The sequence below is a fragment of the Oncorhynchus mykiss genome, chromosome 27 (assembly GCF_013265735.2).
Source record: "Oncorhynchus mykiss isolate Arlee chromosome 27, USDA_OmykA_1.1, whole genome shotgun sequence".
In the NCBI taxonomy this organism is placed as follows: Eukaryota; Metazoa; Chordata; class Actinopteri; order Salmoniformes; family Salmonidae; genus Oncorhynchus; species Oncorhynchus mykiss.
Genome location: NC_048591.1, coordinates 19043030 through 19115118, shown reverse-complemented (window position 1 = coordinate 19115118; position 72089 = coordinate 19043030). Strand labels below are relative to the sequence as shown.

The 72089-nt window shown below is 42.9% G+C and overlaps 2 protein-coding genes across 4 annotated transcripts in view; one reads left to right on the top strand and one right to left on the bottom strand.

Moving 5' to 3' along the window:
- The first annotated feature begins 29489 nt into the window (after positions 1-29489).
- On the top strand, positions 29490-62237 carry LOC110507691 (trafficking regulator of GLUT4 1). The gene is made up of 3 exons (XM_021587844.2): positions 29490-30641; positions 59256-59382; positions 59706-62237. The coding sequence occupies exons 1-3, from the start codon at positions 30225-30227 to the stop codon at positions 59714-59716; spliced, it is 555 nt and encodes a 184-aa protein (XP_021443519.1). The 5' UTR covers positions 29490-30224; the 3' UTR covers positions 59717-62237.
- Positions 62238-67333: 5096 nt separating this feature from the next.
- The window catches only part of LOC110507690 (Golgi SNAP receptor complex member 1), a 55512-nt gene continuing 50756 nt past the window's right edge, over positions 67334-72089 (bottom strand). For 2 of the 3 annotated variants that reach the window (XM_021587842.2, XM_036965414.1), the window contains exons 8-9: positions 71775-71857; positions 67334-67988 (exon numbers count right to left, since the gene is read on the bottom strand). In XM_021587842.2, coding sequence (XP_021443517.1) covers positions 67864-67988; positions 71775-71857 — 208 coding nt within the window. In that variant the 3' untranslated portion in view covers positions 67334-67863. The remainder of the gene's footprint in view (positions 67989-71774; positions 71858-72089) is intronic. The other variant, XM_021587843.2, reaches the window with a different exon arrangement.

The window sequence follows — 72089 nt, the reverse complement described above, 5'->3', positions numbered from 1 at the left end:
ATTTCAGCCACACCCTTTGCTGACAGGTGTATAAAATCGAGCATACAGCCATGCAATCTCCATAGACAAACACCGGCAGTAGAATGGCCTTACTAAAGTGCTCACTGACTTTCAACGTGACACCGTCATAGGATGCCACCTTTCCAACAAGTCAGTTAGTCAAATTTCTGCCCTGCTAGACCGGCCGTGGTCAACTGTAAGTGCTGTTATTGTGAAGTGGAAACGTGTAGGAGTAACAACGGCTCAGCCCGTGAAGTGGTAGGCCACACAAGCTCACAGAATGGGACCGCCGAGTGCTGAAGCGCATGGAGCGTAAAAATCGTCTGATCTCGGTTGCAAGACTCACTAATGAGTTCCAAACCTCCTCTGGAAGCAACTTTAGCACACAAACTGTTCGTTGGGAGCTTCATGAAAGGGGTTTCCATGGCTGAACAGCCGCACACAAGCCTAAGATCACCATGCGCAATGAGTAATGAAGTAATGAATCACTCTTCACCATCTGGCAGTCCGATGTACGAATCTGTGTTTGGCAGATGCCAGGAGAACGCTACCTGCCCAAATGCATAGTGCCAAATGTCAAGTTTGGGGGAGGAGGAATATTGGTCTGTGGCTGTTTTCACGGTTCAGGCTCCTTACGATTTCCCTTCACTGGAACTAACGCTACAGCATACAACGACATTCTAGACGATTCTGTGCGCACTAATAGCGTTTCAATCGGTGGCGTCACTCGCTCTGACACCTTGTAATAGTTGTTCCCCTTGCTCTGCAAGGGCCGCGGCTTTTGTGGAGCGATGGGTAACAATACTTCGTGGGAGGCAGTTGTTGATGTGTGCAGAGGGTCCCTGGTTCGGGGCGAGGAGAAGGACGAAAGCTATTCTGTTACACTTCCACCTTTGTTAAAACAGTTTGGGGAAGGGCCTTTCCTGTTTCAGCATGACACATGCCCTAGTGCACAAAGCAAGGTCCATACAGAAATGGTTTGTCAAGATTGGTGTGGAAGAACTTGACTGACCTGCACTGGCCAGGCCTGACGTCAACCCCATCAAACACCTTTGGGATGAATTGGAAAGCCGACTGCGAGCCAGGCCTAATCACCCAACATCAGTGCCGACCTCACTAATGCTCTTGTGGCTAAATGGAAGCAAGTCCCCGCAGCAATGTTCCAATATCTAGTGAAAATCCTTCCCAGAAGAGTGGAGGCTGTTATAGCAGCAAAGAGGGGACCAACTCCATATTAATGCCCAGGATTTTGGAATGAGATGTTCGACGAGCAGTCCATATACTTTTGGCCATGTTGTGTATGTTTTATGTATATTTCCATACTATGAGGTTGAAATAATTCTGTGAAATTGTGAAAATGATGATAATGCCCTGTTGGAAAATACCGCCTGAAATTACAGCCTGATTTGGTGGGATGGAATTTTGGCCTGCCTGGTTAATTAGTAAATTAGAAAAGTTCCAAACCTCTCTGCCAATAACAGCTAGTTTTCCGTTTTCCCCTCTCCACTCAGACCACTCCCAGACAGTCATAGCCAAATGCTTGCTTGAGAAACTGCTCTTTGCTAAGAAGCTGTTAATTATTTATTTTTGTGATTGAAAACAATCACAGTAAGGTACTTAATTGTTACACAGAAATGATTTGATGTTGAGACAAAAACGGCTGCATCGCTGTTTATCTCTACACCTGTTGAAGACGTAACTGGGTGATTATGGTGCTGTAAGTCAGTCTTCGTGTCAGAGTGACTCACTCATAAAGCCTGCGTCAGCCCACCCCCGCCGTTCTCTGATGCTCTCTCTCACTGTGTGTGTGTGTGTGTGTGTGTTGTAAATATATTAACATACAGTATATGTTATACAGTAGACACAGGGTTAGGTCAAACTAGTTTTTCCTATTCAGACAGCAATGATATGTTTTCCATAGAACTGAACTCAAGTGCTCTATCACATTATAATCTCATCTTTGGAGACAATATATGAGGTAATTTCATTCACTAAGACTTCAGTCTTGAAGGACAATGAATATTGTCCGTTCATTCATTCAATTATTCATTCAACTGCTGCTCCTATGACCTACTAATTTCAGTAAACCTGCTCATTTAAGTTTAACTGACGCAGCCACACGAGGGCGACAAATCATCCTGTTACTAGCCTGGCCATGGTCCAGGTACATAAGGCGCTGTTGCACAATCCTGATTACCACATGATTGGTGGAATGCAAACTTGAGATCAGCTTGTTGTCTTATAGGGTCTAGTGTTCCACCTACTGTACATCTGACCTTTAATGACCACATTATAGATTCATAATGCACTATAAATACAGGTAACTGCCAAAATAAAGGAAACACCAACATAAAGCGTCTTAATAGTGCGTTGGGCCACCACGGTCCAGAACAGCATCAATGTACCTTGGCATTGATTCTACAAGTGTCTGGAGCTCTATTGAAAAGATCCGACCTCATTCTTCCACAAGAAATTTGGTGTTTTGTTAATGGTAGTGGAAAACGCTATCTCAGGCACCACTCCAGAATCTCTCATAAGTGTTCAATTGGGTTGAGATCTGGTGACTGTGATGGCCATAGCATATGGTTTACATCGTTTTCATCCTCATCAAATCATTCAGTGTTCACTTGTGCCCTGTGGCTGGGGACATTGTCATCCTATGCGGGTATATCCATGGCATGACCCTATGCATGATGGGATGTTAACTGCTTCATTAACTCAGGACCCACACCTGTGTGGAAGCATCCGATTTTAATATACTTTGTATCCTTCATTTACTCAAGTGTTTCCATTATTTTGGCAGTTATCTGAAGGCTGTTTTGGTTTTTATTCGTATATTACGAGTAGCCTATTAGAGTTCCCTGAAAAGAGTTTGAATTTCCAGAAAAGAAACTCACACACCCTGATGTTCTCTTTACTTGAGTAGAAATGCTGCTCCACTATTTACTGGATTTGGCTGCAACACACACCACCACAGGAGCTTTGGATTTAAAACATACACACATCTGCATGAATACACATGTGTGCGCTCACACACACACACACTCACTCACACAGGCACGCATGGACGCACACACACACCACACATACACACCACTCAGCAGCACATATGGGATGCAGATGTGATGTATGAAGCTGGGGTCACAGAGTCCACAGTACCAGTGCTGGATAATTGCCTACCCTGACATAGGAGTCTTAAAGAGCACTGAGAAATGTCTATCTGTTCATCCTGATGTTGGTAAATCCAGGAAATTTCCTGTGGAATGGAAACCATGTTCTACTCTAAAAGATCTAATACATTCTATTATATTCGCTTCTACCTCAGCAACACAGGATATTAAAAGGGAAGGAGTCGGACAGACCTTTATGAGATGGACGACGGTCTTCTTCTTTTCCCTTTGATCATGACTGAATAGAAACTACAAGCTTTAGCAACACTTAATAATAAACCAGTAATAAACCATTATTACAAGTTATAAGCATGTATTTCAGATAGCAATATATCAACAACAGCCTCAAAATGTCTAACCCTACCTCTAACCCTAACCCTTACCCTTATTCTAAACCTAACCCTTACCCTAACCCTAACCCTTACCCTAACCCTTATTCTAAACCTAACCCTTACCCTTACCCTAACCCTAACCCTAACCCTTATTCTAAACCTAACCCTTACCCTAACGCTTATCCTAAACCTAACTGTAACCTTAGCAAGCAGCTGCTTATCAACAGATATTTTGTTGATAGCATGACCATCTGAAGAGTATCTATAGATGGACTATCTGGACTATCCAAATAAAGTGTGAACTTACACTGAGTGCACAAAACATTAAGAACACCTTCCTAGTATTGAGTTGCACCCCCCGTTGAGCATGAACAACCCAGCTGCGTTGCAGTTTGTGACACAAACCGGTGCACCTGGCACTTACTACCATACCCCTTTCAAAGGCATTTATATTTTGTCTTGCCCATTCACCCGCTGAATGGCACACATACACAATTCATGTCTCAATGGTCTCGATGCTTAGAAATCCTTCTTTAACATGTCTCCTCCTCTTTTATTTAACTAGGAAAGTCAGTTAAGAGCAAATTCTTATTTACAACGACGGCCTACACCGGCCAAACCTGGACGACGCTGGGCCAATTGTGCGCTGCCCTATGGGACTCACAATCACAGCCGGTTGTGATACAGCCTGGATCTGGAGATCTGGATAAGGAGATGATTGTGGACTTCAGGAAACAGCAGAGGGAACACCCCCCTATCCACATCGATGGAACAGTAGTGGAGAGGGTAGCAAGTTTTAAGTTCCTCGGCATACACATCACAGACAACCTGAATTGGTCCACTCACACAGACAGCATCGTGAAGAAGGCGCAGCAGCGCCTCTTCAACCTCAGGAGGCTGAAGAAATTCGGCTTGTCACCAAAAGCACTCACAAACTTCTACAGATGCACAATCGAGAGCATCCTGGCGGGCTGTATCACCGCCTGGTATGGCAACTGCACCGCCCTCAACCGTAAGGCTCTCCAGAGGGTAGTGAGGTCTGCACAACGCATCACCGGGGGCAAACTACCTGCCCTCCAGGACACCTACACCACCCGATGTCACAGGAAGGCCATAAAGATCATCAAGGACATCAACCACCCGAGCCACTGCCTGTTCACCCCGCTATCATCCAGAAGGCGAGGTCAGTACAGGTGCATCAAAGCTGGGACCGAGAGACTGAAAAACAGCTTCTATCTCAAGGCTATCAGACTGTTAAACAGCCACCACTAACATTGAGTGGCTGCTGCCAACACACTGACACTGACTCAACTCCAGCCACTTTAATAATGGGAATTGATGGGAAATGATGTAAATATATCACTAGCCACTTTAAACAATGCTACCTTATATAAATGTTACTTACCCTACATTATTCATCTCATACGCATACGTATATACTGTACTCTATATCATCGACGGTATCCTTATGTAATACATGTATCACTAGCCACTTTATACTATACTATGCCACTTTGTTTACATACTCATCTCATTTGTACATACTGTACCCGATACCATCTACTGTATCTTGCCTATGCTGCTCTGTACCATCACTCATTCATATATCCTTATGTACATATTCTTTATCCCCTTACACTGTGTACAAGACAGTAGTTTGGAATTGTTAGTTAGATTACTTGTTATTACTGCATTGTCGGAACTAGAAGCACAAGCATTTCGCTACACTCGCATTAACATCTGCTAACCATGTGTATGTGACAAATAAAATTTGATTTGATTTGATCTGAACCAGAGTGTCTGTAGTGATGCCTCAGGCACTGAGATGCAGTACCTTAGATCGCTGAGCCACTCGGGAGCCCCTACACTGATCTACACTGATCTACACTACATCTACACTGATTGAAGAGGATTTAACAAGTTTATCAATAAGGGATCACCTGGATTCACCTGGTCAGTCTATGTCATGGAAGAGCAGGTGTTCATAATGTTTTGTACACTCGGTGCTCATTTGTTCTATCAACAAAACCTGCTAGTGAGGGTAACCTAAGGATTCTACTGTATCTACAACACCTGCTAGTGAGGTAGTGAGGGTAACCTAAGGTTTCTACTGTATCTACAACACCTGCTAGTGAGGGTAACCTAAGGTTGCTACTGTATCTACAACACCTGCTAGTGAGGGTAACCTAAGGTTGCTACTGTATCTACAACACCTGCTAGTGAGGGTAACCTAAGGATTCTACTGTATCTACAACACCTGCTAGTGAGGGTAACCTAAGGTTTCTACTGTATCTACAACACCTGCTAGTGAGGGTAACCTAAGGATTCTACTGTATCTACAACACCTGCTAGTGAGGGTAACCTAAGGTTTCTACTGTATCTACAACACCTGCTAGTGAGGGTAACCTAAGGATTCTACTGTATCTACAACACCTGCTAGTGAGGGTAACCTAAGGTTTCTACTGTATCTACAACACCTGCTAGTGAGGGTAACCTAAGGTTTCTATCTACAACACCTGCTAGTGAGGGTAACCTAAGGATTCTACTGTATCTACAACACCTGCTAGTGAGGGTAACCTAAGGTTTCTACTGTATCTACAACACCTGCTAGTGAGGGTAACCTAAGGTTTCTATCTACAACACCTGCTAGTGAGGGTAACCTAAGGATTCTACTGTATCTACAACACCTGCTAGTGAGGGTAACCTAAGGTTTCTATCTACAACACCTGCTAGTGAGGGTAACCTAAGGATTCTACTGTATCTACAACACCTGCTAGTGAGGGTAACCTAAGGTTTATATCTACAACACCTGCTAGTGAGGGTAACCTAAGGTTGCTACTGTATCTACAACACCTGCTAGTGAGGGTAACCTAAGGTTGCTACTGTATCTACAACACCTGCTAGTGAGGGTAACCTAAGGTTGCTACTGTATCTACAACACCTGCTAGTGAGGGTAACCTAAGGTTGCTACTGTATCTACAACACCTGCTAGTGAGGGTAACCTACGGATTCTACTGTATCTACAACACCTGCTAGTGAGGGTAACCTAAGGTTTCTACTGTATCTACAACACCTGCTAGTGAGGGTAACCTAAGGTTTCTACTGTATCTACAACACCTGCTAGTGAGGGTAACCTAAGGATTCTACTGTATCTACAACACCTGCTAGTGAGGGTAACCTAAGGTTTCTATCTACAACACCTGCTAGTGAGGGTAACCTAAGGATTCTACTGTATCTACAACACCTGCTAGTGAGGGTAACCTAAGGTTTCTACTGTATCTACAACACCTGCTAGTGAGGGTAACCTAAGGTTTCTATCTACAACACCTGCTAGTGAGGGTAACCTAAGGTTTCTATCTACAACACCTGCTAGTGAGGGTAACCTAAGGTTTCTATCTACAACACCTGCTAGTGAGGGTAACCTAAGGATTCTACTGTATCTACAACACCTGCTAGTGAGGTAGTGAGGGTAACCTAAGGTTGCTATCTACAACACCTGCTAGTGAGGGTAACCTAAGGTTTCTACTGTATCTACAACACCTGCTAGTGAGGGTAACCTAAGGTTGCTACTGTATCTACAACACCTGCTAGTGAGGGTAACCTAAGGTTGCTACTGTATCTACAACACCTGCTAGTGAGGGTAACCTAAGGATTCTACTGTATCTACAACACCTGCTAGTGAGGGTAACCTAAGGTTTCTACTGTATCTACAACACCTGCTAGTGAGGGTAACCTAAGGATTCTACTGTATCTACAACACCTGCTAGTGAGGGTAACCTAAGGTTTCTACTGTATCTACAACACCTGCTAGTGAGGGTAACCTAAGGATTCTACTGTATCTACAACACCTGCTAGTGAGGGTAACCTAAGGTTTCTACTGTATCTACAACACCTGCTAGTGAGGGTAACCTAAGGATTCTACTGTATCTACAACACCTGCTAGTGAGGGTAACCTAAGGATTCTACTGTATCTACAACACCTGCTAGTGAGGTAGTGAGGGTAACCTAAGGTTGCTATCTACAACACCTGCTAGTGAGGGTAACCTAAGGTTTCTACTGTATCTACAACACCTGCTAGTGAGGGTAACCTAAGGTTGCTACTGTATCTACAACACCTGCTAGTGAGGGTAACCTAAGGTTGCTACTGTATCTACAACACCTGCTAGTGAGGGTAACCTAAGGATTCTACTGTATCTACAACACCTGCTAGTGAGGGTAACCTAAGGTTTCTACTGTATCTACAACACCTGCTAGTGAGGGTAACCTAAGGATTCTACTGTATCTACAACACCTGCTAGTGAGGGTAACCTAAGGTTTCTACTGTATCTACAACACCTGCTAGTGAGGGTAACCTAAGGATTCTACTGTATCTACAACACCTGCTAGTGAGGGTAACCTAAGGTTTCTACTGTATCTACAACACCTGCTAGTGAGGGTAACCTAAGGTTTCTATCTACAACACCTGCTAGTGAGGGTAACCTAAGGATTCTACTGTATCTACAACACCTGCTAGTGAGGGTAACCTAAGGTTTCTACTGTATCTACAACACCTGCTAGTGAGGGTAACCTAAGGTTTCTATCTACAACACCTGCTAGTGAGGGTAACCTAAGGTTGCTACTGTATCTACAACACCTGCTAGTGAGGGTAACCTAAGGTTTCTATCTACAACACCTGCTAGTGAGGGTAACCTAAGGATTCTACTGTATCTACAACACCTGCTAGTGAGGGTAACCTAAGGTTTATATCTACAACACCTGCTAGTGAGGGTAACCTAAGGTTGCTACTGTATCTACAACACCTGCTAGTGAGGGTAACCTAAGGTTGCTACTGTATCTACAACACCTGCTAGTGAGGGTAACCTAAGGTTGCTACTGTATCTACAACACCTGCTAGTGAGGGTAACCTAAGGTTGCTACTGTATCTACAACACCTGCTAGTGAGGGTAACCTACGGATTCTACTGTATCTACAACACCTGCTAGTGAGGGTAACCTAAGGTTTCTACTGTATCTACAACACCTGCTAGTGAGGGTAACCTAAGGTTTCTACTGTATCTACAACACCTGCTAGTGAGGGTAACCTAAGGATTCTACTGTATCTACAACACCTGCTAGTGAGGGTAACCTAAGGTTTCTATCTACAACACCTGCTAGTGAGGGTAACCTAAGGATTCTACTGTATCTACAACACCTGCTAGTGAGGGTAACCTAAGGTTTCTACTGTATCTACAACACCTGCTAGTGAGGGTAACCTAAGGTTTCTATCTACAACACCTGCTAGTGAGGGTAACCTAAGGTTGCTACTGTATCTACAACACCTGCTAGTGAGGGTAACCTAAGGTTTCTACTGTATCTACAACACCTGCTAGTGAGGGTAACCTAAGGTTGCTACTGTATCTACAACACCTGCTAGTGAGGGTAACCTAAGGTTGCTACTGTATCTACAACACCTGCTAGTGAGGGTAACCTAAGGATTCTACTGTATCTACAACACCTGCTAGTGAGGTAGTGAGGGTAACCTAAGGTTGCTACTGTATCTACAACACCTGCTAGTGAGGGTAACCTAAGGTTGCTACTGTATCTACAACACCTGCTAGTGAGGGTAACCTAAGGTTGCTACTGTATCTACAACACCTGCTAGTGAGGGTAACCTAAGGTTTCTATCTACAACACCTGCTAGTGAGGGTAACCTAAGGTTTCTACTGTATCTACAACACCTGCTAGTGAGGGTAACCTAAGGTTTATATCTACAACACCTGCTAGTGAGGGTAACCTAAGGTTTCTATCTACAACACCTGCTAGTGAGGGTAACCTAAGGTTGCTACTGTATCTACAACACCTGCTAGTGAGGGTAACCTAAGGTTTCTACAACACCTGCTAGTGAGGTAGTGAGGGTAACCTAAGGTTTCTACTGTATCTACAACACCTGCTAGTGAGGTAGTGAGGGTAACCTAAGGTTTCTACTGTATCTACAACACCTGCTAGTGAGGTAGTGAGGGTAACCTAAGGTTTCTATCTACAACACCTGCTAGTGAGGGTAACCTAAGGTTTCTACTGTATCTACAACACCTGCTAGTGAGGGTAACCTAAGGTTTCTACTGTATCTACAACACCTGCTAGTGAGGTAGTGAGGGTAACCTAAGGATTCTACTGTATCTACAACACCTGTTAGTGAGGTAGTGAGGGTAACCTAAGGTTTCTATCTACAACACCTGCTAGTGAGGGTAACCTAAGGTTGCTACTGTATCTACAACACCTGCTAGTGAGGGTAACCTAAGGTTGCTACTGTATCTACAACACCTGCTAGTGAGGGTAACCTAAGGTTTCTACTGTATCTACAACACCTGCTAGTGAGGGTAACCTAAGGTTTCTATCTACAACACCTGCTAGTGAGGGTAACCTAAGGTTTCTATCTACAACACCTGCTAGTGAGGGTAACCTAAGGTTTCTATCTACAACACCTGCTAGTGAGGGTAACCTAAGGTTGCTACTGTATCTACAACACCTGCTAGTGAGGTAGTGAGGGTAACCTAAGGTTTCTATCTACAACACCTGCTAGTGAGGGTAACCTAAGGTTTCTACTGTATCTACAACACCTGCTAGTGAGGGTAACCTAAGGTTTCTACTGTATCTACAACACCTGCTAGTGAGGTAGTGAGGGTAACCTAAGGTTTCTAATGTATCTACAACACCTGCTAGTGAGGGTAACCTAAGGTTTCTACTGTATCTACAACACCTGCTAGTGAGGGTAACCTAAGGTTTCTATCTACAACACCTGCTAGTGAGGGTAACCTAAGGTTTCTACTGTATCTACAACACCTGCTAGTGAGGTAGTGAGGGTAACCTAAGGTTTCTATCTACAACACCTGCTAGTGAGGGTAACCTAAGGTTGCTACTGTATCTACAACACCTGCTAGTGAGGGTAACCTAAGGTTTCTATCTACAACACCTGCTAGTGAGGGTAACCTAAGGTTTCTATCTACAACACCTGCTAGTGAGGGTAACCTAAGGTTTCTATCTACAACACCTGCTAGTGAGGGTAACCTAAGGTTTCTATCTACAACACCTGCTAGTGAGGGTAACCTAAGGATTCTACTGTATCTACAACACCTGCTAGAGAGGTAGTGAGGGTAACCTAAGGTTGCTACTGTATCTACAACACCTGCTAGTGAGGGTAACCTAAGGTTTCTATCTACAACACCTGCTAGTGAGGGTAACCTAAGGATTCTACTGTATCTACAACACCTGCTAGTGAGGGTAACCTAAGGTTTCTACTGTATCTACAACACCTGCTAGTGAGGGTAACCTAAGGTTTCTATCTACAACACCTGCTAGTGAGGGTAACCTAAGGTTGCTACTGTATCTACAACACCTGCTAGTGAGGGTAACCTAAGGTTTCTACTGTATCTACAACACCTGCTAGTGAGGGTAACCTAAGGTTGCTACTGTATCTACAACACCTGCTAGTGAGGGTAACCTAAGGTTGCTACTGTATCTACAACACCTGCTAGTGAGGGTAACCTAAGGATTCTACTGTATCTACAACACCTGCTAGTGAGGTAGTGAGGGTAACCTAAGGTTGCTACTGTATCTACAACACCTGCTAGTGAGGGTAACCTAAGGTTGCTACTGTATCTACAACACCTGCTAGTGAGGGTAACCTAAGGTTGCTACTGTATCTACAACACCTGCTAGTGAGGGTAACCTAAGGTTTCTATCTACAACACCTGCTAGTGAGGGTAACCTAAGGTTTCTACTGTATCTACAACACCTGCTAGTGAGGGTAACCTAAGGTTTATATCTACAACACCTGCTAGTGAGGGTAACCTAAGGTTTCTATCTACAACACCTGCTAGTGAGGGTAACCTAAGGTTGCTACTGTATCTACAACACCTGCTAGTGAGGGTAACCTAAGGTTTCTACAACACCTGCTAGTGAGGTAGTGAGGGTAACCTAAGGTTTCTACTGTATCTACAACACCTGCTAGTGAGGTAGTGAGGGTAACCTAAGGTTTCTACTGTATCTACAACACCTGCTAGTGAGGTAGTGAGGGTAACCTAAGGTTTCTATCTACAACACCTGCTAGTGAGGGTAACCTAAGGTTTCTACTGTATCTACAACACCTGCTAGTGAGGGTAACCTAAGGTTTCTACTGTATCTACAACACCTGCTAGTGAGGTAGTGAGGGTAACCTAAGGATTCTACTGTATCTACAACACCTGTTAGTGAGGTAGTGAGGGTAACCTAAGGTTTCTATCTACAACACCTGCTAGTGAGGGTAACCTAAGGTTGCTACTGTATCTACAACACCTGCTAGTGAGGGTAACCTAAGGTTGCTACTGTATCTACAACACCTGCTAGTGAGGGTAACCTAAGGTTTCTACTGTATCTACAACACCTGCTAGTGAGGGTAACCTAAGGTTTCTATCTACAACACCTGCTAGTGAGGGTAACCTAAGGTTTCTATCTACAACACCTGCTAGTGAGGGTAACCTAAGGTTTCTATCTACAACACCTGCTAGTGAGGGTAACCTAAGGTTGCTACTGTATCTACAACACCTGCTAGTGAGGTAGTGAGGGTAACCTAAGGTTTCTATCTACAACACCTGCTAGTGAGGGTAACCTAAGGTTTCTACTGTATCTACAACACCTGCTAGTGAGGGTAACCTAAGGTTTCTACTGTATCTACAACACCTGCTAGTGAGGTAGTGAGGGTAACCTAAGGTTTCTAATGTATCTACAACACCTGCTAGTGAGGGTAACCTAAGGTTTCTACTGTATCTACAACACCTGCTAGTGAGGGTAACCTAAGGTTTCTATCTACAACACCTGCTAGTGAGGGTAACCTAAGGTTTCTACTGTATCTACAACACCTGCTAGTGAGGTAGTGAGGGTAACCTAAGGTTTCTATCTACAACACCTGCTAGTGAGGGTAACCTAAGGTTGCTACTGTATCTACAACACCTGCTAGTGAGGGTAACCTAAGGTTTCTATCTACAACACCTGCTAGTGAGGGTAACCTAAGGTTTCTATCTACAACACCTGCTAGTGAGGGTAACCTAAGGTTTCTATCTACAACACCTGCTAGTGAGGGTAACCTAAGGTTTCTATCTACAACACCTGCTAGTGAGGGTAACCTAAGGATTCTACTGTATCTACAACACCTATTAGTGAGGGTAACCTAAGGTTTCTATCTACAACACCTGCTAGTGAGGGTAACCTAAGGATTCTACTGTATCTACAACACCTGCTAGAGAGGTAGTGAGGGTAACCTAAGGTTGCTACTGTATCTACAACACCTGCTAGTGAGGGTAACCTAAGGTTTCTACTGTATCTACAACACCTGCTAGTGAGGGTAACCTAAGGATTCTACTGTATCTACAACACCTGCTAGTGAGGGTAACCTAAGGTTTCTACTGTATCTACAACACCTGCTAGTGAGGGTAACCTAAGGTTTCTATCTACAACACCTGCTAGTGAGGGTAACCTAAGGTTGCTACTGTATCTACAACACCTGCTAGTGAGGGTAACCTAAGGTTTCTACTGTATCTACAACACCTGCTAGTGAGGGTAACCTAAGGTTTCTACTGTATCTACAACACCTGCTAGTGAGGGTAACCTAAGGATTATACTGTATCTACAACACCTGCTAGTGAGGGTAACCTAAGGTTTCTATCTACAACACCTGCTAGTGAGGGTAACCTAAGGTTTCTACTGTATCTACAACACCTGCTAGTGAGGGTAACCTAAGGTTTCTATCTACAACACCTGCTAGTGAGGGTAACCTAAGGTTGCTACTGTATCTACAACACCTGCTAGTGAGGGTAACCTAAGGTTGCTACTGTATCTACAACACCTGCTAGTGAGGGTAACCTAAGGTTGCTACTGTATCTACAACACCTGCTAGTGAGGGTAACCTAAGGTTGCTACTGTATCTACAACACCTGCTAGTGAGGTAGTGAAGGTAACCTAAGGTTTATATCTACAACACCTGCTAGTGAGGGTAACCTAAGGTTGCTACTGTATCTACAACACCTGCTAGTGAGGTAGTGAGGGTAACCTAAGGTTTCTATCTACAACACCTGCTAGTGAGGGTAACCTAAGGTTGCTACTGTATCTACAACACCTGCTAGTGAGGGTAACCTAAGGTTGCTACTGTATCTACAACACCTGCTAGTGAGGGTAACCTAAGGTTTCTACTGTATCTACAACACCTGCTAGTGAGGGTAACCTAAGGTTTCTATCTACAACACCTGCTAGTGAGGGTAACCTAAGGTTTCTATCTACAACACCTGCTAGTGAGGGTAACCTAAGGTTTCTATCTACAACACCTGCTAGTGAGGGTAACCTAAGGTTGCTACTGTATCTACAACACCTGCTAGTGAGGTAGTGAGGGTAACCTAAGGTTTCTACTGTATCTACAACACCTGCTAGTGAGGGTAACCTAAGGTTTCTACTGTATCTACAACACCTGCTAGTGAGGGTAACCTAAGGTTTCTATCTACAACACCTGCTAGTGAGGGTAACCTAAGGTTTCTACTGTATCTACAACACCTGCTAGTGAGGTAGTGAGGGTAACCTAAGGTTTCTATCTACAACACCTGCTAGTGAGGGTAACCTAAGGTTGCTACTGTATCTACAACACCTGCTAGTGAGGGTAACCTAAGGTTTCTATCTACAACACCTGCTAGTGAGGGTAACCTAAGGTTTCTATCTACAACACCTGCTAGTGAGGGTAACCTAAGGTTTCTATCTACAACACCTGCTAGTGAGGGTAACCTAAGGTTTCTATCTACAACACCTGCTAGTGAGGGTAACCTAAGGATTCTACTGTATCTACAACACCTGCTAGTGAGGGTAACCTAAGGTTTCTATCTACAACACCTGCTAGTGAGGGTAACCTAAGGATTCTACTGTATCTACAACACCTGCTAGTGAGGTAGTGAGGGTAACCTAAGGTTGCTACTGTATCTACAACACCTGCTAGTGAGGGTAACCTAAGGTTTCTATCTACAACACCTGCTAGTGAGGGTAACCTAAGGATTCTACTGTATCTACAACACCTGCTAGTGAGGTAGTGAGGGTAACCTAAGGTTTCTATCTACAACACCTGCTAGTGAGGGTAACCTAAGGTTGCTACTGTATCTACAACACCTGCTAGTGAGGGTAACCTAAGGTTGCTACTGTATCTACAACACCTGCTAGTGAGGGTAACCTAAGGTTTCTATCTACAACACCTGCTAGTGAGGGTAACCTAAGGTTTCTATCTACAACACCTGCTAGTGAGGGTAACCTAAGGTTTCTATCTACAACACCTGCTAGTGAGGGTAACCTAAGGTTTCTATCTACAACACCTGCTAGTGAGGGTAACCTAAGGTTGCTACTGTATCTACAACACCTGCTAGTGAGGTAGTGAGGGTAACCTAAGGTTTCTATCTACAACACCTGCTAGTGAGGGTAACCTAAGGTTTCTACTGTATCTACAACACCTGCTAGTGAGGGTAACCTAAGGTTTCTACTGTATCTACAACACCTGCTAGTGAGGTAGTGAGGGTAACCTAAGGTTTCTACTGTATCTACAACACCTGCTAGTGAGGGTAACCTAAGGTTTCTACTGTATCTACAACACCTGCTAGTGAGGGTAACCTAAGGTTTCTATCTACAACACCTGCTAGTGAGGGTAACCTAAGGTTTCTACTGTATCTACAACACCTGCTAGTGAGGTAGTGAGGGTAACCTAAGGTTTCTATCTACAACACCTGCTAGTGAGGGTAACCTAAGGTTGCTACTGTATCTACAACACCTGCTAGTGAGGGTAACCTAAGGTTTCTATCTACAACACCTGCTAGTGAGGGTAACCTAAGGATTCTACTGTATCTACAACACCTGCTAGTGAGGGTAACCTAAGGTTTCTATCTACAACACCTGCTAGTGAGGGTAACCTAAGGATTCTACTGTATCTACAACACCTGCTAGTGAGGTAGTGAGGGTAACCTAAGGTTGCTACTGTATCTACAACACCTGCTAGTGAGGGTAACCTAAGGTTTCTATCTACAACACCTGCTAGTGAGGGTAACCTAAGGATTCTACTGTATCTACAACACCTGCTAGTGAGGGTAACCTAAGGTTTCTACTGTATCTACAACACCTGCTAGTGAGGGTAACCTAAGGTTTCTATCTACAACACCTGCTAGTGAGGGTAACCTAAGGTTGCTACTGTATCTACAACACCTGCTAGTGAGGGTAACCTAAGGTTTCTACTGTATCTACAACACCTGCTAGTGAGGGTAACCTAAGGTTTCTACTGTATCTACAACACCTGCTAGTGAGGGTAACCTAAGGATTCTACTGTATCTACAACACCTGCTAGTGAGGGTAACCTAAGGTTTCTATCTACAACACCTGCTAGTGAGGGTAACCTAAGGTTTCTACTGTATCTACAACACCTGCTAGTGAGGGTAACCTAAGGTTTCTATCTACAACACCTGCTAGTGAGGGTAACCTAAGGTTGCTACTGTATCTACAACACCTGCTAGTGAGGGTAACCTAAGGTTGCTACTGTATCTACAACACCTGCTAGTGAGGGTAACCTAAGGTTGCTACTGTATCTACAACACCTGCTAGTGAGGGTAACCTAAGGTTGCTACTGTATCTACAACACCTGCTAGTGAGGTAGTGAAGGTAACCTAAGGTTTATATCTACAACACCTGCTAGTGAGGGTAACCTAAGGTTGCTACTGTATCTACAACACCTGCTAGTGAGGGTAACCTAAGGTTTCTACTGTATCTACAACACCTGCTAGTGAGGGTAACCTAAGGATTCTACTGTATCTACAACACCTGCTAGTGAGGGTAACCTAAGGTTGCTACTGTATCTACAACACCTGCTATTGAGGGTAACCTAAGGTTTCTACTGTATCTACAACACCTGCTAGTGAGGGTAACCTAAGGATTCTACTGTATCTACAACACCTGCTAGTGAGGGTAACCTAAGGATTCTACTGTATCTACAACACCTGCTAGTGAGGTAGTGAGGGTAACCTAAGGATTCTACTGTATCTACAACACCTGCTAGTGAGGTAGTGAGGGTAACCTAAGGTTTATATCTACAACACCTGCTAGTGAGGGTAACCTAAGGTTGCTACTGTATCTACAACACCTGCTAGTGAGGGTAACCTAAGGATTCTACTGTATCTACAACACCTGCTAGTGAGGGTAACCTAAGGTTTCTATCTACAACACCTGCTAGTGAGGGTAACCTAAGGTTGCTACTGTATCTACAACACCTGCTAGTGAGGGTAACCTAAGGTTTCTACTGTATCTACAACACCTGCTAGTGAGGGTAACCTAAGGATTCTACTGTATCTACAACACCTGCTAGTGAGGGTAACCTAAGGTTTCTACTGTATCTACAACACCTGCTAGTGAGGGTAACCTAAGGATTCTACTGTATCTACAACACCTGCTAGTGAGGTAGTGAAGGTAACCTAAGGTTTCTACTGTATCTACAACACCTGCTAGTGAGGGTAACCTAAGGTTGCTTCCGTATCTACAACACCTGCTAGTGAGGGTAACCTAAGGTTGCTACTGTATCTACAACACCTGCTAGTGAGGGTAACCTAAGGTTGCTACTGTATCTACAACACCTGCTAGAGAGGGTAACCTAAGGTTGCTATCTACAACACCTGCTAGTAAGGGTAACCTAAGGTTGCTACTGTATCTACAACACCTGCTAGTGAGGGTAACCTACGGTTGCTACTGTATCTACAACACCTGCTAGAGAGGGTAACCTAAGGTTGCTATCTACAACACCTGCTAGTAAGGGTAACCTAAGGTTGCTACTGTATCTACAACACCTGCCCGTGAGGGTAACCTAAGGTTGCTACTGTATCTACAACACCTGCTAGTGAGGGTAACCTAAGGTTGCTACTGTATCTACGACACCTGCTAGTGAGGGTAACCTACGGTTGTGTTGTTCTATTTTCATCTTTGGGTGACTTCTTTTCCCCCCAGTTATTTGTGTCTACTAGAGTCTGGCTGTGTGTGTATAAGTGTATATATGTGTGCAAACTTCCGTATGCTTCAACTTTCCCTAATCGCCTGTGATTACTGCTTACTCACCATGAACACAACCTGGGACGGGCTTTAAACCAGCTGGGGCATAGCCATTCATTCCTTATCTAATAGCTACAACCTGGGTGCTTTACAGTAGGCTACATTCTGCGACCCTACTTGTGTTGAGGGTAAAATGAAGTGTTTACTCATCCCAACCAGCAGAGGCCGATATTGTTACATAGGAGACATAGTTCAGTTGAGGACGAGAATTGGCAGAGTTTCACAATAACTTGTGTATTTACAAATACACCAGGGTCCTTTCTGGTTTAATTGATATACGAAGTATGACAGACAGTGAGCAGTGTCGTACTCCACCCATTCCAATCCATCCAAAACAGTAGAAAAGGGGAAACCCCACTTAAACAAAATCTTATATCATATAGCTTTGGTCAGTTGTGACCAGTCTTTTCTTTTTTGCCTGTTTGCATGTTATTTTGGCATCAATACGTGTCACATATCAGTTTGCAAACAATGAAAAAAAAAGTAGTTAATAAAGCCACATACAAACATGTCTCTTTTTTGCTTTCTTGAGTAAGACAGCTCCAAAAGTGTTTCAACCTAGCTCAGTGCTTTCTGTGGTGGTGGGGCAGCCAGCAGAAAAAACTGAGCGTAGGGGTTGGTAATGTTCTCTAGTTGCGCCGTCATAGGCTGTGTTCTGTCACTCATGGAGACACTACGTCACCACAAAATCTACAGGAACAGCTCTAAAATTCAAGCCCCATGGGTGATGCCATAGAGTTACATTAGAAATGCCCATCCAAGAAGGCTCAAGGTCATTGGCCACAGATACAATTACGTCAAATCCCGTTATATCTACCGTAGCTTTGATTGGACTGATAATGTCAACATCATACTTTCAAAATCTTAGCTAGGAAGCTAGACAAGCAGTAACCACCATGAATCACGTCGACAATCTACTGGCAAATCCTTTATTATATATAAAACGTATTGGTGCTCATCGGCCATTGGACATAAACATTACACAACAAGTTGGAAATCGCAAATTCAACAATGAGTGGTTTGGAAGAAATCAGTGGCTAACTGCAAGCGATGCAAAACAATCACTAGCCTGCTATTCAGTGGAGTGGGTGTGTGGTCCAAGTCTGGTTTAAGGGTCTCTTTTCAAAGCTTAAAAGGATAAACATTCAACACGATGGGTCAGAAAAGGTTGAATACATTGGCCATGCTGTCAATCCAGCATGACTTCTGCCGCGTTCAAAAGAACTGGAAACTTGGAACTGGGAAATCTCAGACTTCAGTGCGTTCAAGACAACTGGGAACTCTAAAAAAAAAATGAGGTTGAATCATGACGTCAGTTGGAGTTCTAGAAAGAGGCAGAGTTCCTGACTTGGAGTTCCAAGTTGGATGACATTCGTAATGTATTTTTCCAGTCGGAGCAAATTTTTTTCAGAGTTCCCACAAATCCCACAAGCACCATAAATCCAGAGAATGCCAGACTTTGATGTCGAAGTTTCATGACAAAATGTGCCCATAAGAAGGACCTCTGCGCCACCTTCATGTTCAAGTGAGCACATCACAACAAGGTGAGTCGAAAAATGTATTGTATGCTGCTGCATAAGTGATGTAATATGCCAGGGAGATATTTATACTGTAGCTAAGAAAGTAATACTAAGTGTATGTTGTGTAGTAAGCTATTAGTAGCCCATGTGCCTCACCCTAATAATTTGTTCCCCCCTCATAACTTAGCTTACTGTCATCGAATATTGTAAGAGCTTTCATTGTCTGCTTATATGCCCCCTTTATTTATCAACGGTTCTGACTTGGTGTACAGGGAGAATACTGTATGAACGGCCCATGTTCTGAATTCTGTCGCTGTACATTTCAAAAGTGCTGAACAAATAGTTATATTGACTGACAAGGCTCCGCTGATAGCCGGGTGTGGCAGTGGTAAGAATTTACTCCATGGTGCTGAAAAGAAAGCTCTGCTGTTGGGACAGCTTTATGTAGGCCGTAACAGTCTGTGGGCCCCGTTAGTCAGCATTATAGTGCAATTTGTTTATTGTTTAGTGTTATGTAGTGGCTTTGCTGGCATGTATCTAAAAAAATGTTTGGGAGTTTGCCCCACCAGGATTTACATGGTAAAATCACCACTGGCTCTGATTAACTTTGCTTGCCCCGTCTTTCTGACTCTCTCTCCCCAGCACACTAGCCTCTACCCCCTGGTGGCCACACACACACGCATTGCGGAGGGCAAGGACCCTGTGGACTGGCACATCCATTCGTGTGGCATGGCCAACATGTTTGCCAACCACACCCTGGGCTATGATGACCTGGACCAGCTACAGAAGGAGCCTTAGCCTCTCTACTTTGTACTGGAACTGGTCAGGGTTAGAGGGAAGCACTGGAATGGAGACATACACAGAGACACAGATATTGTACACACGTACAGACACATAAATACACAAATATTGCGTGTGTTTGGTTTTACTATCCTTGTGGGGACCAGAAGTCAAGGAAAATTATATTTTAGCCTTAAGGTTTAGGGTTATGGTTGCAATTAGGGTTAGGGTTAGAATTGGAGTTAGGGGTTAGGTTTAGGGTTAGGGGTTAAGGTTAGGGTTATGGAAAATATGAATAAATTGTTTGGTCCCCACAGGGATAGTAAAACAAATGTGCGTGTGTGTGTGTATGTGTGTGTGCGTGCGTGTGTGTGTGTATGTGTGTGTGCGTGCCTGACTACCTGTCTGTGTATCCCAGGTGCACCGGCCCAGTGAGTATGACAGGGAGTCGTGGGCTCTGAATGATGAGGAGAGGCTGAAGGCTGTGCCCTTGCTCCACGGCCAGGGGAACAAGCTCTATAAACTGGGGCGCTACCAGGATGCCACCAACAAATACAAAAAGGCCATCGTCTACGTCAAGAACATACAGCACAAGGTAACAAAGTATCAGGAATGGGCAGTGTGGAATAATGACTTTGGCTTGAGTTTTTGGAGTTCTTAAAATGAGAGAGTATAGTCATATTCGAATCATGACCATATACAAAGAGCAGCCTCAACGCTTTGTGTGTTTGAGAATTGTGTGTTTGTGTGCATGTCCGTGTGTGTCTGTGTGTGTGGGTGAGTGCTGCGTGCATATATGAGTGTATTCATCCATGGTGTGTAACATGGAGAAAGCGTGGGAAGCCCCCTATATATATTTATTCCCCCCCCCCCCACCTATATTTAACCAGGTAGGCTAGTTGAGAACAAGTTCTCATTTACAACTGCGACCTGGCCAAGATAAAGCAAAGCACTGCGACACAAACAACAACACCGAGTTACACATGGAATAAACAAACATACAGTCAATAATACAATATAAAAAGTCTATGTACAGTGTGTGCAAATCAGGTAAGATAAGGGAGGTAAGGCAATAAATAGGCCAATTTAGCAATTAAACACTGAAGTGATAGATGTGCAGAAGATGCAGGTGCAAGCAGAGATACTGAGGTGCAAAGGAGCAAAATAAATAAATAAATAACAGTATGGGGATGAGGTAGTTGGATGGGCTATTTACAGATGGGCTATGTACAGGTGCAGTGATCTGTGAGCTGCTCTGACAGCTGGTGCTTAAAGCTAGTGAGGGAGATATGAGTCTCCAGCTTCAGTGATTTTTTTGCAATTCATTCCGTTCATTGGCAGCAGAGAACTGGAAGGAAAGGCAGCCAAAGGAAGAATTGGCTTTGGGGGTGACCAGTGAAATATACCTGCTGGAGCGTGTGCTACAGGTGGGTGCTGCTATGGTGACAGTGAGCTGAGATAAGGCGGGGCTTTACCTAGCAAAGACTTATAGATAACCTGGAGCCAGTGGGTATGGTGACGAATATGAAGCAAGGGCCAGCCAACGAGAGCATACAGGTTGCAGTGGTGGGTAGTATATGGGCCTTTTGTGACAAAACGGATGGCACTGTGATAGACTGCATTCAATTTGCTGACTAGAGTGTTGGAGGCTATTTTTTTAATTACATCGCCAAAGTCAAGGATCGGTAGGTTAGTCAGTTTTACGAGGGTATGTTTGGCAGCATGAGTGAAAGATGCTTGGTTGCGAATTAGGAAGCCGATTCTAGATTTAATTTGGATTGGAGATGCTTAATGTGAGTCTGGAATGAGAGTTTACAGTCTAACCAGACACCTAGGTATTTGTAGTTGTCCACATATTCTAAGTCAGGACCGTCCAGAGTAGTGATGCTGGACGGGCGGGCAGGTGCAGGCAGCGATCAGTTGAAGAGCATGCATTTAGTTCTACTTGCATTTAAGAGCAGTTGGAGGCCACGGAAGGAGAGTTGTATGTTATTGAAGCTCGTCTGGAGGTTAGTTAACACAGTGTCCAAAGAAGGGCCAGAAGTATACAGAATGGTGTCATCTGCGTAGAGTTGGATCAGAGAATCACCAGCAGCAAGAGCGACATAATTGATGTATACAGAGAAAAGAGTCGGCCCAAGAATTTAACCCTGAGGAACCTCCATAGAGAGTACCAGAGGTTCGGGCAACAGGCCCTCTGATTTGACAGACTGAACTCTGTCTGAGAAGTTGTTGGTGAACCAGTCGAGGCAGTCATTTGAGAAACCAAGGCTGTCAAGTCTGCCGATAAGAATGTGGTGCTGGACAGAGTCGAAAGCCTTGGCCAGGTCGATGAATACAGCTGCACAGTATTGTCTCTTATCGATGGCGGTTATGATATCGTTTAGGACCTTGAGCGTGGCTGAGGTGCACCCATGACCAGCTCGGAAACCAGATTGCATAGCGGAGAAGGTACGGTGGTATTCGAAATGGTCGGTGATCTGTTTGTTAACTTGGCCATTGAAGACCTTAGAAAGGCAGGGTAGGATAGATATTGGTCTGTAGTAGTTTTGGTCTAGAGTGTTTCCCCCTTTGAAGATGGGGATGACCGCGGCAGCTTTCCAATCTTTGGGGATCTCAGACGATACGAAAGAGAGGTTCAACAGGCTAGTAATAGGGGTTGCAACAATTACGGCGGATAATTTTAGAGAGGGTCCAGATTGTCTAGCCCGGATGATTTGTAGGGGTCCAGATTTTGCAGCTCTTTGAGAACATCAGCTATCTGGATTTGGGTGAAGGAGAAATGGGGAGACTTGGGCAAGTTGCTGTTGGGGGTGCAGAGCTGTTGACCGGGGTAGGGGTAGCCAGTTGGAAAGCATGGCCAGCCGTAGAAAAATGCTTATTGAAAATCTCAATTATCATGGTGGTGACAGTGTTTCCTTGCCTCAGTGCAGTGTTTCCTTGCCTCAGTGCAGTGGGCAGCTGGGATGAGGTGTTCTTATTCTCCATGGACTTTACAGTGTCCCAGAACTTTTTGGAGTTTGTGCTACAGGATGCAAATTTCTGTTTGAAAAAGCTAGCCTTTTCTTTCCTAACTGCCTGTGTATATTGGTTCCTAACTTCCCTGAAAAGTTGCATATCGTGGGGGCTATTCGATGCTAATGCAGTACGCCACAGGATGTTTTTGTGCTGGTCAAGGGCAGTCAGGTCTGGAGTGAACCAAGGGCTATATCTGTTCCTGGTTCTCATTTTTTGAATGGGGCATGCTTATTTAAGATGGTGAGGAAAGCACTTTTAAAGAATAACCAGGCATCTTCTACTGACGGAATGAGGTCAATATCCTTCTACGATACCCGGGCAAGGTCGATTAGAAATGCCTGCTCGCTGAAGTGTTTAAGGGAGCGTTTGACAGTGATGAGGGGTGGTCGTTTGACCGCAGACCCATTACGGATGCAGGCAATGAGATCCTGGTTGAAGACGGCAGAGGTGTATTTGGAGGGCAGGTTGGTTAGGACGATATCTATGAGGGTGCCCGTGTTTATGGATTTGGGGTTGTACCTGGTAGGTTCATTGATCATTTGTGTGAGATTGAAGGCATCAAGCTTAGATTGTAGGATGGCCAGGGTTTTAAGAATGTCCCGCCTTTAGGTCACCTAACAGCACGAGCTTTGAAGATAGATGGGGGGCAATCAATTCACATATGGTGTCCAGGGCACAGCTGGAGGCAGAAGGTGGTCTACAGCAAGCAGCAACGGTGAGAGACTTGTTTGGGCAAAGACCTGGATAGTAAGACAGAACTCTGCAAGTTATCGCTGCAGTAGATTGCAACTCCGCCCCCTTTGGCAGTTCTATCTTGTCAGAAAATGTTAAAGTTAGGGATGGAAATTTCAGGGATTTTGGTGGCCTTCCTAAGCCAGGATTCATACATGGCTAGGACATCTGGCTTGGCAGAGTGCTAAAGCAGTGAATAAAACAAACTTAGGGAGGAGGCTTCTAATGTTAACATGTATGAAACCAAGGATTTTACGGTTACAGAGGTCAACAAATGAGAGCGCCTGGGGAATCAGAGTGGAGCTAGGCACTGCAGGGCCTGGATTCACATCTACATCACCAGAGGAACAGAGGAGGAGTAGGATAAGGATACGGCTAATAACTATAAGAACTGGTTGTCTAGTACGTTCGGAACAGAGAGTAAAAGGAGCAGGTTTCTGGGCACAGTAGAATAGATTCAAGGCATAATGTACGACAAAGGTATGGTAGGATGTGAATACAGTGGAGGTAAACCTAGGCATTGAGTGACAATGAGATAGGTATTGTCTCTAGAGACACCATTTAAACAAGGTGAGGTCACCGCATGTGTGGGAGATGGAACAAAAGGGTTAGCTAAGGCATATTGAGCAGGGCTGGAGGCTCCACAGTGAAATAAGACAATAATCACTAACCAAAACAGCAATGGACAAGGTATATCGACATTAGGGAGAGGCATGCATAGCTGAGTGATCATAGGGTTCAGTGAGTAGTTAAGCTGGCTGGAGACGCGGCAATTCAGACAGCTTGCGGGCCGGGGCTAGCAGGCTAGCAGAAGGGCCTTAGAGGGACGTTGCAACGGAAGAAGTCTGTTGTAGCCCCCTCATGCGCTTACGTCGGCAAACCTGTCGTGGTGGATCCACAGGACTCCGTGTAGTAAAAGTGTCCAGGCCAATTGGCAAAATAAAAAACATCAAGCTTGGTTGTAGATTATGTACTTATCAGGTTTTGAATGAATATAGCCTTTTATTCTTTCCTTTAATCCATGGATAGTCACACACTTACAAAGTTTCTACCCTCAATAATGAGTTTCTACACTCCATGGGGTGTCAGGTAGCCTAGTGGTTATAGTGTTGGACTAGTAACTGAAAGGTTGCAAGATCAAATCCCTGAGCTGACAAGGTAAAAATATGTTGTTCTACCCCTGAACAAGGCAGTTAACCCACTGTTCCTAGGCTGTCATTGTAAATAAGAATTTGTTCTTAACTGACTTGCCTAGTTAAATAAAGGTTCAAAATAAGTGTAGTCATTTCTCTGTATCTTGTTGCCACCATTACATTCCACTAGATGGCATTATTTCAATAGCATAGACCTCAGGGCTAAATACTGTAGTATCAAAGTCTACTTCTGATATATCAACAACTACTCCAGTAACAAAGAGGATAATTAATTCACCAGTATGGCACAATGGTAGGACTTTCTCCAACACATGGCTTTTTAAAAGGCTTCTAGCGTTTATTCCAGCCCAGCACTAACATACCTGATTACACTAATCACGGTCCAGACTGAAGGCTTTGATTAGTTGATTATTGGAAACAGGGGGTGTTAGTGCTGGGCTGGGGCAAAAGCCTGTCCACGCAGTTGCTCACCAGGAGCATAGTTGGGGAACTCTGATTTAGATTTGGAGAACCCTGCTCTAAGTTAATGTGTTGACCTGATATGCTTTCTGATGGCCTGCATGTTAACATGAAGGATCACTTGTCTGTGAAAGAAATGATACGTGATTGAAGTGTCTGAGTGATAGGTGCCACATGCAGGTTAGTGATGGAAACACTTCCACAGTAACATGACAGACAGCACATCCACCCACCTACAGTAAGCTACGTACAATAATATAATTGGGTAAATGTCTGAGAGACGTGTGTGTGTGTGTGTGTTTGTTTGTGTGTGAGTAATACAGAGTGCTCAGGATGAGTAATGCCCCTGGAGTTTAGGAAACAGCTGAAGGTAGATTGCATAGCAAACCAACAAACATTTGACAAACTGGGGACATTTTGTTAGTCCCCACGAGGTCAAATGCTACTTCTAGGGAGTCAAGGTTAGGGTTAAGGGGTAAGAGTACGGATTACATTTTAGGGTTAGGGGTTAGGGAAAATATAATTTTTAATGGGCCTGAATTGTGTGTCCCCACAAGGTTAGCTGTACAAGACTGTGTGTGTGTGTGCGTGTGTGTACAGTATCAGGTCGATGGCATACAGAGAGCTCACTTTCATTCAGGGAATCCCCTATCTGTCATGTCCTTTTCTCTGTACACTCAGAAAAAATGGTTCTTTGGTGTTCTTTATAGAACCTTTAGATTTTTTTGAGGAGATTCAAGAACCCTTTACTAAAAAGGTTACAGTGCCTTCGGAAAGTATTTAGACCACTTGACTTTTTTTACAGCCTTATTCTAAAATGTATTAAATTGATCATTCGACACACAATAACCCATAATGACAAAGGAAATACACGTTTTTAGATAATTTAGCAAATGTATTTAAAAATAAAAAATGGAAATATCAGTATTCAGACCCTTTACTCAGTACTTTGTTAAAGCATCTTTGGCAGTGATTACAGCCTCGAGTCTTCTTGGTTATGACGCTACAAGCTTGGCACACCTGTATCCAGAGAGTTTGTCTCTTTCTTTTCTGCAGATCCTTCTGCGTTGTCTTGGCTGTGTGCTTGGTGTCATTGTCCTGTTGGAAGGTGAACCTTTACCCCAGTCTGTGATCCTGAGCGCTCGGGAGCAGGTTTTCATCAAGGATCTCTGTACTTTGCTCCCTTCATCTTTGCCCTGATCCTGACTAGCCTCCCAGTCCCTGCCGCTAAAAAACAACCCCACAGCATGAAGCTGCCACTGCCATGCTTCACCGTAGGGATGGTGCCAGGTTTCCTCCAGACATTATGCATGGCATTCAGACCAAAGAGTTCAATCTTGGTTTCATCAAACCAGAGAATCTTGTTTCTCCTGGTCTGAGAGCCTTCAGGTGACTTTTGGCAAACTCCAAGTGGGCTGTCATGTGCCTTTTACTGAGGAGTAGCTTCCGTCTGGCCACTCTACCGTAAAGCCTGATTGGTGGAGTGCTGCAGAGATGGTTGTCCTTCTGGTAGGTTCTCCCATTTCCACAGAGGAATTCTAGAGCTCTGTCAGAGTGACCATTGGGTTCTTGGTCACATCCCTGACCAATCAATCAATAAATCAATCAAATGTATTTATAAAGCCCTTCTTACATCAGCTGATGTCACAAAGTGCTGTACAGAAACCCAACCTAAAACCCCAAACAGCAAGCAGTGCAGGTGTAGAAGCACGGCCAAGGCCCTTCTACCCAGATTGCTCAGTTTGGCCCTGGCAGCTAGCTCTAGGAAGAGACTTGGTGGGTCCAAACTTCTTCCATTTAAGAATGATGGGGTCCACTGTGTTCTTGGGGACCTTCAATGCTGCAGACATTTCTTTGGTACCCTTCCCCTGATCTGTGCCTCGACACAATCCTGTCTCTGAGCTCTATGGACAATTCCTTCGACCTCATGGCTTGGTTTTTGCTCTGACATGCACTGTCAACTGTGGAACCTTATATAGACCACTGTGTACCTTTCCATATCATGTCCAATACATTTAATTTACCACAGGTGGACTCCAATCAAGTTGTAGAAACATCTCAAGGATGATCAATGGAAACAGGATGGACCTGAGCTCAATTTTGTGTCTCATAGTAAAGGGTCCGAATACTTATGTAAATAAGGTATTTATGTTTTTTATGAGTGAAAGTTTACAACCTAGGTGCACAGGTTGAGAGAAATGTGATTAATCAAGGTGACAGACATTTACACATTCAATACCACGTTGAACAACCGTGCCTGCATCTAGCTGATCTAGATTGTAATCATTAGTCCAACAGTTGCAAATGAGAGTTTCTATTGGACAAATTCAGGTATGTTTTCCCCGTTTCATTCCGTTTGCTTCCGTATAAGAAACTTTTTTTTCAACAGAATCGGCAGAATGAATACACCCCTGATCACACACGCAAACTGTGTAAGTCTATGGAAGGGGGTGAGAACCACGTGCCTCCTAGGTTTTGTAGTGAAGTTAGTGTAGCCAGAGAAGAACGAAAAATAGCTGTCCTCCGGCTACACCATGGTGCTACCCTACAGTGCTATTGAAGCTACTGTAGACCTTCATTGCAAAACAGTGTGTTTTAATCAATTATTTGGTGACGTGAATATATTTAGTATAGTTTTATCTAAAAAGGATAACGTTTTAATGTTTCACTATTTTTATTTTTATTAAATTCACTGAGGGTCCTTTCCTTCCTCCTTTGAGGAGACTCCACTGATGTCTGCGTAGGATTTTGTCTTAATTTGATGTTTTTGCTCATTTTTTCTTCTCTGCAACCAGTCACACAAAAACACATACTGTATTCGCGGTAGGTATCCCAGTGGCTAAGGAGTTGGACCTGTGTCCGAAAGGAGGCCCGTTCGATTCCTGGGGCCGGGCACTGGGAAAAAAACGGGCTGAGTTGATCTGACAACTGGAGGGCTGTTGGGTTCACATTCTCAAATCTCCATCCAGGGGCGCTGCACTGCAGCTTGAACAAGTGCTCGTCTCAACTGTATGTGTGAGGTCTGCTGTTTGGAGGGTTGAGAACGGAGCAGAACACACATTTTTGTTGTTCACTGTAACTATTTGACAAAGTTGTATTGCATTGTATGGTAAAGAAGTCAGCGAGAGTTGGCTTGGGCCATCATTCAAACAAAGACATGCCTTCCTGCCCACCAGTGCATATTTCAGAAATATGTTTGCATATAATGACAATACATTCTAAAAAATATCCTGGTATTCTATTGTCCATTACTGAATTGTTTATTAAATTATATTGTTAGCTAAAAATATGACTATTTAATAGTAGTAGCCATAATTCATAAATGGCACCATGCAGGGTTCTGTATGGAACCATTTTGGTTCAGTGAAGAAGAACCTCTAGGGTTCTGATCCATATATGAAGCAAGCGATAGAACCCTTTTGTGTTCTATAAGGAACCTTTTTTCTAAGAGTGTAGGACACAAAAACAGACAACACCAACCTGCCCTTCAAGAACCTCACTTCTCATAGGTCCTCATTTTGGACCATAGCAGCAGAAAACATAGTGCTATCAACTATTTAAATGCGGGAAGACATATTTCAGTTGAATACATTCAGTTGGACAACTGACTAGGTATCCCCCTTTCCCTCATGTAGCACTTTACGGCTTTCTATACAGTACATATTATCAATCTAGTTTGAACTTTAAATGCTGTATCCGGAAACAAATGTACCCACTGTTTATAATCAGTCGATACAGAATGTGGATGGAAGCCTAAATTCAAGTTTGAACTACAAAGTTTCTATGTCATTATCCACAAATTAAACCAATACCCGTGGTAGGTTATTGATTTGGTATCAATTGACCAGTAGGCTATATCAGGTTCCTGGTAAAGGGAGCCTAGTGGAAGACAGTTAACATTTATACCACACCGTGTACACATGCTCAACCATGCGTGACCTCGGGACATTGAGTGAATCTGCACAAACAAACCTAAGATCATCAATGCTATTTCGACAATAGTAAAATAGTAAAAGTGGCCTATATTAGCCTATACTAGAAGAAGTGTTGATAAGTCCCACGCCGGGATCAAAGCGCCAAAGAGATTACGCCCTGTCTCTACTTCCCCTGGCGCGCTTCCATAGTGGTGCTGATGTTGGGAAACACCGAAGGAGAGAAAGAAGGGGAGGAGAGGAGAGGGGTGGGGTGTGGAGGGGGCGCCACACTGCTCTTGCTACAAGTTCAACCCAGTGGCTCTGTCGCTGCAGCGTGAGAAACAGCCTTGAGACACGGCCCGTTGCGGAACAACACACAGGACACAAACTCACTTTCTCTGATTCTGGGCGTATATTTCAGAGAAAGTAATCTGTTTTCCGTCCATCTTTATTATTTTGAATGAAAAAGAAAACGTTTATTTGCGCGATATATAAAGCTGGTAATAATAGAGCATTGCGGTGGGGTTAAAAAGGCAGGCGACAGGCGCTTCACAGAGTGATTTGTTCCTTGGCTCAGGCGTTATATATGGAGAGAGGGAGTGCACATTTCAGAGATCGCTTTCTGATAGCGAGTGTGGATTGAATGGAACTGCGGAATTGAGACGGAAGGCATTATTCTTGATTCTAGATTAAGAATGATACACAAATCCAACGGGAAAAATACCACAACATTTTTTAAAATCTCTAATTGAAAGGGGTTGATTTATAACGCATGTGGATGACATAGCCTACCTAAACGGTGCATTAGTATACATATCAAATTGGTTAAATTGGCTAGTCTTAGTCTTACAGTTTATTGTAACATCGAAAGAAATTGGAGAATTAATCTTGGCACGATTAAAATAAATCAAATGTATTAGGTCAAATAATGGGAATTTAGCACCACTCTAACCAGTCTTAGTACTTTACACGATTAGGCATTTATTTTTCCTCTATTGGAAACTAATTTAAATATTTTGAATTTTGAAGAAATGGCAATCAACACAGACACTGAATTCGAGAAATCTAATCTGGGAAAGAGCGGCGGCGCGCCCGCCAACGAGTCTCAGGAGACTGAGAAACTTCTCAACCTCGTAACTACGGAGCCTGCTGGCGGCAACGGTATGAAAATGTCCTCCTCCTTTACCATCAACGTGGGGAGCGAAAATAACCTGGATGCGGACCAGAACGGTCACAGTGTACCCTTTAGGTCGGGCTCTGCGGGGCACCTTACCGCTGCCCCACCCTCCCCGTCCCGGGTCAGTTTGAGTCGCAGTCGCACCTCTTCCATCGGGAACGCCGCGGTCCAAGAGGCGCAAAAGCCCAAAGACTATCTCATACTGGTCATATTGTCTTGTTTCTGCCCTTTCTGGCCCGTCAGCATTGTTGCTTTGGCATATTCAATTATGGTAAGTGGATATCCATCGTCTGTCTAGGAAAGTGGGGTCTAAAAACACCTGTCGTTTCTTGTAAATTCACTGTTCATCATTGTCCATGTTGTATTTATATAGAGAACATTGGGGGATAAGGGAATCATAATTTGGTCTACGACCTTTTGCCACTACATCGTAGCCCTATAGCCCAGATTACCTGCTAGAAATGTAAAGGTAATTTCCGATGTTGCCAACATATGCAGTGTTTACCTTGAAAGCAGTCTCCGCTAACACGGAAATATTGCCTTAAAATGTCAATCTTGCTGTAACGCTGAATTTCCGCGATATGGATTGAATAGAGTCCTACATCTAAAACACTGTTCGACAAATGATGTTTGTGATAAAGGGAAAAGGATAGTATATCAAACACATTCCCGTTCCCAGGAACTGTCTTTAGCCTACCTTGTGGGAAGGGAGGGGGCGCACACTTGGGGGGGGGGGGGGGGGGCGCACACTCGATTTACAGCCCTCCCTGCTGCTTCATTCAGAAAAGATCTGCAGCATAGCTGCACTTCCTGTACAGGGTGCCATGATGTCCCAGCTAGACAATCATATGGCCAGTGTTGGCACATTGATGTAGCCTTTGTTGCAGCAGATCTATCAATGAGTATGCTGTCCAGAATGATGTTGTTTTTAAGCAACAGTGTTTCTGGTTTCAATCTATGCATAAAGGGGCCGATTTAGCTGCGGTGAAACATCAGAAGCCATTTGCTTTCAATGGAAGCAAAGCGAGATATCGTGACCAGTGTGACTAATCGAAGCTCACCACAGCTTCCAACCCCTACTGGATTGTCTGACAATGGCTGTTGATACGTAGCACTACCAAGCTTTCTTTCTATCTTGTTAGCACCCACATGAGGGTGAGGCTAGCGTGAGTGGGCGAATTCTCCTTGAGCAGCGTAAACGCCGGTTAAGCCCTGACTTTGCGAATATTGGAAAGATTAAAACGAGCTCACAGAAAAGTGGTCGTAAAGAAAAAATAGCAATATTCTTACCTCAATTGATATCCAAGTACAATATATTCTGTTGCAACATACAGTACCAGTCAAAAGTTTGGACACACCTACTCATTCAAGGTTTTCTCTTTAGTTTTTCTATTTTCTACATTGTAGAATAATAGTGAAGACATCAGAACTATGAAATAACACATATGGAACCATATAGTAACCAAAAAAGTGTTAAACAAATCAAAATATATTTTATATTTGAGATTCTTCAAAGTAGCCACTCTTTGTCTTGATGACAGCTTTGCACACTTGGCATTCTTTCAACCAGCTTCATAAGGTACCTGGGAGGCATTTCAATTAACAGGTGTGCCTTGTTAAAAGTTAATTTGTGGAATTTCTTTCCTTTGTACTGCATTTGAGCCAATCAGTTGTGTTGTGACAAGGTAGGGGAGGTATACAGAAGATAGCCCTATTTGGTAAAATACCAAGTCCATATTTTATGGCAAGAACAACTCAAATAAGTAAACAGAAATGACAGTCCATCATTACTTTAAGAGATGAAGGTCAGTCAATACGGAAAATGTCAAGAATTCTGAAAGTTTCTTCAAGTGCAGTCGCAAAAACCATCAAGCGCTATGATGAAACTGGCTCTCATGAGGATCAACACAGGAAAAGAAGACCCAGTTACTTCTGCTGCAGAGGATAAATTCATTAGAGTTCAAGTAACAGACACATCTCAACATTAACTGTTCAGAGGAAACTGCATGAATCAGGCCTTCATGGTCTGCTGCTAAAGGACACCAATTAGAGGAAGAGACTTTCTTGGGCCAAGAAACAGGAGCAATTTTACCGGTAGAAATCTGTCCTTTGGTCTGATGAGTCCAAATGTTAGATTTTTTGTTCTAACCACCGTGTCTTTGTGAGATGCAGAGCAGGTGAACAGATGATCTCTGCATGTGTGGTTCCCACCGTGAAGCATGGAGAAGGAGGTGTGATGGTGTGGGGATGCTTTGCTGGTGACACTGTCTGTGATTTATTTAGAATTCAAGGCACACTTAACCAGCATGGCTACTACAGTATTCTGCAGTGATACGCCATCCCATCTGGTTTACGTTTAGTGGGACAATCATTTGTTTTTCAACAATACAATGATCCAAAACACATCTCCGTGCAAGGGCTATTTGACCAAGAAGAAGGGCGAAGGTGCTGCATCAGATGACCTGGCATCCACAATCACCCAACCTCAACCCAATTGAGATGGTTTGGGATGAGTTGGACTGCAGAGTGAAGGAAAAGCAGCCAACAAGTGCTCAGCATATGTGGGAACTCCTTCAAAACGGTTGAAAAAGCATTCCTCGTGAAGTTGGTTGAGAGAATGCCAAGAGTGTGCAAAGCTGTCATCAAACAAAGAGTGGCTACTTTGAAGAATCTAAAATACAAAATATATTTTGATTTGTTTAACACTTTTTTGGTTACTACATGATTCCATGTGTTGTTTCATAGTTTTGATGTCTTCACTATTATTCTACAATGTAGAAAATAGTAAAAATAAAGAGAAACCCTTGAATGAGTAGGCGTGTCTAAGATTTTGACTGGTACTGTAAATGGACAACATAATTTGGTGTTGTAATGCAAGCACAACAATAAGCGCATTCAGTCTGCTTAAATTCTGAGGGATCGCAAAAATTGGCATCACCTGACAAATCCATCACCCTCCGATTAATTACATTCCAAAGTGGGTCGCAAATATGACAACAGATTTTTTTTACAATTAATTAAATAGCACATGGAGAGAGGCTAGGGCTGTTCCAGTGACCGTATTACTGCCACACCAGCAGTCATGACCGCAGTAAAAATCTATGTGACCGTTGAGTTATGATAATCTCCTTTTATGCACTCTGCCCCTGTGTTAGTACCCGACTCGCTAATGATTATCAGGTAACTATTGTCTCTCTAACCACTCTGACATCAATGCAAGTGCAATCGAAAATCACATCAAATACTTATCATCAAAACAGTACGTGCTTTTAAAACTCACCTCACTGTGATTGATCCAACCCAGTATTACAGGTTATATAAGACAGAAACGACAGGAAGGAGGTTGGTCGGGGAGGATGGGTGGGCGTCTAACGCAAATGATTAGAGGGAGGTTGGGCGGGGGGAGGATGGGTAGGTGTATAATGCGAACGTCTAGCAACCCAAATGTTGTGTGTTCGACTCTCATCATGGATAACGTTAGCATTTTCACTAATTACTTTTGAGCTACTTTGCAACTACTTAGCATGTTAGTAAACCCTTTCCCTAACTCTGCAGATTTTTGTTGTGAGGATACAGAATCAATAGACCTTTTATTTTGGTATTGCTCTCAGGTGGCCTGTTTCTGGTCTCAGGTTCGGGAATGGCTGAAAATGCATAGCATTGATCGAAAATTGACCCTAGAAATAGTACTGTTAGGAGATCTGGAGAGACCGGGTCAGTCAATTACTAATATACTAATACTCTTAGTAAAAGTATTGACCTTCAACTCGCAATCTGTGGATTCTATTTGATTTTATAGATTGAAATTGTATGTTAAACATCACAGCATAGTTGAAAGATATGTGTTGTGTAGAAACCCGAAGTGGGTGGCCAGCAGAGATAGATGGGATGGGCTGAGGGAAGCTGAGGGTTGGGATGTGGAATTGGAGACAAGTGGGAGTGGAGTTGCTGTGCGGGAGATAGAATGATGGTCAAAGTAAAACATAATAAAAAGTATGTTTGAATGACAATGAAGGGCAGTGTTTTTACATCTAATAACAATATTTGCCTGAGGCTGATGCCTTGCAAGCGTTTGTACATGTCACAATAGTGTGTATAGGTGGCAGGGAAGTCAGGCGCAGGAGAATTAAACTTGGTAAAATAGAGTAATTTAATAAAACATAACTCCAAAACCATGAATACAAATGAAACAAATTGGGTATGAGGAGAAGGGGAACAACAACTTCAAGGTCTCAGAGCAAGTGACATCACCGAATGAAACGCTATTAGCGCGCACCCCGCTATCTAGCTAGCCATTTCACAACGGTTACACAAAGGTATAGAATTTATTATACAAGAGACAAAATTCACAAATTCTACAGCACGGCAGAGTCATGTCTGAAGTGTAAAACTAACAATGACTCAATAATCAATGCCTTCTGGAATGCTATAAAGTCCAAAAGTTATGGGCGGAGTTAGAAAGTTGGCTGTCAGAAGCATTACAATGTAAATGTATTTTTAATCCGTCTGTCTGCATAGTTCAAGACATGGCACATGAGGGTGCAGCGAGATACCCGATTAGTTGGAAGATACTTTTCTCATCAATCATCTTGATAAAACATATACCTGAAAACTGGAAATCAATCAATCCTCCATCGTTAACACAACGTAAAGGTCAAATGCTTCATTATGTTGAAAATGTGAGATAAACAAACTGATGCAGTTTGAGGCCATGTGACGGAGAGTGATGCGGGCGCTGGAGATGGGAGTGTGAGCAGGTGGGTCTGGGCAGGTGTAGGTGTGATGTTGTTGATGTTTGTGTGAGTCTGTAGGCTGTCGTTTGTATGTGTATGTTTTGTATTGTAAAAATATCCCGAAGCTGCCTGTTGAGAACTTGTGTGTGTGTGAATATATATACAGTGCCTTGCGAAAGTATTCGGCCCCCTTGAACTTTGCGACCTTTTGCCACATTTCAGGCTTCAAACATAAAGATATAAAATTGTATTTTTTTTGTGAAGAATCAACAACAAGTGGGACACAATCATGAAGTGGAACGACATTTATTGGATATTTCAAACTTTTTTAACAAATCAAAAACTGAAAAATTGGGCGTGCAATATTATTCAGCCCCCTTAAGTTAATACTTTGTAGCGCCACCTTTTGCTGCGATTACAGCTGTAAGTCGCTTGGGGTATGTCTCTATCAGTTTTGCACAGAGAGACAGAAGAGGTGTAGTAACTAGAGAAGTTTTGGAGAGGGTTGTGTTGAAACTACAGAGACGGTACAGGGGTTCTAATAGCTCACGTTACACTGCTGTCATATTCAATTTCTTAAATACTTTTATGGTGCATATTGCTTTTTTGCTTTTACATTTACAGATAATTTCAAAAAAATATTTCAATAATATTTTAAATAATGTGAAAAGGGATTTGTTCTCTGCCCACTTCATTTTATGGATAAAGAATCTTCCATGAAAGATAAACAAATTAACAATGAAAATGAAATCAGGGTCCATATCATTTGGTTCAAAATAAAACAAAACATCAGAGTCTCTCAGATGAACATTAATAGTTGTTTATTTTAAAATAAAATCTTCTAACTCACTCCCAAATCCTCTGACATAAGAACAGTCCCAAAATGAATGGTCAAGAGTTTCTGGGTCACAACCACAAAATACACATTTGTTGTCAATAGCTATTTTAAATCTGTGTTTAATAAAGGTCTTTACAGGGTAGATTCTATGAATGAGTTTGTAGGATACTTCTTTCACCTTATTTGATATACAATATTTACCAGACAACAACAAAACTTTGTTCCAGTTCACTTGCCCTAGGGCTGCATTCCAGTACATTTTAGCAGAGGGAATAGTAACATATTGACCTAGTTTCCTTACATACATGTTATTACATTTATAGTTTAAAATGTAAATTCCTTCTAATTGTATTGAGGCTACAAAATCCGCAACAGTTGCACTTGGAGTATTGTTATACAGTATTCTCCTAAAAAAGGGATAGCACCTTTAGGGACAGCTCTAACAACAATTTGATACTCCTCAGGAGTGAATGTAACATTGTGTGTCCATCACTATTCAATAATTGTTTTACCCAAATAATGTTGTTGTCGAACCAGTTCTGGTAAAATAAAGACTTTTTGTATTTTTTGTCTTTATTATTCCAGATTGTATACCTATGAGGGGAAAAATTGTGTTTGTACATGAGGTTCCAAGTTAGAAGTACTTGTTTATGAAAGTTTGCAAGCTTAATAGGTATTTTACCCATATCAACGTTGCATTTGAGTAAGAATTCTAGACCACCAATCTGTTGGAATATTAAATTAGGGATGATATTCTAAATGCAATCCTTATTTCTTAAATAGTTTTGTATCCATTTAATCTTAAATATTATATTAGAGGTTTTAAAATCCAGAGCATTCAACCCTCCCTCACCTTGGGTGCTACATATTACCGCTTTTTTTAAATAATGAGGTTTATTCCTCCATACGAAGTTAAATCATTTAGTATCAACCATTTTAGTTACTGACAGAGGAACATCCAAGGAAAGGGTGGTATAAACTCATCTGGACAGACCTTCAGATTGTGATAAAAGTACACGCCCAGATAAAGAAAGATCTCTTAATAAACAGGAGTTAAATCTCTTTCCAATTTTCTCCACAATAGGAGAGAAATTTAAGTTGGCCCTTTCTTTCTGATCTTTGCTAACTTTAATACCAAGATATGTGATCACATCTTTTACAGGGATATTACATACTGAGTTTAAGTCACATCTTTTCAACCCAAATAATTCACATTTCCTAATATTGAGAGATAAACCTGATACATGTGAGAAGGCATTAATCCACTCAATAGCTTTCCTGACTTCATTATGATCTTTCAAAAGATATGATGGTGTCATCAACCAATTGTGAACATTTTATCTCTTTGCATTGTATCTGAATAACCGTAAAACTATCCCTATTTATATGAAAGTGCCATAACTTGTGTGACCAATAAAAATAAGAAAGGAGAAATTGGGAATCCTTGTTTAATTCCACATCTAATGTCAAATCTCTGTGAAGTTCCATGGGATAATTTAACAGAGCTTTTACTATTATTGTGTCTTAATTACACTTTGAAAATATTGACTAAAACCCCAAAATCGAAGAGTCTCAGAAATAAAATAATGTTCAACTGTATCAAATGCCTTGTAAAAGTCTACAAATAAAATAAAGATGTCTTCCAGATTCCAAGAACACAGGATGAGATGTTACTATCCTTTGTGCAAGCACTTCCAAGAGTTAATGAACAGTGAGCCTGGTGAAATTTGGGGAGCGCATCGTCAGTAGTGTACCTTTGGTTCCTAGGGTGTTTCGGCCTTTCACACTATACACCCTCCCCAAAGGCGGCCAGCGACAGGTTGATCAATCCTACGCTTGCGTCCCATTCCCAATTAGTCATAGGAGTTGCCTTGTTGATGATAGCCAACGTTCCCATGGGACTATGCATGGCAGGGGCATCCTCCTCCCTGAGTCAAGCATTGTTGACCGCATACCTCCTGGCCCTCTCACTTCGGGGCCCAGCTGGGGTCTTTCCTCTTCATCCAGAGCCACTGACTGCTGCCTTCTGCCGCCTCCGATACAGCTTTGATTGCCGAACGCTGGCTCTGGCCCTTAATTCCAAGGTCTCTAAGCAGTCTGGTTGTAGATGTTGCCACAAAACCTCTGCAGCCCACCTCCACTGGTCGGACTTCTGTGTTCCAGCCATGATGCCGTGCTTCGGCAGCTAGATTGGCATAGCGCAGATGCTTTCGCTCATAAGCCTCATCTACTGAGTCCTCCCAGGGTACTGTGAGCTCAATGATGAAGACCTTCTTGAGCGAACGGGACCAGAGCACCATGTCAGGTCTTAGGGTGGTGGTTGCGATCTCCGGAGGAAACACAAGTTGCCGGCCAATGTCAGCTAGCATTTTCCAGTCGAGGGCCAAGCGCAGCTGGTCTCGCTCTAATGGTGTCGAGCCGCGCTTCGGTGGTTTAGCCCCTTCGCGGACAAAGTTTGTCCGTAAGGGGTGTGATGCTGCTGGGGGTGGTAGGGAGTTGGTGGCAGCTCGCTTGTCCTCCAGGGCGGACGCAAGGTTTTTAAGGACTTGGTTGTGACGCCAAGTGTAGCGTCCTTGGGTGAGGCTTGTTTTACACCCTGTGAGAATGTGCCTGAGGTTGGCTGGCATGGAACAGAGGGCACAGTCCGGATCTTCACCATACCATTGGTGAAGATTAACTGGAGTTGGAAGGACGTCATATGTTGCTCTGATGGAGAAGCTCAACCGCCTCGCTTCCATGGCCCACAGATCCTTCCAGCTGATCTTCCTCTTCTCCACAATATCCCATCGAGTCCACTGTCCCTGTTTGGAAAGAGAGACTGCCTTGGCCCACCTTGCAGCCTCCTCCTGATGGCGTACTTCCTGCACTACCATCTTCCGCCGCTCTGGTGCAGTGGCCTTACTCCAAGCAGCACGGCTAGTTAGCCCAAGGCCTCCTCTCCCTTGCTGAACATGACCCACAATGTCAGCATGTCTGAGGGCTGCTGTTGCCTCCTGGACTGCTTTACCTGGCCTCCATTTGCGCCCAGTTGCCAAGGTCGGCGCGTTGTTGCTCACCACTGGGTCTCGAGATTCATTCAGTGTCATCTGGAGCCTGGTTTTTGAACACTTGAATTCCTCTGTTAGACTGGTGAGGGGCAGCTTGAGGACACCATCTCCATAGAGGCCTATGGTTGTAAGGCATCGTGGAACTCTGAGCCACTTCTTTAAGTAGCCTGTGACTCCTCTTTCCATCTTCTCCACTGTTGAGATTGGAACCTCATACACTGCTAAGGGCCACAACACCCGGGGTAGGAGACCAAACTGCAGACACCAGGCCTTTAACTTTCCAGGTAGCTGGGTGTTGTCGATGAACTGTAGGCTACTACTGATGTCTTTGCGCAGCTGTTGCACCTGGTCTTTGTCCTTCAGGCTTGCATCATACCACCTTCCAAGGCTTTTTACCGGCTGCTCAGACACTGTTGGGATTTGGTCATCTCCGATGCAGAATTTCAGGTCAGAGAGTACTCCCTTCACAATCGAGATGCTGCGTGACTTGGATGGTTTAATCTTCATACGGGCCCAGCTGATGTTCTCCTGGTGCATGGGACAGTGGTGGTCAATGTTGTAATGTCGTCCATGTAGGCTCTGAGTGGAGGGAGTTGGAAACCAGAGTCGACTCGCTGTCCACCAACCAACCCATTTTGAAGATCTGATGATAACCTCCATTGCCATTATGAATGCCAATGGAGAAATGGTACATCCCGCCATTATACCTACATTCAGGCACTGCCATGAGGTGGTGAACTCTGAGGTGGTGAAGCAGAACTGCAGATCCTGGAAGTACGACTTCACCAGGGTTGTGATGGTGTCCGGTATGTGGAAAAATCTGAAGGCAGACCACAGGAGTTCATGGGGCACAGAGCCAAATGCATTGACGAGGTCGAGAAAGACTACATGGAGGTCCCTTTTTTAAACCTTGGCCATTTGGATCTGGTGCCAGATCATGCTGGAATGTTCCAAGCAGCCAGAGTACCCTGATATTCCTGCCTTCTGTACAGATGTATCGACGTACGCATTCCTTTACAGGTACTCGGCCATCCTCTGGGCAATGACCCTAAAGAAGATTTTACCCTCGACATTCAGTAAGGAGATTGGGCGGAATTGGCTGATGTTCAATGCATCCTTCTCCTTAGGGATCAGGACCCGCCTGCCCTACGCCACACTTTGGGTATTGTCTTATTTTTCCAAGCTGTTCTCATAAGCCTCCAGAGGAACCTCAGGACGTCTGGTGCGATCTTATACACTTTGTACGGGACTCCATTTGGCCCCGGGGCTGATGCTGTTCTTGCCCGTCGAACTGTGTTTTCCACCTCTTTCCATGTCGGAGGGCTGGTCTCAATATGATGTTCCGGGGGTTCAATGGGTGGGATATCTGATGGGATGGCCAGATGTTCATGTCGCTTTGAGTCAAAGTTTGTTGTTCTCAGGTGCTCCTCTAGGTCTTTCTTTGTTGTTTTTAGAGCTCCACTTTTTTCCTTCGTGAAGTTAATTTTAAGGAACTTGAAGGGATCTTTATAGAATCGAGTTCTAGTTTGTTCTTTCTTCCTTCTGCGTTTCCGTAGGTTCTCTGCTCTGCGGAGGGATGCCAACCGGGTTTTGATATCAGCCTGAAGTGCCTCTATGCCCTCCTTTTCCACTTCCGAGGCCTTCTTCCACTGTTTCTTAAGCTGTCGCCTTTCTTGAACGAGGCGCTTGATTTCTTGTTGCCTCCTGGAAACTGGTGGGGTTGGAACCTTTCTCCCGCCCTTTGCCTCTTCCACTCCAAATCTTTCTGTCCCGTACTCATAGATAATGTCCCCCATCCTCTCCAACTTCTTCTCCACTGTGCCTCGAAGTTTCTCGAGGGTCAAGGTAAGGTCAGTATTCACTGTTTCCCACAACTTCTTGTCACTGGCGCCAGGCCACTTCACATACGGCCTGTGCCCTGGTAGTCTCCTCTCGACTGCAGGTCTGGGAGGCTCGGTGAGTTCCACTCCTGTTGTTGGTTCCACCTCAGTTGTTACTTCGGTGCTTGAGTTTACGTCCTCCATGACAGTGGTACTGATGCACTGCAAACTATGGTTTGCGTCCAGTTGCTGTGCTTCATTCGACTGATTTGATCGCTTTCGCAGAAAGTAATCAATGCGAGGCCTCTGTCTCTCTTTACCCAAACACCCCTTCTTCCCCTGGTGGATCCTCAACCCATGGTGTGATGTAACTTTCCTCCAACCACAGACACATACCTGCATCTGTTTGTGGCCCGCTGTTGCAGCAGAACTTGTGACAGTTGCTGTGGTGTTCTCTTGTGCTGTGCTCTCATTACTCGTAGTCGTTTCCGGTCCAGTCGTTACCATGTTGTCAGCCGATGAGTCATCTTCCGCCCCCGCTCTCGCAGACTCTAGGGGTATTCTCGTATGTTGACTTTCTGTAGCTAAAGCGGGTGTTTCCAACATACTGCGAAGCATGGGAAACTACAGAAATGGGAAGCTACCCCATGACTGTCCCAGTGGGGTCTATTCCCTCCTGTCAGCCGTCTCTCCGTGCCGCCACAAGGACTTTCCCCTGTTGTCAGCTGATCTTTCTCAGCAGTCACTGGACAAGTCCAGATATTCAGATTCCAAGAACACAGGATGAGATGTTACTATCCTTTGTGCAAGCACTTCCAAGAGTTAATGAACAGTGAGCCTGGTGAAATTTGGGGAGCGCATCGTCAGTAGTGTACCTTTGGTGCCTAGGGTGTTTCGGCCTTTCATACTATACACCCTCCCCAAAGGCGGCCAGCGACAGGGTGATCAATCCTACGCTTGCGTCCCATTCCCAATTAGTCATAGGAGTTGCCTTGATGATAGCCAACATCCCATGGGACTATGCATGGCAGGGGCATCCTCCTCCCTGAGTCAAGCATTGTTGATTATGTTCCATAATGTGCTCATTGTAGTCTATCAAGTCCAATACTAGTCGAATATTATTACATACAGTGGGGAGAACAAGTATTTGATACACTGCCAATTTTGCAGATTTTCCCTACTTACAAAGCATGTAGAGGTCTGTAATTTTTTATCATAGGTACACTTCAACTGTGGGAGACAGAATCTAAAACAAAAATCCAGACAATTCCATTGTATGATTTTTAAGTAATTAATTAGCATTTTATTGCATGACATAAGTATTTGATCACCTACCAACCAGTAAGAATTACGTCTCTCACAGACCTGTTAGTTTTTCTTTAAGAAGCCTGCCTGTTCTCCACTCATTACCTGTATTAACTGTACCTGTTTGAACTCATTACCTGTATAAAAGACACCTGTCCACACACTCAATCAAACAGACTCCAACCTCTCCACAATGGCCAAGACCAGAGAGCTGTGTAAGGACATCAGGGATAAAATTGTAGACCTGCGCAAGGCTGGGATGGGCTACAGGACAATAGGCAAGCAGCTTAGTGAGAAGGCAACAACTGTTGGCGCAATTATTAGAAAATGGAAGAAGTTCAAGATGACGGTCAATCACCCTCGGTCTGGGGCTCCATGCAAGATCTCACCTCGTGGGGCATCAATGATCATGAGGAAGGTGAGGGATCAGCTCAGAACTACACGGCAGGACCTGGTCAATGACCTGAAGAGAGCTTGGACCACAGTCTCAAAGAAAACCATTAGTAACACACTACGCCGTCATGGATGAAAAACCTGCAGCGCACGCAAGGTCCCTCTGGTCAAGCCAGCGCATGTCCAGGCCCGTCTGAAGTTTGCCAATGACCATCTGGATGATCCAGAGGAGGAATGGGAGAAGGTCATGTGGTCTGATGAGACAAAAATCAAGTTTTTTGGTCTAAACTCCACTCGCCGTGTTTGGAGGAAGAAGAAGGATGAGTACAACCCCAAGAACACCATCCCAACCGTGAAGCATGGAGGTGGAAACATCATTCTTTGGGGATGCTTTTCTGCAAAGGGGACAGGACTACTGCACCGTATTGAGGGGAGGATGGATGGGGCAATGTATCGCGAGATCTTGGCCAACAACCTCCTTCCCTCAGTAAGAGCATTGAAGATGGGTCGTGGCTGGGTCTTCCAGCAAGGAGTGGCTCCGTAAGAAGCATCTCAAGGTCCTGGAGTGGCCTAACCAGTCTCCAGACCTGAACCCAATAGAAAATCTTTGGAGGGAGCTGAAAGTCCGTATTGCCCAGCGACAGCCCTGAAACCTGAAGGATCTGGAGAAGGTCTGTATGGAGGAGTGGGCCAAAATCCCTGCTGCAGTGTGTGCAAACCTGGTCAAGAACTACGTATGATCTCTGTAATTGCAAACAAAGGTTTCTGTACCAAATATTAAGTTCTGCTTTTCTGATGTATCAAATACTTATGTCATGCAATAAAATGCTAATTAATTACTTAAAAATCATACAATGTGATTTTCTGGATTTTTGTTTTAGATTCCGTCTCTCACAGTTGAAGTGTACCTATGATAAAAAATTACAGACCCCTACATGCTTTGTAAGTAGGAAAACCTGCAAAATCAGCAGTGTATCAAATACTTGTTCTCCCCAATGTATATGCCTGCTGTTCATAAAACCAGACTGGGTATCATCAATGATTTGGTCAAGACCTTTTTTAAGTCTTTCTGCAAAGATGGATGCAAGTAGCTTTCCATCATTGTTCATTAATGTGATTGGTCTCCAATTTTCTAACATCATAGAATCTTTGTTTAGTTTGGGTATTACAGAAATTAGGCCTTGTGTCATAGAAACAGGCAGGACCGCTAAATCAATTGCCTGAAATCATTAAATATAAATTCAATAATATCCTCCTGAAAATATTTATAGAATTCACTAATAATGACATAATTCCCTGGAGACATTCTCTTTTAACTTGCTGATACATTTTTTTATTTCATTGATATAAATCATTTCATCACAAGACTTTTAGAAGTCTTCATCTATGAATTTTGTATAGTCTTAGACAGAGTCTAGAAAGGCAGATACGTCACTAGTAGGACAGGCATTACTGGTATAAAGGTTACCATAGAATTCTGAAACATATTTTGAATATCTTTGGGGTTTTCATTTTCTTTGTTGTTTCTATATTAAGCTTATGAATAGATGTAAATTCAGAATTCTTTCTTTCTAAATTGTAAAAGTATTTTGTATTTTTTCACCTTCCTCCAACCATCTCCTTCTTGATCTTACAAATGCCCCTTTTGCTCTCTCTTCATACATTCAGTTCATTTCTAGTTGTAAAGATAATAACTGAGCCTTTCCTTATTCATCAAGGTCCTCCATAGAGATTAGAGAAAGTATTTCCTTAACAAGTTTCTTCCCTCAATCTTTTAAGTTCAGCCATTTATTTACCTCTCTTCATGGCTGTTTGTCTTATTTCATACTTCATTAATTCCCAATATTTCCCACAAGACTTAAATAGTGTGGCTTTCCTCCAATTGTCTTGTATAATATCTTTGGCATTCATCTTGAAATGATCATCTTCCAACAGTCTACTATTGAGTTTCCAATAATTCCGATTCGGTTTAACTTCAGATCCATTAATATTTAAAGTTATAAGAATATAACTTTATGATCAGTAAGAATTGATGGTTCAATTGACTACAGAATTATCTAAGGAATTAGAAATCAACCAGAAGTAAATTCTTGACTGTCTGGACATGTCCTTGTTTCGCCAAGTGAAGTCCTTTTTATCAGGACATTTAGATCTCCAAATATCGACTAATCCAAGACATAGGTTATTAAACTCAAGATTAACAATGCTGGATCTGTTAGGAGGGGGATATCTGTCAATCATCACATTAGATAAAGAAGTAAAATCTCCACCTAAGATAATTTGGATATCCTGAAATACACCTATAACTGTATTAATCTCTTCTTCAAATTCTTGAAAAAATATACTGTTGTTTTGTTTGTTGTTGGATGCATAAATATTCCCTAATAAAAACATTTCACTGTTGATATTCACTGTTAAAATTAACCAACGTCCAGAGTGGTGAGTCTTACAACTGATGACCTTTAAATGCACTTCTTAAAACTGCTACACCTGCAGAGTGGTTGATGCCATATGATAACCAGATATCATTACCCCATAGAAAGATTTTAAAAAAAGATTTTAAAAAAAGATCGGAAGAACAAGAATGTGTCTCTTGTAGAAAGTAAAAGTCTGCATTAAACCGTTTGCAATACAGGAAAATAGCCTTACATGCTGACCAGACAGGGCACGTCGCGTGTGCGAGCATCGCAAAATAAATGTAGAAATCCATGTTATTCAATTATTGCACTCACACTGCTTGCGCGCACCAACGAGCGTCTGCGTTGCCAAGGGCTGAAATAGAAGTCATTCCTATTTCTGACGCAGATCGCGCTGCAGGTCCTGCCTCTCCCATCTCCTCATTGGTTTATAAAAGCAGGTACCCACGTGCCATCTCCTCATTGGTTATACCCACGTGGGTGATTGAAAGACGAAATGTTTTGTCGGTTGTCGTGGTAATACTATGAAAGTGTAGATGCCAATCACCATATAAGTTAAAAGATGAAAAAGCCTGGAAGGAGGAGAGATGACTAGAAACGATTCGGTTGGCCGTTTTATGTGTGGATTAATTGTCGGTTAGAGGACCTTGTGCATTTCAGGTAAAATAACAATTCAATGTTAATATCCCACAACAAATTAGCTAGCAACAGCAAGCTAGCTAAATATGACAAATTAGCTAGCAAGTGCAAGCTAACTAGCTAAATTGCCATACATGTTTAATGCTTTCGACCTACCTGTGTGTCTTTATTGCGTTTGGTGTAGGGGGACAAAATTAATGTATGCACGATAGCGCACTATGGCGCATCTAGTGTTGTCGCAAACTTAGTTTTAGAGGTGAATAACTTGCAGAAAGTAATCAATTATTTTGGTAAACAAACTAAACCATATTCATACGGGGTTTTATGACCGTATAAATTACCCAGTGGTCATATTTGGGTAAGGAAATCCAATAATTCCTTCAGCTACCAAAACAAATGATCTGCACTGACCGACATCTTGCACGGAGCCCGTGACTGGCCTACATGTTGGTGTCTGTACTTACAGCAGGCTACATTTTATATGCTAGTGTTCTAATAAGACAAGTTTGGTCCAGGTAAAAGTGGCTGTAGCCAGGTGTGAAGAACCAGATTGGGCTCAGGTGTCTTCTATCTTTGGACTTGCAGACAAGTAGAAGACATTTCATTGAACCCTGAACTACCTCTGACTCAATGACATGGACAGCACAGAATAATTAACAAACATTTTTACAGAACATGGCAGTTCTGACAACAGTTCTCTCCAATAGACCCAGCATCCTAACTGAAGTCTTTGGCATTAACAACTGTTCCTCAGTCTCAGCAAAGACACTCCCAGTGAGACAGAGGGAGGGAGAGAAAGAGAGGGAAGAGAAGAGAGGGAAGGGGCAGAAACCAGAGATGGCCACTAACTCAATAGCAGGTGAGAGAAGTCAATTGAGCCTTTCTGCAGAGGGCAAATTTCAGCAGTTAGCCAGTTACGCAGCTCTGATAAACATCCTCTCAGTCCCGAGGGGAGCAAGCTTTGCACACTCTTGGCATTCAGGACAAAGAGTTTAATCTTGGCTTCATCAGACCAAAGTATCTTATTTCTCATGGTCTGAGAGTCTTTAGGTGCCTTTTGGCTAACTCCAAGCGGGCTGACATGTGTCTTTTACTGAGGAGTAGTATCCTTCTGGCCACTACCATAAAGGCCTGATTGTTGGAGTGCTGCAAAGATGGTTGTCCTTCTGGAAGGTTCTCCCATCTCCACAGAGAAACTCTGGAGCTCAGTTAGAATGACCATCGGGTTCTTGGTCATTTCCCTGACCAAGGCCCTTCTCCCCTGATTGCTCAGTTTGGCCAGGCAGACAGCTCTAGGAAGAGTCTTGGTGGTTCCACATTCTTCCATTTAAGAATGATAGGGGCCACTGTGTTCTTGGGGACCTTCAATGCTGCAGACATTGTTTGGTGCCCTTCCCCAGATCTGTGCCTTGACACTATGCTGTCTCGGCGCTCTATGGAAAATTCATTCGAGCTCATGGCTTGGTTTTTGCTCTGACATGCACTGTTAACTGTGGGACTTTATATAGACAGGTGTGTGCCTTTCCCAATCATGTCCAATCAATTGCATTTAGCACAGGTGGACTTCAATCAACTTGTTGAAACATTTCAAGGATGATCAATGGAAACAGGATGCACCTGAGCTCAACTTCAAGTCTCATTGGAAAGGGTCTGAATAGTTAACTATATCATGTATTTCATTTTTTGTTTGTAATACATTTACAAACATTTCTAAAAGCCTGTTTTCACTTTGTCATTATGGGGTATTGTGTGTAGATTGATGAGAACAATTTTTATGTAATTCATTTTAGAATAAATCAAATCAAATTTTATTTGTCACATACACATGGTTAGCAGATGTTAATGCGAGTGTAGCGAAATGCTTGTACTTCTAGTTCCGACAATGCAGTAATAACCAACAAGTAATCTAGCTAACAATTCCAAAACTACTGTCTTATACACAGTGTAAGGGGATAAAGAATATGTACATAAGGATATATGAATGAGTGATGGTACAGAGCGGCATAGGCAAGATACAGTAGATGGTATTGAGTACAGTATATACATATGAGATGAGTATGTAAACAAAGTGGCATAGTTAAAGTGGCTAGTGATACATGTATTACATAAAGATGCAGTAGATGATATAGAGTACAGTATATACATATACATATGAGATGAATAATGTAGGGTATGTAAACATTATATTAGGTAGCATTGTTTAAAGTGGCTAGTGATATATTTTACATAATTTCCCATCAATTCCCATTATTAAAGTGGCTGGAGTTGAGTCAGTGTGTTAGCAGCAGCCACGCAATGTTAGTGGTGGCTGTTTAACAGTCTGATGGCCTTGAGATAGAAGCTGTTTTTCAGTCTCTCGGTCCCAGCTTTGATGCACCTGTACTGACCTCGCCTTCTGGATGATAGCGGGGTGAACAGGCAGTGGCTCGGGTGGTTGTTGTCCTTGATGATCTTTATGGCCTTCCTGTGACATCGGGCGGTGTAGCTGTCCTGGAGGGCAGGTAGTTTGCCCCCGGTGATGCGTTGTGCAGACCTCACTACCCTCTGGAGAGCCTTGCGGTTGTGGGCGGAGTAGTTGCCGTACCAGGCAGTGATACAGCCCGACAGGATGCTCTCGATTGTGCATCTGTAGAAGTTTGTGAGTGCTTTTGGTGACAAGCCAAATTTCTTCAGCCTCATGAGGTTGAAGAGGCGCTGCTGCGCCTTCTTCACGATGCTGTCTGTGTGGGTGGACCAATTCAGTTTGTCTGTGATGTGTACGCCGAGGAACTTAAAACTTACTACCCTCTCCACTACTGTTCCATCGATGTGGATAGCGGGGTGTTCCCTCTGCTGTTTCCTGAAGTCCACAATCATCTCCTTAGTTTTGTTGACGTTGAGTGTGAGGTTATTTTCCTGACACCACACTCCGAGGGCCCTCACCTCCTCCCTGTAGGCCGTCTCGTCGTTGTTGGTAATCAAGCCTACCACTGTTGTGTCGTCCGCAAACTTGATGATTGAGTTGGAGGCGTGCGTGGCCATGCAGTCGTGGGTGAACAGGGAGTACAGGAGAGGGCTCAGAACGCACCCTTGTGGGGCCCCAGTGTTGAGGATCAGCGGGGTGGAGATGTTGTTGCCTACCCTCACCACCTGGGGGCGGCCCGTCAGGAAGTCCAGTACCCAGTTGCACAGGGCGGGGTCGAGACCCAGGGTCTCGAGCTTGATGACGAGCTTGGAGGGCACTATGGTGTTAAATGCCGAGCTGTAAATCGATGAACAGCATTCTCACATAGGTATTCCTCTTGTCCAGATGGGTTAGGGCAGTGTGCAGTGTGGTTGAGATTGCATCGTCTGTGGACCTATTTGGGCGGTAAGCAAATTGGAGTGGGTCTAGGGTGTCAGGTAGGGTGGAGGTGATATGGTCCTTGACTAGTCTCTCAAAGCACTTCATGATGACGGAGGTGAGTGCTACGGCGCGGTAGTCGTTTAGCTCAGTTACCTTAGCTTTCTTGGGAACAGGAACAATGGTGGCCCTCTTGAAGCATGTGGGAACAACAGACTGGGATAGGGATTGATTGAAAATGTCCGTAAACACACCAGCCAGCTGGTCTGCGCATGCTCTGAGGGCGTGGCTGGGGATGCCGTCTGGGCCTGCAGCCTTGCGAGGGTTGACACGTTTAAATGTTTTCCTCACGTCGGCTGCAGTGAAGGAGAGTCCGCATGTTTTGGTTGTAACGTTAAAAAAATGTGCAAAAGGGAAAGGGTCTGAATCTTGTATGACCACCAATGGGCAACTCATGCTGATCTGCAGGTAGAAAAGCAAGGTAGGCTTAACAGATGTAAGACAGCTGTACGGATAGCCACTGGTATTGAGGTTGCGGCTGGCAGACACAGAAGACGTGGAGTCAATTATGTGGAGTGGAGAGGCAGAGAGACGCAGGGCTATATTTTTTTATTGGCTGTGCAGGCCTCTCCAGCTAATGGGACTGACTGCTAGGCCCAAACTGGTATGGGCTTCAGTCTCCAGCCCAATGGATCTTTCTCTCTTTCTGTTTAGGTGTTGGAAGGGGGAGCCGTGTGTGTTTGTGTTTCTAAATGGCTAATTAGTCATCTTGTGCAGCTGCTACGTTGGGTAGATTTGAAGTCAGCGTTCCCTCAGAAAGCTTGGAAAGGACACCTGATGTTAACAGAAGGGGTGTGATACTGAATGTAGAGCAATGACAGTGCAGATACAGGAAAATGGGTATTCAGTGCTTAGGCAAAGCTTGACCGCAGTTAGAGGACTAAGGTATTAGATCATTTTGTATAGATAGACTCATAACATGCTCCAGCGATGTAGCAGAAATTTAGCCATTGCGAAGTAGGCCTACTGAAAGAGTACTACAAACTATTACATCGTACTACATTTTTTAACAAAATTTAACCTTTAATCTGGGCATTTTCAATGACAATTGATCAACAACATTTAACCTGGACATTTTAAATGGTAATTTTCCATTGAGCTTGCTTTTCAGTCCTGAACTACAGTAGGCTTAATCTGTCCTTTGGAAACAGAAGGGTAGAAACATTGTTTTCACCAATTTTACTTGGTCAGATCAGTGGTCTCTTAACATGGCGTCCTATAAGTTCAGGTACCAATCACAACAATTATGCGAATGGTAAATTAATTGCAAAAATCAAACCAATTGTTTTTAGACACAGTTGAAGTCGGAAGTTTACATACACTTAGGTTGGAGTCATTAAAACTCATTTTTCAACCACTCCACAAATTTCTTGTTAACATACTATAGTTTTGGCAAGTCGGTTAGGACATCTACTTTGTGCATGACACAAGTTATTTTTCCAACAATTGTTTACAGACAGATTATTTCACTTATCATTCACTGTATCACAATTCCAGTGGGTCAGAAGTTTACATACACTAAGTTGACTGTGCCTTTAAACAGCTTGGAAGATTCCAGAAAATGATGTCATGGCTTTAGAAGCTTCTGATAGGCTAATTGACATAATTTGAGTCAATTGGAGGTGTACCTGTGAATGTATTTCAAGGCCTACCTTCAAACTCAGTGCCTCTTTGCTGGACATCAAAAGAAATCAGCCAAGACCTCAGAAAAAAATGGTAGACCTCTACATGTCTGGCTCATCCTTGGGAGCAATTTCCAAACGTTCATCTGTACAAACAATAGTACGCAAGTATAAACACCATGGGACCACGCAGCCGTCATACCGCTCAGGAAGGAGATGTGTTCTGTCTCCTAGAGATTAACATACTTTGGTGCGAGAAATGCAAATAAATCCCAGAACAACAGTAAAGGACATTGTGAAGATGCTAGACGAAACAGGTACAAAAGCATCTATATCACAGTAAAACGAGTCCTATATCGACATAACCTGAAAGGCCACTCAGCAAGGAAGAAGCCACTGCTCCAAAACCGCCATAAAAAAGTCAGACTAGGGTTTGCAACTGCACAAAGATCGTACTTTTTGGAGAAATGTCCGGTCTGATGAAACAAAAACAGAACTGTTTGGCCATAATGACCATTGTTATGTTTGGAGGAAAAAGGGGGAGGCTTGCAAGCCGAAGAACACCATCCCAACCGTGAATCACGGGGGTGGCAGCATCATGTTGTGGGGGTGCTTTGCTGCAGGAGGGACTGGTGCACTTCACAAAATAGATGGCATCATGAGGATGGAAAATTATGTGGATATATTGAAGCAACATCTCAAGACATCAGTCAGGGGAAGTTAAAGATTGGTCGTAAATGGGTCTTCCAAATGGACAATGACCCCAAGCATATTTCCAAAGTTGAGGCAAAATGGCTTAAGGACAACAAAGTCAAGGTATTGGAGTGGCTAACACAAAGCCCTGACCTCAATCCTATAGAACATTTGTGGGCAGAACTGAAAAAGCGTGTGCGAGCAAGGAGGCCTACAAACATGACTCAGATACACCAGCTCTGTCAGGAGGAATGGGCCAAAATTCACCCAATTTATTGTGGGAAGCTTGTGGAAGGCTACCCTATTGTATTTAAACTTCTGACCCAATGGGAATGTGATGAAAGAAATGAAAGCTGAAATAAGTAATTCTCTCTACTATTATTTTGACATTTCACATTCTTAAAATTAAGTGGTGATCCTAACTGACCTAAAACAGGGAATTTTTACTAGGATTAAATGTCAGGAATTGTGAAAGACTGAGTTTAAATGTATTTGGCTAAGGTGTACGTAAACTTCCGACTTCAACCAATAGAATGTGGTTAAGATCAGTGATATTTTCAGGGACGTAACATATAACTAAAGTTGTTGAATGAGGTGTTTCAGTGAACTCTTACACACCAGGGTTTCCTACCCCTGCCCTGACCTTGGGCTCTGTTCCAATACTGTGGAAATGTATCCTACTGTCCTTCCTCCCTTAAAGTGGTCACTAATCTGATGTGACTAGATTGGTAGAAATTAGGTCGTAGTGGAACTCTCAATCTCGCCTATCAGATCATGTTAGATCAGGGATTACTTCAAGGAGGGGGGGGGGGGGATGGGGGGCGGGGGAGGAAACATTTTAGAGTTATCTGAATACACACGGGCACGCACACACACACCAGGGTTGGGCTCAATTCGAATTGAAGGCATTCAATTCAGGAAGTGATTTGAATAAAAATTGCTTCTACTTTTCAGTTCATTGAGAAGTCATTGAAAATAAATGCCCTTTCTTCGATTATTTAATTGTAATTTTAGTTTACTTCTTGAATTGACTGCCTTCAATATGAATTGAGCCCCAACCCTCATGCACACACGCACGAACACACACTGTCCTGGCAGGCCCTCCCTACAGTACAGTAGATCTCCTCTCCTCCAGGCTAATCCCATCCCTGCAACCACACTCCTCATTATTAATGACAGCAGCAGGCTGGAGGGAGGGAGAGCACTTTTTTAGAGACTCACAGCTCTCCACCTCCTCCCTCTTTCTTTCCCTTTCTTCATCGCTCTCTCGCTCTCCATCCTCAACTGCAGTGGGAACAACTGCAGAGCTGGGGAGGGGATGTGTGTGTGTGTGTGTGTGTGTGTGTGTGTTTGTTTATCATGTGGGCTTACCGGGTTGTGCTGCAGAACGACAATCACATATGTGGGACAAGAGGCCAGGTTTTTGCTGAATTTCACATTCATCAGGAAAATATGAACAAGTCTTCCTAGGGCTGTGGCGGTCACGTCATTTCGTCAGCAGGTAATTGTCACGCAAATAACTGTTGTTCTTACGGTAATTGACCGTTAATGAACATAAACACATTTAGCATCTCCTGGCTTCCACATAAGCCTTGTCTAATAAGTCCATGTAATATAGCCTACACCTTCACAATAAATTCATTATTTAATTTAGATAGGTCTAAAGAAGCATGATATGAAGAAAATGTAGTCTATTTCAGAAGAAAATAATAGTATACTCTGAGTTGTCCTGATGTGGCTATGCCAAATGGCTGTGGGCTACACTAGTTCATTTAGCAGACAAGATTTGCTCATAATTCTGTGGCATTTTTTTAAATATTATTTTGTAGTATAAATAATACAATAGAACAATGCTGAATAAAATATACATATTTTCTCCAAATGATTTGAGGGAGTGCGCACGTGCGGCTATTCTGTGTTGAGCGGTTAACAAAGAAACAGGTACTCTTATATGCTTCATTTAGAGTTATTTATGTAACTTTAGTTGTTCTACAAACGTTGGGCTATATGTTTAGATTTCTAATACATTGTAAGGCTGCATGATGAGACTCGAATGATGATTTGAAAAAAATCACTTGAAAGGCTGTACACACTCAAATAGTCTCTCATTCACAATTTGACAAGCACCTGATAATGCTTCGAATTTCACGGCGGCATCCCCTTTGTGGCCGTAATGCACCCTAAAAAAAAGACTTTGGGGATGCAACTGCGCGGGTCCTTATCCAATTCCGAGGTGCATATTGAAAGAACGATTAGGCTATTTCTTCACATTATAAGCGCAGCAATGCGCACAAGATAGTAGGCTATAAGCGCGAATGTTCCATTAGCGGAAAACACCATTATCAAAGTGACCGCAAGTGCAATTATGCAAATAATGCTTTTATTATAGTGGTGCATTTTTATGGTGAAAATGATCTTCCTCAAACTCACACACCGCTTATATATGCCAATGGATTAATGTGCTTAATTTAAAGAAGTTATTTAGCCACTTTAGTTGTGATACAAACCTATTTAAAACATATAGGCCTATGGGCTAGTCTACATTATGTGTGTGACTATGATTAGAAAAGTCACAAAAAAAGGCATTGTTTTTTACGCTGGCCATTATTGACAAGTGACTTTTCTTGATTTAATCTGGTCTTTACATACACTAAATAAGGTATGTGTGACATTTGTTTTGATTTAGAATGGACCATTATCATGCACCTGTATTGAAACAGGGGCAGTGGGAAATATGTCATCTATGCACTTAAATAGCAAATGGAGGACGCTTTTCACATGGTTAATTTTCATGCCGGACAGGTAGTCTATACTCCTGTTGTAAATATAAGCAATGTGCTTAATATTAGGAAAGTTGAGAAATAAATATAGTAGGCCTAGCCTATAGAAAGCTGAGGGGACCCTCCTCTTTTTATTAGCAGCCATCACTCTGTTTTCTCACTCAATTTCATAGCCTATAGAAATGTTGCCAACATGAGCTCATGGGCTCTCATGAAGTGTTTGATTAGATTTTTGAAAACAGCATTGATGGTAGCGTGATTAGGGGACAATAGAGGGCTGAGTACCAGGCAGTTAGCATGTTTGGTAGGCTACTAACGACCATCAGCAGCATCAGAGCTTGGAGAAGCCTAATTACCATGACTAAACGGTCATGTGGAATTTGACTGCCTTCATGACTCGTGACTGCCGGTGTAGCGGTAATACAGTCACCGCAACAGCCCTAGGTCTCCCTCTCCCTGTAAATCAATACAACCGTCACCTCGACTGAAGGCTCCTTCTCACCTACCCCCAGCTACTAACACACACACCAGAACTTAAGCTAATTTCTCTTTCTGAGAATACAGCCGATTGGTTGGTGGTTTCTGACCCAGGCTGTTCTGACTGCCAGTGCACTGTGAGTTCCCACTGCAGAGACAGAGGCAGCGTGGAGACTCATGGGTACAGGGAGAAGGGAAGGGAGGAAGGACAGGAAAGGGGAGGAGGGGGAGGAATGAAGGGCACAGAGGAAATGAGGGATGAGAGGGAGAGAAAGAAGGAGGGAGGGGGAAGGGTAGGAGTGTTGCTTCCTGCAGTGATAAAAGTATAATCTCATCTATACCCCATGGACGGAGTCTCTCCCAGTGCTCCATCCCTCCCCCTCCTGTCTCCCTCCCTGTCCCTCCTCCCAACCCTGAGCATACAAACCTGTCATCCTGGGAGCTCTTCCTACACACACATAACAGGGGATAACCAGGGAAACACAATGGTTCAAAACTATTTCACAGAAACAATGGCTCGCTCACACAATGCTCTACAGTACCACTGAACTACAATGATGTTCTACCTGAGAACTAAAATCTGAACATGTCATGTTTGTGTCAAAGGCTCCAGCTTCATGAATATGCTCTATTGTACTGACTCAATGGTGTTTGAGTCACTTCGTGTATCAGTAAAATAGCTTGAGATGATTTCATTTTCAACCTGCAACTGCAACAAAAAGTGTGTCCAAATTGATTCGTGTTACACTGGCTTTAAAAGAGAATATCTACAGGAAACTGCCAAAATAAAGAAAACATTTGAGTAAATGAGGGATACAAAGCAGGTGCTTCCACACAGGTGTGGTTCCAGAGTTAAATAAGCATTTAACATCATGTTGTTGTCCATTATTTTGGCTACAATGACTAGAAGAAGAGGTTTGTGACTTTGAAAGAGGTGTCTCAAAGGGGCATAGGTCTTTTTTTATTTAACCTTTATTTAACTATGCAAATCAGTTAAGAACAAATTCCTGTTTTCAATGACGGCCTAGGAACAATGGGTTAACTGCCTTGTTCAGGGGCAGAACAACAGATTTTTACCTTGTCAGCTCAGGGATTCGATCTTGCAACATTTCGGTTACAAGTCCAACTCTCTAACCACTAGGCCCCAGGGGGTTTAAAGTGTGTGTGTGTGTGTGTGTGTGTGTGAGAGAGACCAGATCTTAACCCAATTAAACACTTTTGGGAGATTATGGAGCGGCGCCTGAGACAGCATTTTCCATCACCATCAACAAAACACAGAATTATGGAATTTCTTGTGGAAGAATGGTGTTGCATCCCTCCAATAGAGTTCCAGTTCTATGCCAAGGAGCATTGAAGCTGTTCTGGCGGCTCCTGGTGACCCAACGCCCTATTAAGAAAGTTTTTGTTGGTGTTTCCTTTATTTTGGCAGTTACCTATATATTATACTTTGATATCTGGGCTGTGCAATTTGCACATATACTGTTGTGTATATGCCTTTTTGATGTATTGGTCAACCATTGCAGTTGTTACTCATACCACAGAGCATATTGAAACAGTAGACTCTGTTACTGTACCAGACTGTAAATATAGTATCACTGGGCTAAGCAGAAAGAATGGGTTCATTTGAAGGGTTCTGTGCCGGATCAGTCCTGATGAAGACATACAGCATCAGAGGATGTTTTTAATATTCATAGCTAAAATAACAACAGTGTTGTGTTTATGATTATGATTTTTATTCCTCCTTGCCCGCTCTTAAACATAGCTATCACCCCGAGTTCTGAATTTTAATGAGGCTGCCGCTACGCACACAGCATTAAGCATAGCTAGTCGCTGCTCTAACATCAAGCATTATCAGTATTATCAAGGAGATGGGGAAGAAAGAGTCTAGAAGTGAGATCACCATTGTAGCAGAGCCCCCAGTCATCTCAGACATCATGGTTTAATAAAAACTAATTGAATTCAGCTATGTAATTTCCCCCCAGTTAGAATACTTTGAAACGGTGTCCTTTCATTCCTCCATTGTGTGGTTAAACCGATCTGACTTTAATATAAATGAAAACATAGACCCTCATAGAGGCCAGTCCAGCACCACGGACAGCAACCACATGCTTCTTGAAGTACTTTTGTTTCATGCTCAAATAGTATATCTGCAGTTAGCATTTTGTTGTTTTCCTATATCATTTTTGAGATGATTGGTTAGATTTTGGTTTATAAGCTGTTGGATGTGGTGATGACAGAAGCAGATAATACCACTCTAACCCAGTCTAAGAGGCTGAGGTTGGCCACTGAGTGTCGAGGAGATGCCTGTTGAGTAGAGATCTGTTTGCAACTATTGATCTTCATAATGCAGTATAGTGGTGTGTGTGTGTGTGTGTGTGTGTGTGTTGCATCCGTGGAAACAGTGAGGGGTTAATGGGAAAATGTGGTGTACTAGGGAAACCTGGGTAATTGCAACCTGGTGACATCATCAGAGGTTAGTTGTCTTTTGTGTCTCTTGGTCAGTCAGGAGGGCAGCGAATCAGGTCTCAACTATGGGATTTCTACTAGTCACTTGTCACGATCATCCAAAGAAAAATTAATGACTTATCAAGGAGATGGGGAAGAAAGTGTTTAGATAGATGGGGAAGTTCTAGGGAAGCCTGGGTAATTAAATGTATTTAAAAATGTATCAATCTACACACAATACGCCATAATGACAAAGCAAAAATAAGTTTAGTAATGTTTGCAAATGTATTCAAAATAAACAGAAATACCTTACTTAAGCTTTCAGACACTTTGCTATGAGACAAAATATTTTGCTCATGTGCATCATGTTTCCATTGATCATCCTTGAGATGTTTCTACAAGTTGATTGGAGTCCACCTGTGATAGATTAAATTGATTAGACATGATTTGGAAAGGCACACACCTGTCTATATAAGGTCCCACAGTTAACAGTGCATGTCAGAGCAATAACCAAGCCATGAGGTCGAAGGAATTGTCCGCAGAGCTCCGAGACAGGATTGTGTCGAGGCACAGATCAGGGAAAGGGATCAAAACTGAGCCCGGACACACTGAGCAGTGAAGAAAGGCCTTGGTCAGGGAGGTGACCAAGAACCCGATGGTCACACTGACAGAGCTCCAGAATTCCTCTGTGGAGATGGGAGTACCTTCCAGAAGGACAACCATCTCTGCAGCACTCCACCACATGACAGCCCGTTTGGAGTTTCCTTTAGGTGCCTTTTGGCACTCTGACCATGAGAAACAAGATTCTCTGGTCTGACGGAACCAAGATTGAACTCTTTGTCCTAAATGCCAAGCGTCACGTCTAGAGGAAACCTGCCACCACCCCTACGGTGAATCATGGTGGTGGCAGCATCATGCTGTGGGAATGTTTTTCAGCTGCAGGGATTGGGAGACTAGTCAGGATCAAGGAAAATATGAATAAGTAAAGTACAGAGAGATCCTTGATGAAAACCTGCTCCTGAGTGCTAAGGAACTCAGACTGGGGCGAAGGTTCACCTTCCAACAGGACAACGACCCTAAACACACAGCCAAGACAACGCAGGAGTGGTTTCGGGACAAGTCTCTGATTCTCTTTTAGTGATCCAGCCAGAGCCCAAATTTGAACCCAATCGAACATATCTAGAGAGACTTAAAAATAGCTGTGCAGCAACGCTTCCCATCCAACCTGACAGAGCTTGAGAGGATCTGCAGAGAATAATGAAAGAAACTCCCCAAATACAGGTGTGCCAAGCTTGTAGCATCGTACCCAAGAAGACTCAAGGCTGTAATCGCTGCCAAAGGTGTTGACTACTTACGTAAATATGATATTTAATATTTTTTTACCTTCTCAAAAATCTGTTTTTACTTCGTCATTATGGGGTATTGCGTGTAGATTGATTTGAAAAAACTAACAATTTAATCAATTTTAGAAGGCTGTAATGTAACTTTCCGAATGCACTGTATAGTACCGTATAAAGCTGCCTTGTGTGATTTACAGTAAGGCCCACACTATACTATTCATCAACTTCAACCAATAACAACCTATAGGCTCTGCAGACTTCACATTTTCTATTTCATTTAACCTTTATCAAAGTTTGTCAATCAATGAATAGGCCTAAATGTAATTTTTAAATATTGGAAATACTTTGTACATCAAGAATAATCTCTTGGTCAAGTTGTTATCATAAAATGTTCAATAAAGTACCTGGCAAAAGGGTAAATAAATTACAGGTCTGCAATGATATGGTCCCAAATTCTGTCGAGCTGTAGGAAATCTCTGTTAGTGTTCGTGTTAAATTGCTTTTAGAGCAATTTCTCTGTGGATTGATGGACTAGCAGGTGATACATTTCACAGTGAAACACTTATCGAGACGGAGTGAAACGTCCAAATTCAATCATGTCCAAGGAATGTTTGAGAAAAAGTTTAAAGCTGTAAATTGCAGTTAAACCATATGTTCCAGTGAATCTCTGTATGGATTTAAGTGTTTCAGTTGTTGTAAGATTCATTTGTCCAACAAGAGCAGAAGTCATACAGACAGGAAATAAGACATCAGACTACAAGATACATGAGAGACAAATGATATCATAGTTCAAGATTTGAGTTCAAGTTCACAACTTGATTATAATTCTGACTAGGTCGCTCTGGATAAGATTGTCTGCTAAATGACAAATGTAAGAACTCAAATTGTGTCATGACTGTTGTGTCTCTGTGAGGGTGTAAATACACCTGGTGTTGTGTCTCCTCTCCTCTCTAGTCCAGAAACAGCCTGCAGTCGGGTGACATGGACGGAGCAAAGAGACTGGGTAAACTGGCTCGCCTCCTCAGTGTCGTTTCCATAATCCTGGGTATACTCACCATAGTCGTCTGTGTAACGGTCTCTGGTAAGTAATGCATGCACACACACCGCTGCAGTGCATAAGCACATGCACACATACTGCATAACAATTCCAAGGTAATATTTTAACATATATAAACCAGTCTGTCATCAATCACATTGATGACTGGATAGTGTGTGTGTGTCAGCTCAGCAAATTTCTGAGCTCTGTGTGGAGTGATTAAAGACTGCAGCTATAGCAGGCTGGCTGTGTGGCAAGGAGAGTAACCCTCCTGCTGTTTCAGCTACAGACCAGTCTGCCATACTGTAGGAATGACTGGACCCTTAACCTTTCTCTCTCCCCCTCCCCCCCTCTCTCTTCCCTAACAGTAACCAAGTGACCAGTGTATAGACCATGAAACAAGAGCACTGCTGCAAGCCAAGCAGAGGATGCTGCATGGGAAAAAAATCTATTCCGTTCCGATTCGGAGATTAAAAATAAGGCAAACAATTAAGAAGTTTAAAGAGTAGGAAATACAGTAGCAAATGAATGCAACACAAAATATCCAGATATGCATGCATTAGATTCCACTAACATTTGCTTGACGAAAAATAAAATCCTTCATATAAAAAGTGTATTTTAAAAGAAAGTTGGACGGTTGACTTATGGTTTGAGGAACTCGCTACTCTCTGTGGAGTAAAAAAAATACTCTTAAATTTAAGGAGAGAGGGATGAACAGAGGAATGACGTGATAAACTTTTCTGTATCAAGAATGGAAGGAGACCTTGAAAATGAACTCCAAGCTTTGGACTACAAACGTCAAGACAGTTGAATAATCATCTGAAAATATACTTGGTTGACCTGACCTCCTGGATTGAAAGCATATACAACTATAGAGATATAAATATATATAGATGAATATATCCATTTACACAACTTGTATAAAATGTATGTTGGGCTGAGCTGCGATGATTGAGAGACTGTTAAGTTAAGATGGCTGCCTCCTGGTATAGGTTGGCGAAGGATGTAATATTTGACCAAGGAACACAATTCAGAGATGTTTTTGAATTTATGTTGTTTATTTTGTAGATTTTTTACAACAAAAAAGAGACCACTTGACTGTAGATAGCCAACCTTTTTCATTTTGTTTGTGAATTCATATTTGTTTGTCTTGTGTTTTTACTTTGGGATCAAACATGCCAGGTGCTTAGAGACTTAAGTGAGTTGTACATAATTAGTGTTTCAGCCCTGTGTGGGTTGACTGTGGACTCCACAGAAACAGAATTACACCCCCCCCCCCTTTCCCCTGCCTTGCTGTGGGAGGGGTCTGACTATATCAATGTGCATGCCTACCCTCCCCATCCCTCCAACCCCTCTCCAAACATCCATGCCAGAGCATGGGCATACGTCTGAGGATATGCAATTTGTCAGAACAATCAATCACTCTCCCCTTACCCACGGACCCCCTAGCTCCACTCCAAAATACAACCCACCCTACTCCAGTACCTTGTTTCATTACCTGGGACTGTTAACATAGCTTGTTTGACTGAATGCATTTTGTAGTACGACAGAGACCAACATAAATCCTTAACCTATTGCCACCCTGCTGTATCAGTATGACGTGTATTTATATGAAGAATATATATATATAAATATATATATATGTGCAATATTATATAGGCATGCTTAGGACTAAACAGTACCCAGGTTTTTGGATGCCACTGTAAGGACCTGCTGTAATGTTAAAGGAACATTGTTTTGAGGTTTGATTGATTAGCAGCAGTTCTCTCTGCACATGTACTGTAACACACCAATCTGTCTGTATTCAAATGTGCCACTATGCCATCTGGAATAAGTCAGTGTTCAGATTCCACTACGGTAACACAACAAAGGACTGTTACATTGACACACTTCAGATGTTTACTACAAGGTCATAACACCTCTTATAAAACCTTCATAACACCTCTTATAAAACCTTCATAACACCTCTTATAAAACCTTCATAACACCTCTTATAAAACCTTCATAACACCTCTTATAAAACCTTCATAACACCCTTGTTTGGACTTATATTCATGTTTTTATTACTACTCATAACATTCTCCTGAACTCCAATTAGATTTCAATACTTTAAGTTGGCCAATGGTTCTTGATTCCACTGCTTGTATTATCAAGAGCTTATGTAGGTGTTAGCTGCACAAATGAGACCAAAGAGAGAATTATATGATAATGATTTGATTGCATTTATTTGGCCTGAATTTAAAATCTTCAAAGAGATCTAAAATGATTGATAAAGAACCTGTAATTGGTGAAATAGGTCATCATAACATTTGAGATCTCCTTTAGAGGATTCAAACTATGAACACATATTGCTACTGTAGCCACAGCGTGCTTCACTAGACAGATGGGCTGAAGATCCCTGTCTAAAGAGCTCTAATGCTCGTCTTTGGGCAACAGGCACACCTCAGTCTGGAAACTTCTCACACACTCCTAAAGTGCTTTTAGAAACCTGACTTTGGGGAGAAAGTAGATGGCTGCTCTATGTCATACAGTAAGAGCAAATGGCAGAGAGAGAGAGCGAGAGAGACCCCAATCCAGCAGGGGAAATTCAGTGACTCAGTCTGCCATCAAAGACACAAAATTCAACTTAAGACACATTTTTATGGTAATTTGTCTATCACATGAAATAGTTCCCACTCACCTTCCGCACTGTTCTATCACATTCTCTGACCGTCTGTCTGCTGCGAGATGCATACGTGCTGTTCTGTGTCAGTAAAACAGTGACTTTCAAAATCATGTCTATTTTTTTTATGTCCAGATTTTTTCCCCTTTTGGATAGCATATGTATATGCTGGTTTCCATCTCTATTGTGAACTTTCTGCACGTCTGGAATAAACGTTACCATGCATGGTCTACGATGAGTTGGAGTGATTTATGTTGGTGTGTTGTGTGTTGAAGGACAGTGTATGACAGAGGAATGGTCTGAGGGGAAAACTGCTGAGTAGTGTGTGAGAAGGAGAGTAAGGGGTCAGACAACCTGCCTTTGAAGTGGCATCTGGGGTAAAGCTGCAGCAGCAGCTCCACTGACATAATGATCAAAGTCCATGTCCCTGTCTGGAACAGAGAAAGATGTAGAGCTAAACCCTCATGTTAACACACACACCCTTTCACTACCACACTCCTTTTTTCTCTCACACACACACACACACAAGATAACAGAATACTCAAACACTCACAACACAGGGCTTACAAACATGCACCGACAGAGACACCTCCAGTACTCTCAAAAATCCCAAAACGCAGTCAGCACAAACGACTACACAGAATCAACATTTTAGTCATTTTTATTAAACAAAAAGACCGGGTCTCTTTTACCTACAGCAGAAGCCCCTTGGTATGTCCTGCTGCACCGAAAAACTTCAGGATGAATAAATACACTGAGCCTCGCAAGTCATGTGCTCTTAAAAGGTATGCAAAATGTTTGCTTTTTTTCTCTCCAAAAGCCATTGTTTTTGTGATGATGCCACATTTACATCTTTGTGGTTCTATACGCCATTCTGACAAAATGGCGCCGGAGAACAAGGCTGATGTTTTACATATCCCTAACCAATTGTGTTTTTTGTTCGTTTCTTTGCATTGTTTGTAACATCTTTGACTTATTTTGTACGTAATGTTGCTGCTACCGTCTTATGACCAAAAATAACTTCTGCGTATCAGAACTGCGATTACTCACCACGTACTGGCAGAATCCGACGAGTCCGACGAGAATGATGTACTGCTTCCCCGGGAACAGGCTCAGATCATCATCGTTTGTGTGAAGAGAAGATGGAGAAAAAGGGGCCAGAGGGCGGGCTGCCTTCGGAGAATTCGTAGGCGATCGAATAAACTCTTACTTTCATTCTGCTAGCAAACTTGCAATTGTTGGGAGAAAAAAAAATCGATGACCTACGTGGAAGATTAAACTACCAACGGGACATTCAAAACTGTAATATCTTGTGCTTCACGGAGTCGTGGGTGAACGATGACAACATACAGCTAGCTGGTTATACGCTGTATCAGCAGGACAGAACAGCGGTGTCTGGTAAGACAAGGGTAGGCAGACTATGTGTTTTTGTAAATAACAGCTGGTGCACGATATCTAAGGAAGTCTCGAGGTTTTGCTACCCTGAGGTAGAGTATCTCATGATAAGCTGTAGACGACACTATCTACCTAGAGAGTTTTCATCTGTATTTTTCATAGCTGTCTACATACCACCACACACTGATGCTGGCACTAAGACAGCACTGAATGAGCTGTATTCTGCCATAAGCAAACAGGAAAACGTTCACTGTACGACTGTACGTACACACCCCAATCAGAAGCCATGGATTACACGCAAAATCTGCACTGGGCTATAGGCTAGAGCTGCCACTTTCAAGTAGCGGGACTCTAACCCGAAAGATTATAAGAAATCCCACGATGCCCCCCGACGAATCATCAAACAGGCAAAGCGTCAATACAGGACTAAGATCGAATTGTACTACACCGGCTTTGACACTCGAAGGATGTGGCAAGGCTGGCCAACCATTACAGACTACAAAGAGAAGCACAGCCGAGAGCTGCCCAGTGACACGAACCTACCAGACGAGCTAAACTACTTCTATGCTCGCTTCGAGGCAAATAACACTGAAACATGCATGCGGAAGACTGTGATCCCGCTCTTCACAGCCGATGCGAGTAAGACCTTAAAACAGGTCAACATTCACAAAGCCAGACAGATTACCAGGACGTGTACTGTGAGCATGTGCTGACTAACTGGCAAGTGTTTTCAGTGACATTTTCAACCTCTCCCTGTAATACATGTTTTAAGTAGACCACCATAGTCCCTGTGCCCAAGAAAACGAAGGTAACCTGCCTAAATGACGACCGACCTGTAGCACTCTCAAGTCTGTAGCCATGAACTGCTTTGAAAGACTGGTCATGGCTCACATCAACACCATTATCCCAGAAACCCTAGACCCATTCCAATTTGCATACCGCCCTAACAGATTCACAGATGCAATCTCTATTGCACTCCACACTGCCCTTTCCCACCTGCAACACCTATGTGAGAATGCTATTCATTGACTACAGCTCAGCGTTCAACACCATAGTGTCCTCAAAGCTCAACAATAAGCTAAGGACCCTGGGACTAAACACCTCCATCTGCAACTGGATCCTGACTTACTGACGTGCTGCCCCCAGGTGGTAAGGGTAGGTAACAACATCTGCCACGCTGATCCTCAACACAGGGGCCCCTCAGGGGTGCGTGCCCAGTCCCCTCCTGTACTCCCTGTTCACTCATGACTGCACGACTCCAACACCATCATTCAATTTGCAGATGACACAACAGAGGTAGGCCTGATCACCGACAACGATGAGACAGCCTATAGGAAGGAGGTCAGAGACCTGGCCATGTGGTTCCAGGACAATAACCTCTCCCTCAATGTGATCAAGACAAAAGAGATGATTTTGGACTACAGGAAAAAGGACTAAGCACGCCCGATTCTCATCAACGGGGCTGTAGTGGAGCAGGTTGAGAACTTCAAGTTCCTTGGTGTCCACATCCCCAACAAACTAACATGGTCCAAGCACACCAAGACAGTTGTGCCCACGAGAAAACCTATTCCCCCTCAGGAGACTGAAAAGATTTGGCATGGGTTCTCAGATCATCAAAAGGTTCTACAGCTGCACCATCGAGAGCATCCTGGCTGGTTGCATCACCGCCTGGTATGGCAACTGCTCGGCCTCCGACCTCAAGGCACTAGAGGGTAGTGCGTACGGCCCAGTACATCACTGGGGCCAAGCTTCCTGCCATTCAGGACCTCTATACCAGGCAGTGTCAGAGGAAGGCTCTAAAAATTGTCAGACTCCAGCCACCCTAGTCATAGACTGTTCTCTCTGCTACCGCACGGCAAGCGGTACCGGAGCGCCAAGTCTAGGTCCAAGTGGCTTCTAAACTGCTTCTAACCCCAAACCATAAGACTGCTGAACATCTAATCAAATGGCTACCCAGACTATTTGCATTTCCCCCCCCCACACACACACCTTTACACTGCTGCTACTCTCTGCTGTTATCATCTATGCTTAGTCATTTCAATAATTCTACCTACATGTACCCATTACCTCAACAAACCGGTGCCCCCGCACTTTGACTCTTCACCGGTATCCCGCTGTACATAGTCTCGCTATTGTCATTTTACTGCTGCTCTTTAATTACTTGTTGCTTTTAATTTCTTATTCTTACTCATATTTTTTTGTAAATTGCATTGTTGGTTAGGGGCTCATAAGTAAGCATTTCACTGTAAGGTCTACACCAGCTGTATTCGGCATGTGTCAAGTCAAATCAAATCAAATGTTATTATAGACTCCCTCCTGTGTGTTGTGCTAGAATCAGCAGAATTTTAACCTCTGTGGAAAAACTTGAGTCACAGCGAAAGTACACAACACTTAGTTCTACTCCAGTGATCTTCAAACCAGACAAAACTATCTGAAATATTCAGGAGCTATACACAGTAGCACCAGAGTAGGCTAGCTGTGTCAAATGTATGGATGTTTGTTGAACCAGTTATAGACCAATAGAAGTACTGCACTCAGATGACAAAATGCAGTCCCCCATTTGCCCTCAGAGAAGAGTAACCTGAAAATAGAGATAAAGGATGAAAAGAATAAAGTGGGCAGTGACATCTATGAAAAAAGGGGAAATGGGTGTACTTGGAAAGGTTTTAGATATTTCCACTTCATGTACCAATAAACCAAACTTCAAAATGTAATCAACTTTGTGACTAAAACTTCCTTGTCTAGTTACCAGATGATAAATGGTGAGATGTCAGGTGTGACAGACAGAAAGACAAGGTAATTCATTTAAAACCTGGTAGGTGGCTATCAAGGTGACATGGGAGTGATGACAGGTTCCTGTAGAGTCCTGGTGGGAAGCCCTGCAGACTGCAGTTACAGCTCCTGTGCAGTGTGGCTGTCACAGCACACACGCGCACTTACGTACGTAGGTACGCACGTTCACAAGCAGGCAGACGCAAGCACATTTTTTACAAAACAGAGGTCAGAGGGAGTGTGGCGGTGACTCGCATCTGATTGTCAGAGTACCCCATTAAACAGTCATCTAGACACTGCTGCCTTGTTTACTTTAACATCTGATTGTCAGAGTACCCCATTAAACAGTAATCTAGACACTGCTGCCTTGTTTACTTTAACATCTGCAGCCTCTTCCACTGTAAAACCACTTAAAATGCCATTGACAATTTCAAGTAAAATATCTAATAAAATCTCCTTCCAACTGTAGCATCTTTCAAATCAACGTTCATATTAGGGATGTTAAATGTTAGTCAAATAAATGAATCAGCCCAGAACTTCTTCAGGAGGCAGAACAGGATGAGGCAGGAGGGACAGACAGAGGTTTGAGTCTCTGTAAGATAATGGGCATATAGGGTAGAACAGAATCATAACATTCAAAATCAGTTTGGAACAAAAGTTTGAACACATATTTCCAGTTGACGTCAATGTATGACTTAAGGTTTGTTGAATTTTCTCAAGGTAGGACTTAGTAGGTCCTTGATCATGAAGAAGCACAGAGGGCTGAATGCTGATCAATCTTACAGATCTCTGGATTTCAAGTGAACTTGTGTGGCTCAGTTGGTGAGAGCGTGGCACCAGCCAAGGTCGTGGATTCGATTATAAAAATGTATGCATGCACTCACTGTAGAGCAAGTTACTTTGGATAGGTGTCTGCTAAGCGGTATAATAAGTAAGTTGAGGGAAACACGTAATGAAAGAAGTCAAAGTTATGGTTTAACCATACACCTGTATGTGGGCCATTGTTTAAAGTACTACAGTGATTATGAAGTCATCCATGCAGCACAAAATAATAATGGTATTTGCAGCACTAGAGTTGAATCAATGGCCTTCAATTAAAAATATAATTTCTCAATACATGTCGAAGTTCAAAAAAATATTAAAAAATAAAATGTTAAGTGCCTAGTATCACATACTGTATATTAATAATTTATTAATAATGCACATTGTACAGCTCATGATGATAAACCTCCTGAATCTCCCGCCACTAAAAAACGACCATTCAACTAAAAATCCATCCACCTCAGAAATCAACAGCAAAACAGTCCCCCTCTTTCGCATCCGCAATCTGTCTTCAGAGCCTTTAACTCCTCATTGAAGCAAGTGTTCTTTATATATAATTCTTTAAAATCTAGTCATATTAGTAAATTTGGTCTCCGTTCCCTTAACCAGAGTTGAACAGCACATTCACTTTTGATAGAAAAACTAAACAAAAAGATGCTGCTCCATCTCCCCATCTCCTTCTTCCCTCACTGCTAAATACAAATCAGGTAGTCCATGATGGCTTTGATCAATCCTGTTAACCGATTGGGCCAAAAGGTTGTCGGTCTATCTGTCCGTCTACTCAGTAGCCTCCAATCACTCAAGCCCATTCTCCAGAGTCCTGATTCCGATGTTACAAGCGCAGAGTAACGATTGTTCGACCGGTCTGTCCGTCATCAGTGGAAGGCGTAGAGCAGCAGGAGGATGGTGCAGACACCGATGACTGCACCCAGGATTAGGGAGTCCCGCCTCTTCCGCAGGTTGATTCGCTGGATGAGGTTGTTGATGGCTGGGAAACGATCTGGAGGAGGAAGTTAAGGGAAACAGAACCAAGTGCCAACCACCTCTTATTACAAGTATGTTCAGAAAATCATTACATTGGAATTATAAACTGGGTAGTTTGAGCCCTGAATGCTGAAATCCATAATATAAGACAGTTTATGACAAAACATGTATTTGTACTGCTCTAATTACTTTGGTAACCAGTTTCTAATAGCAATAATGCACCTTTGGGGTTTGTGGTATATGGCCAATATACCTCGGCTAAGGGCTGTATCTGCGTTGTGTCATACAGAAGAACAGCCCTTAGCTGTGGTATATTGGCCATATACCACACCCCCTCTGGCCTTAATCGTTAATTAGAATCTAAAAAAGTCGAATTGCCTGCTTTTCTGATGTCACTGCTAATATTTTTGGTCTGTTCTGAAATTGTATTTCTGAAACAGGCAAGTGATCTTTTCTTTTGACAGCAAAGTGAAATATGATCCAATATGTTGTTCATAGAACCCTAGCAGGAGTGAGGAATGGAGCAATTTAAGCCCTCAATCCCCCCCAGTCAGTTAAATGGACCAGAATGGATCAAACTGCTCCGCATGCTCAGATATTTCCTTAGAATCAATAGGAGTTTCTCTCCTGAAGAGGCTGGTTTTGGTGCCCCGTGTGAGGAATATATTGTATCGCCCGGTTGGAAGGCCTGACAACCATGCTCAGAGCAAAGAGAAGATACCAGGCAGAATCAGGCTCCCATTAAAGTGGCACTCCAGTCTACTTTTCACCTCATTTAACACCGGATTTACTTAACAAAAGGCACATCTCAATAGGTGGTCCAGGTATGTCATGACATGGCACAAGTGGTGGTGGGGTTAGCTTTCCTCCTCTGCTTTTCAAGCAAGGGGGAGGCCGATGACATCACACATTCCCATCAGACCAACTCATTGAATGCCCTACTCCTTGAAATTTAGATCAAAACATTTTTTTTTTTACCTATTTAGTGACTTGTACTTCACTACATTTATACTTGCGATATCACTTTCCAACAGGAAAAGTTCAAAAACCACTGGAGGTCTTTAAATCTTGCTGGGATAGATGTGTTTGATAACAATACAAACTGATCTTGGAGCATGCTCATTGGGCCTATATATATTTATATATATATATATACACAGTGCCTTGCGAAAGTATTCGGCCCCCTTGAACTTTGCGACCTTTTGCCACATTTCAGGCTTCAAACATAAAGATATAAAACTGTATTTTTTTGTGAAGAATCAACAACAAGTGGGACACAATCATGAAGTGGAACGACATTTATTGGATATTTCAAACTTTTTTAACAAATCAAAAACGGAAAAATTGGGCGTTCAAAATTATTCAGCCCCTTTACTTTCAGTGCAGCAAACTCTCTCCAGAAGTTCAGTGAGGATCTCTGAATGATCCAATGTTGACCTAAATGACTAATGATGATAAATACAATCCACCTGTCTGTAATCAAGTCTCCGTATAAATGCACCTGCACTGTGATAGTCTCAGAGGTCCGTTAAAAGCGCAGAGAGCATCATGAAGAACAAGGAACACACCAGGCAGGTCCGAGATACTGTTGTGAAGAAGTTTAAAGCCGGATTTGGATACAAAAAGATTTCCCAAGCTTTAAACATCCCAAGGAGCACTGTGCAGGCGATAATATTGAAATGGAAGGAGTATCAGACCACTGCAAATCTACCAAGACCTGGCCGTCCCTCTAAACTTTCAGCTCATACAAGGAGAAGACTGATCAGAGATGCAGCCAAGAGGCCCATGATCACTCTGGATGAACTGCAGAGATCTACAGCTGAGGTGGGAGACTCTGTCCATAGGACAACAATCAGTCGTATATTGCACAAATCTGGCCTTTATGGAAGAGTGGCAAGAAGAAAGCCATTTCTTAAAGATATCCATAAAAAGTGTTGTTTAAAGTTTGCCACAAGCCACCTGGGAGACACACCAAACATGTGGAAGAAGGTGCTCTGGTCAGATGAAACCAAAATTGAACTTTTTGCAACAACGCAAAACGTTATGTTTGGCGTAAAAGCAACACAGCTCATCACCCTGAACACACCATCCTCACTGTCAAACATGGTGGTGGCAGCATCATGGTTTGGGCCTGCTTTTCTTCAGCAGGGACAGGGAAGATGGTTAAAATTGATGGGAAGATGGATGGAGCCAAATACAGGACCATTCTGGAAGAAAACCTGATGGAGTCTGCAAAAGACCTGAGACTGGGACGGAGATTTGTCTTCCAACAAGACAATGATCCAAAACATAAAGCAAAATCTACAATTGAATGGTTCAAAAATAAACATATCCAGGTGTTAGAATGGCCAAGTCAAAGTCCAGACCTGAATCCAATCGAGAATCTGTGGAAAGAACTGAAAACTGCTGTTCACAAATGCTCTCCATCCAACCTCACTGAGCTCGAGCTGTTTTGCAAGGAGGAATGGGAAACAATTTCAGTCTCTCGATGTGCAAAACTGATAGATACATACCCCAAGCGACTTACAGCTGTAATCGCAGCAAAAGGTGGCGCTACAAAGTATTAACTTAAGGGGGCTGAATAATTTTGCACGCCCAATTTTTCAGTTTTTGATTTGTTAAAAAAGTTTGAAATATCCAATAAATGTCGTTCCACTTCATGATTGTGTCCCACTTGTTGTTGATTCTTCACAAAAAAATACAGTTTTATATCTTTATGTTTGAAGCCTGAAATGTGGCAAAAGGTCGCAAAGTTCAAGGGGGCCGAATACTTTCGCAAGGCACTGTATATATATATATATTTTTTAATTGAACCTTTATTTTACTAGGCAAGTCAGTTAAGAACAAATTCTTATTTACAAAGACCGGGGAACAGTGCCAGTACCTGCCTTTTTCAAGGGCAGAATGACAGATTTTTACCTTGTCAGCTCGGGGATTCGATCCAACAACCTTTCGGTTACTGGCTTAATGCTCTCTAACCACTAGGCTACCTGCTGTACCTTGTCAGCTTGGGGGTTTGAACTTGCAACCTTCCGGTTACTAGTCCAACGCTCTAACCACTAGGCTACCCTGCCGCCCCAAAGAGACTATCGAACAAAAGGAACATTTATTAATTTTCTCTATTTCTGACTTGTGTAACTCTTCTACTTGGCTGGCTACTGTTTGTAATGATTTGTCTGCTGGGCTATGTTCTCAAATAATCGTAAGGTATGCTTTAGCCGTAAAGCATTTTTTAAATCTGACACCGTGGTTGGATTAACAAGAAGTTAATCTTTAAACCTATGTAAAATATGTTTTGTTTTCTGAATTTTTATAATGACTATTTCTGTATTTGAATTTGGCCCACATGCCCTAGAATCGTCCCACATACCCTAGAGAGGTTAAGGGACTCTATAGCTGTATTGTGTCTGGTTGCAAATCACAGGAGGTAATAGTACGGTAAATAGAGGACCTAATGAGTAAGAGCGTTGCGCTAACAACGCCAAGGTCGTGGGTTCAGTTCCTGCGGGGATCAATTCACATTAACTCACTTCTGTACATTTCTTTGGATAAAAATATATTCTACGTGGCATTAAAAGACAATTATGATCAAATAAAAGTTGTTTAAAACACATACCTGGACAATCTCTAGAATTTCTTGTCGGATTAAATACCTAAATAGGTATTTGTGAATTTGTTCTTTCTCAAACAGATATGAACATAGGGTTGGCTTCCCAGACACATTTTAAGCCCAGTCCTAAACATGATTTTTAATGGAGAATCTCCAATGTGCATAAAGTTTGCTAGGTGTTGTAAAGGATACTGGCCAGAGTGTTGACCCTGCTGTGTATGGACTTCAACAGCCCTCTCTGGGATGTCATGTTCTCCTTGGTCGCCATGGCAATACTGCAGGGAGAGAAGAGGAAGACAGTGACAAACACAGGTTAAATTATCTTCTGCTTTGTTATAAAACAGCTTTTCTCCAATCGAGAGTATAGGCAACACTACAATATCACACCTGTAAGGCTTGTTATCAAACAGCTTTTCTCTAGCAGAAAGTATGAGGCACGATTGTGTGTGTGTGGTAACCAAAGTGCAACTACCGTGACAGACAGAAGGCGGGTGGAGGCAGAGAAAC

Coding starts and splice junctions, on each gene's coding strand:
- LOC110507691 (XM_021587844.2), top strand. CDS start 30,225: ATGGCAATCAACACAGACACTGAATTCGAGAAATCTAATCTGGGAAAG. Junction 30,642..59,255: donor CTTTGGCATATTCAATTATG/GTAAGTGGATAT, acceptor TCTCCTCTCTAG/TCCAGAAACAGCCTGCAGTC.